This window comes from Lycorma delicatula, chromosome 3 (genome assembly GCF_047948215.1).
Source record: "Lycorma delicatula isolate Av1 chromosome 3, ASM4794821v1, whole genome shotgun sequence".
NCBI lineage: Eukaryota > Metazoa > Arthropoda > Insecta > Hemiptera > Fulgoridae > Lycorma > Lycorma delicatula.
In genome coordinates this window covers 92,594,455-92,652,132 of record NC_134457.1, presented here as the reverse complement: position 1 = coordinate 92,652,132, position 57,678 = coordinate 92,594,455, and the positions used below count along the sequence as shown (strand labels likewise).

Sequence of the window (57,678 nt, the reverse complement as noted above, 5' to 3'; positions counted from 1 at the left end):
ACCTAAATGATAGTAGTATGCAGTTATTAATTAAAACGCCAACCTACACGTATTAACTTCAGTGTTTTTTTAGAGCGTGGTTTCACTTTCATTCAATTTATTTTTTTTAGGGTGAAGTTTCATTTTCAGAGACATTCTTATTAAAGTGGAACCGTTGAATAGATTGCAAAGTATGCAATAAATCTCTTGCTTAACACTCAATCAGTGTAAATATTATTGTGAGTTTCATTTTTAGTTTACTACTTGGTTAGTACAAATCGATAAAACAACTGTTTAGTTTTATTTGATAAGATGGTGAATAATAAATTGAGATGTTGTTTTATTTCAAATTAAAATAAATGTGGGAAAATAATAAAAGTATTTTATTTTGACTGTTACTATTTAAAAGTAAAAAATATATGTGAAATCTACTTTGAAATTTTTAATATAATTACTCTGATAAAACTACGATATTCATTTGTAATTTTACGAAACTATTTTAATACCAAAATGTATTTTATATACTTCAGATAAACTTGTTTTTTGTTATTTATACAAATTTCAACAGCTTTTAATAGCTTTCTAAAGGCCCTGTTTTGTATATAAAACTCAATATTAGTATCTGTACGTAGACAAAAAAAAACAGCACAAACAAAAGCTGAACAGACAAAAAGAAAGCTAGAGAGGGAATTGTCTACAATTGTGTGCAAAATACAAGAGAATTATTACTTCTATTGGTATCACACTGACATTCAGACCACTTTCTTATATCGAGCAACTCTTGGCAATGTTAGGCATGTTGTAACATTTGATACAACATAGATTTAGCCTGGGAATAGATACATTACATTCCAAAATGAAATACAATACACTTAGAGTAGTCAAACATTACATATATATATATATATATATCTTCACTACCAACTTTTTACAGAAACTATTACGTCAAACAAATGTCACTCTTAAGATGTAATTAACAGTACTAAAAAATTACATCATACTTATAAAGAATGCTGCTTATATTAACAGTTATAAAAATTAATAATGATATATACAAAAACAATTTGTTCACACTATATATGAATTTTGAATATTAGAGAATGTGTTTTATTTGTTTTTTGTTAAATTTTGAAAAAAATGCATACGTATAAGTAAACTTATGAAATATCTACTCTATACGGTTCATCCATTAACATCGACTACAAGGAAAGAATTAATATTAAAACATTCTGGTGACAAAATTTTGTTTAACTTCATTAGACATCATACTACTTTAACCTTTGTTTATTAAAATTGCAGCCTTGAAATATAAACATAGTTATTTATAAAATAATAAAACAATCACGAAGAATTTATTTTTTTAAATAATAAAACATTTCCGTTAATTTATTTCTAAGACATTATTATACATCAGAGATGCAACCAATAATAAGAAACTGTGATTTCTTGAAACTATGTTTTTATTTAATTACTAAAATGTTTTAGTAGAATAAGTTAAATAAAAGAAGTAATACAAACAGTAGCTTTTATTTCAAATGATTACTCTTTAAGAATTATTTAAACTAAAAATTTGAGATCTCTAATTAAGTTTAGCTAGAAATAAGAAATTTTAATTATTACAAATAGATATTTTAACCTAAACTAACTTCTGGATTGTAACTGACAAAAAATGAAAAATACTTCATAAATTTTATCATTAAAGATAGCTTCACCTACTTGCCTTATAGGGTTCAGACCGTATCTGTTTTGGGTTGGACTTTTTCTATATGATCGCTAATTTTTTTTTTAATGTCCGGAATATCGTCAGAAATGATTATTTCGTTATGCGCTAATTGTAAAAGCTGTGCGAAAACTGTTATTAAATAAAATTTTAAAAAATCGCAAAAATATCCATTTTTCTCCTGTGTCCCTTGACAACTCAATAACTGTTCATTTTAGAGAAAAAAGTTTTGTTATTAAATTTTTCACACAATATGACCGGTTGAAAATCGAAAAATACGTTATTATTAATGAAAAAATAGCAATACAAAAAAAAAACCGATTTTTGGTGAATCTTTTCGAGTACTTATATTATATAGGACCTTCAGAAGGACTTTTTGATATGATAAAGCAACACGCCAAATTTCAACAATATCGGTCTGACAGTTTTTCACAATCATTTTGCAATCCAGATTTTTTTAAAAATGCGATTTTTCCAAGTTGTGTAGAGCCTGAAATAAAGTCTTGAAAATTCAGTAACGTATAAAGAAATACTCAAACTTTCAAATGCATATTGAAAAATTTAAATCTGTTGATTAGGAGAGCCTAGGGAATTCTTCAAACATACTTGCAATTGTAACAAAACAAAATTACTGGTTCTTTTTTTGTTTTTTTTTTTTTTTAATCGACTAGTAAACTAAAAGTTCAAATATCATACTGGCAAACGCGAATTATTGCTTAATATCGATCTATTAATTTATCGATAATAAATTTATTCCTAAAGTTGCACAATGGCGGTCAACTGTGATCGGCTATATCTCTGGAGATAATTAACGATCGAGATTTTGTTTTTTTTTTAAAAAGAAGCGTCTTTACCGAGTACTTTTAAGCTGTGTTGTTTAAAATTTATTTAGATAAAAATTCGTGAAGGTATTCAATTTGTTTAAAAACAAACAAATTTGATATTTTTGCATTTTTTTTTTTTTACATTTTGTTTAATAAAAATTTAAGTACACCTGTTCCAACTGGCGCATAACGAAATAATCATTTCTGTTGATATTCAGGAGGCATTAAAGCATAAATTAGCGATCGTATAGAAAAAGTTTAACCCAAAACAGATACCGCCTGGACTATTGAAGGTTTCTTGAATAAAATATAGCAATAAGCGTTCTTCTTTAGCTCCAGAATGTTGTTTTGTTGGTAATGACTCAGTAGTAAGCAGTATTTTTTGATGTTATGATATTACTTTTTTCCTGGTTGTTATAGTACATCAGGGGTGTTATTGCTATCTTTTAAAAAACTTGTGTTTTTGAATACATTGATGTTTGTTGGGAACCATTTTGCTGTATTTTTAATAAATGTTCACCAATTCATGACATTTGTTGTTTTAATTTGTATATAGCGGTATTGATGGTATTAATATTTTGATAAGACCTATGTAGGATTGGCAAGATAAAAACTAGCTAGCTATTTCCTGGTGGGGGTTAAAGTTGCATAAAAATTTTACTTGTATCAATTTTTTCATTAGCAGAAAGTAATACTATTAAAATATTGTTTAGCAGATATAATATTATTAAAGTTTAGCAGAAAAAATTAATGATTAAAATTAGATTAACTTTTTATTATCAACTTATAATTTGTTGGTATTTTTTTTTTCAAATTAGTTGCTGTTGTAGCAGCACAATTGTTTTCAAATTGCACGTACATGTGTAGCCAAATGGAAAAATTTCATTTAAATCATTGTGAATGTTTTTTTTTTTACTTTTATTATATTTTTTTGTGTCATTCAACAGCATGAATTTACTAGGTAGACTATTTAAAGATTTTCATTTACTAAAGAACTGCTTCTTCAGCCACTTTTTGTTATTTTATTTCTAGTTCTTCAAAGCTAATAGCTTTTAATACAATTGAGATCTGTTAGTTAAAATGAAAAAAGTTACTATTTTTTAAAGTTTTATCATCATCATAGGCGCAATTTTGAAACAAACTTCTTATATTTTTAGTGTATTTGAAGTTATGCCTCAGATGATGGTGGATTGTTCAAAACATGTTAAGGTCCATTACTAACAAATACTTCTAAATGTAAATGTAATTTAATTTCAAAAGTATGCTATTTTTTTTTTTATATTTCACTCTAGTTAATATAATAAATATAAATTGTAGGATCTTTATAGTGCGTTGTTTTATATCTTGCCAATCTATTTGAGTATTTATCAATGTAGCTGAAGTAGTTTATGAAAACAAGTGGTAGGTTTGGTTAGCAGGTTTCATCCTGAATTTTTGTAACTTACTAAAACCATCATGATTGTGTGAAACTTATTTTCACACTTTCATGAATCTAGTATTTTCATTTTATTGCATTTACATTTGTTAACATTATAAATTTATCTTTAGTCACTATTGATGTATTCATTTATTTGTAGAAATAACTAAATCTTTTATTAAGAGAAGTTATAGGAGTTTATAGAAGTTATAATATAATGTCTAGATATTAGAGATTTTTAGTTTTACAGTTTGTTTTTAGAATAAAACTTTCATCATCAGGTTGATAGAAGAAAGAGCAAGTTTGTCTCCCTATTATAAGATTTTCAATAAAACGCTATTACAATATCCTTGTTACAATGCATATTGTTGGATGTTATTTTTTTAACTCTATGCAACAAGAAGATTTCTGTTGACATAGGTGTGATATCCTAGCACCCTTTTTGCTTCCTTGTATGAAGTAAAGGAAGCATTGTGATTGCAAAAAATATAAGTTTTCAGATTTCAACGGAAATATCCATTTTGACCATCCCTGAATCCATTTTGACTAGTTTCGGCATGACATCTGTACGTATATGTATGTATGTATCTCACATAACTCAAAAACGATTAGCCATAGAATGTTGAAATTGTGGATTTAGGACTGTTGTAACATCTAGTTGTGCACCTCCCTTTTTGATTGCAATTGACTGAACCAAAAGTATCAAAAAAAGCCCAAATCCAAAGAAGTTGAATCCAAAGAAGTCGAGTTTGGACTTTTTCTTAACTGTAGTAATAAGCTCTCATTGAGAACTTTTCAATGATATATCATAAGTGGTAATTCCTTTAATTGGTTCCGGAATTATAGCCAAAGAAATTTTAATTAATGAAATATTTGGTTTAAGGGGAAGGCACATTGGTTTGAATCAGACTTCATCTCCTTTTTTAATTTATTTTTTTATAATTTAAATGTATTAATATATTAATCATTATTAACTTCTGATTGCAAAAAAATTGTTATGATAAATAATAATTCAAGAATAAAAATATAAAAAAAAAATATGAAAAAATATCAGAAGTTATTTATGAAATAAAATTGTATGTACTTATATATTTATACGACAGCAGGTTGGTGCCCAATAACAGTTACTGATTGTTGATTATGAATTTCTGCAGAGTGTGAAAAATGCCGTGCCTGATTGCGATTTGAACCCTGAACCTTTATTTGAAAAACAGAGATACTACCACTTTGGCAGTGGTGGTTATTAATTATTAAAAATAACAAGCATTCCCTGTCTGGTTTATTTACAAAATTAAGGAGTGAGGTGGTTTTTTTGTTGCCTTTTTTACTGTGTCAAATATACTTGGCATGCCAAGTCCTTTAAAACGACAGAATTTCAACCCTCAAGTGATAACTTCACTCTATTCACTTTAGGACTGGTTGTATAATTAACATCATTACTCAGAGAAAGCAAGTTCGGTTTTTATTTGTTGTACCTCAGGTGCTTTACATTTTTCATAATCTTAATAAAGACTGGGTTAGTTCGTATAAGGCAACAAATTAATGCACTACTTTCTGTTGTGAACCAGTGTTAGATACATATTGGTTTAAATTATTGAGGAGCTACTAATTAAGGTCTGAGATTAATTATGATTTTTTTACATTATTTTCTTGTAAAATTTAATAACTCTTTTCCAATTAGATAACCATTACAGTTATAATTTGGTGTATCTTTATTTTTTAATTCAGTTACATAGAGTAATTCTCAGCTCTATAGTGTGATGTAGCTTCATTTGCTCTGCCAAATAAAGCTAAAGAATCTGTTATGTCATATCCATTTCAAAAGTACAGCAATCCAAGGCTGTTGTATTATGAATATTTATGTAAATAAGTTCACTATTTACGCATAGAAAAAATCTTGAGTTGGTTACATTAATACAAGCTAACGTCTGTTATTGTTAAATAAAATTTAACGAGGATTTAATAACATTTTTATTTAATTTAAAGATAAACTTCATTTTAGATTAAATTTTACATGATTTTTTATTATCTTTTGATTTTGAAATCTTGGAGAATTTCCATTAATTTCTTTTTTCTACCCAGCATAAAAATTATTTTTCTTATTTATGAAGTAGTTTGTATACTCAGGGGCTGCTTTACTATTTATCACTTTATTTATCACACTAAAAACTTATTTTTTTTTTTGGAGTGTTTAGTCAGGTTACTGTTGTGATGCTATTTTCCATTCCTTTCTATTTTCGGATAATTCTTTAACTTCAGTATCCTAGATCCTCAGTTTCCTGCTTTATAATTATCAGCCTTTCCCTTCTTTTGCAGTTATTATCTTTTATTACCAAATTGATCAAATCTTGATATCTCTGTATTTAATCGATCGACCTAGTTTATTTATTTAGAAGACTACCTGAATTTTTTCCTGTTTATCTTAAAACCTTTTCATTCCGTACTTTAACCAAACTTGTTTTCAATAACCTCCTGTAACATCACATTTCAAAGGTCTCTTTTTTCCCATTTTATTCTTCCTTTCACTTTTGTTTCACCACTAGAAAGCACTGTACTCCAAGCAAAAGTTTTCTAAATATTTTTTTACAATGCGTAAATTATATTTTGATATTAGCACATATCTTTTCTGCGTATAAGCTTTCCTTGCTTTTGATTGCTGAATTACTTTCTGCAGTTGTAATAATTTTAATACCTAAATAACAAAATTAATCTCTGGTGTATTTTCTGCTCCTATTGTACCGTTTCATTCATTCTATCTATCACATTTCCTTACATTTGTTTTATTCTCAATTTCTTTCAGATGGAAGTTCTCTCCTAGTAATAAAGTCGTGAAATTAACTTATCTTTAGTTTCTGTATAAAGAACAATGTCATCAGCAAATTTCAATATCATTTTTTTTTAGGTAGTTACTAAAACCCTTTCAAATTTTGTATAAGTATTATATCAAATATAAGTACAAAATATAAGTTTATAATGTATATAAATACAAATACTAAGTATTTATGTACAAATTTAAAAATAAACAGCGACTGTCCCCTCTTTCTGGAGATTTAGGTTTTCTTCATTTTCTGCTCTTAGAAGTTTTATCTGATTCATAAATAAGTAACTGATAAACAACTAATTTATAAATAACTCATCTCACTCCTTATTTAAATGTAAATTCTCTTAAAAGTTGAAAAGTTTATCCTTTCTACATATCAAATAACTAATACATTAAGTAATAGCTTGAAGAATTTTTTTTTAATTGTAAATAATTATATTTTGGATTTCACTGTAATTTATAAAATATTGTTGTTTGAAAAGCACAGTAGTGTTGATACTAATAGACAAAGAATTTATAAATATTTGTTTTCATAAATAATGTATAAGTAGTTAATAATGGTATAATAATCGTGAACATATTTTTTGATATTAAGCATGCTAAGCAGGAAAATTGAAAGTTTTGAAGTATAATCTTGCCAAGTCTACATCTAAATTGTCGACACTACTTTAAGAATACTGATTTTATTTTGTTCGTTTTATTATTTTAACTGTTGGTTTTATTTATTTTTGTTCATATATTGTATGTTTTGAATACGCAATAGTATGATTGTGTGCTCTGTCTACTGATACAAATTACTTCTGACATGCAAACAATAAAGCATATGAACTGTGGAACAAGAATTATCTTATTACTTGCTATATACAAGTTGCTTCCGACAATGGGTAGCTGTTTTCAAGAACAGGCATCCCATACCAGTTATAATAAGGAAAACAGTAGAAAAGTGATATTTTGCTGCATTCTTTCTTATGAAAATATTTTATTACACTCAGCAAGTTAATCCTACCAAAATTCAATCAACTGTCTTCATAAAAATGATTACAGCCCATTGTTTTCCGTAGGAACTAGCTGCTTGATGTATAGTTACTGTACACTGACACAGTCATAAATGCTAGGACAGATAATGTAGAACAAAAAATTAATATAGGCTTCTGTTTTGAAGCAATTCATTGTTTTTTTTTTAATAGAAATAGAAGTTTGTAGCATCAAATTTATATATTTGTACTGATCCTAGTACAATGTATCCTGAGACGGCGTCTCAGAATTAGAAAAACTCTAAAGTTTGTCCGCGGGGTAGTGTTTTAGGACCGTTGCTCTGGGTCTCTGGATTGTTGAATTCGATTCTTTGAAGCGATTGAGGTTACCCAGTAGATGCCGACTCATCGCGTCTGCGGATAATGGGCTTCCCGGAATCCCGGTCAGGCACGGCATTTTCACCACGCTAAAAAATTACCATTTCATCTCATCTTCTGAAGAAATACCAAACGGTGGTCCCGGATGTAAAAAAAAGTCTGAAGGAATTTGGGACCTTTTCCAATCGAAAACACACAACACAGAAAACTAGGGAAAAATGGTGTCAAAACGTAACTCCGTGAATTTTGTCACAATGTTGTTTAAAAGTTTGGAGAATTATTTACAGTATGATTTAACGGGTAATAATGTAACCGAACTGCGGAGACATTGTCGTACGGTCTTACCACGCCATGTTTACAACAATAGTTCCATGTAATTCTGCAGTCGTGCAATGCTGTTTCAGCAGTCAGTGTTGTTATTGCTAAGCGTTTTAAGGATCGATGAGTTGAAGCCGTAGTTAAGACAATTTCACTCTAATCTTCGCAAACTATTGTTACAAAATTAGTATTTTTAATAAATATTTTATTTTTCCTTTTGTTATTGTGTTTTATTGCATACATCCCCCTCATGTACTACCCTTCCCCGTGAAAGAAGTTAAATTCAGAAAGCTGCCCACCTTCCGTTTTGAGTCGGATACGCCCCTGTGTTTGGGTAGGGATAGTTGAATGTTGTGTTGTGAAGAGTACGAAGATTCGATGGCGTAAAAGTTCAAATCGTCCACGGGCCAGTGCAAGATACTTCCGGATTCAGAAAAAATATTTATAAAAAAATTGTCCAGTGTAACTACATTACAACATATTAGAGTGCAGATACAAATTAAAATTGTGAGTCAAGGAGTAATGTAAGGAATTTAAATTAAGAAATAACAGTACGCAAAACATCTTTTGAGACAGGAAGGACTTTTTTAAAACGAACCTTTAGAGAATAGGATCTTTAGAAAAATCAGTAGCCAGTTGCACGTTATACATCTTCTATCAAAAATAGTAACGTTGTATGGGAGACGGGCGAAATATAATGTACTACCTATTTTAGTGCCCGTTGTATTTTTTTCGCCACGGGCTTTATTGCTAGTAGTAAAATATCTTGTGTGCTAACCGATTTAAAAATTTAAAGAAACTCATTTTAAAAAACGATTGAAAGACAAATTTAAAAAAATAAAATTGAACTTTCGTTGGAAACAGTCTTCAATTCAGAATCACCATTTTATCTAATTTCGGAGTAGATTTTAGCAAATGTACAAAATTAATGTAAGTAGAATTTTGAGTACTCTGAAGATTAGATACAATATTTTATATACTGCATACATGTAATTTTTTTTTATTCTATATTTCCGCGGGGAAGGAATTGGAGTTCCACAGTCAGTTCCCCTACCAAGTACCAAGGATTCCTTGACTCTTCAGGTACCGCGACATCCTTTGTATTACAAAGCTAGCAGAAAATCTGTATTGAAGATGAAGAGATCAAGGATAAGGGAAAGGGTGGACGGCAAGAAAATATGATTTTTCAATAAAGGTAGTGTAACATCTTACCCAGTGCCTAAGTATTACTTTGTTACTTTACAAGTCTTTCCCAATGCTTACAGCTTTGAAGCACGCATTGGCACCTAACAGTATTGATTCACATAATTGGCACCAGACAGCCACTCTCTCTGAAAATAATGATGCTAACTATATAGCCATTCCCTAAGATAAACAGAACGAGGATATCATTTGTTTATAGCTGAATATCAACTCCTTTTCAGTTGGCTTAACAAGTAAAATGTACAGTGGGGAATCATCCCTCTTTGTTAAATAATTTTAGTTATCATTTTTCCAAATTTTTCCCGCAGATTTTCTTACTAACGATCTCCGGGAAAGGACCTGTATCAGATTTACTAATTATATTTCTGTAGATTTATTGAAGCGGGCTAAACCGGAACATTAAGAATTAGTAAAAGATTATCCTACATCAGTTTTCTCTCTGTTTAAATAATCGTTCCACTTTCTTTATTTAAATATAATACGGGTTAATATGTCATCTGCAGTCGCTATATTTTTACTTACCTTGAACGCTGTTATTATATCAATTATTCTTTGCATATATTATTATTATTATAAGCAATAATAAATATATGTTGAATAAAATTTAAATCATGCGTAGAAAAACACACATACTTCACACGTAACAATGCTTCTGAATGCTTAATTTGCACAGATGTTCTCCATTACCTTGTTTCAGTTGTTCGACGTATGCAGACGTTTTACTTATACCGAGAGAAAACTTTATATCTACTGTTTACTAATATTAATTGGTTAAATTAGAGTTTCGTTCTAGATTATTCGTTATTTGAAACAGGGTATTTTGTAAGCGTTTTGATTGCCATTTTTTATGATTGGTTATTAATTTTAAAAAGATGAACGACTACTGTCGTAAGTATATTTATTGTATCAGGTTACGTTTACATTTTATTAAATTACATATTCGTGTCGACTTTTCTTCAAATATGTCTGAATAAGTAAATAACGCTCTATTAATTGTTTTTTTTTTCGTTCTAAATGTAATTCGTACTTAATATGTAATTCTTCAATTATTTATTCTTATTTTTGTACGATATATTTTGTCTTTGATTTTCTTAAATTATATTTGTTTTAATGTACTTGGGTTATGTTTATTATATATTTACATTCATTTATTTAATTTATTCAATGATACATTTTTCATCTCGGGTTTAAAAATTAATTGGCAGCTATTTTGTTTTTTTTTTTTTTTTTTTAATTTGCCACATGATCGAGTTACAGAAAAGCGACACGTCAGGAAAGGGAACGAGCCCTCGTAAATTTTTAAATTGTTTGTGTAAATTTTTTTAATTGTTCTTTTGAAACCTTAAAATTCCTTTTGAGCGACTAAATAACAGTTCATTCGAACAGCATAACGAAAAGTATTTTTTTTTTTTTATAACCTCCGGGACTACCGTTAGATATTGCTTCAGAGGATGAGATGAATGATAAGTAGCGGCGATGAAAAATGCTTTCAAACAACATGCTTTCAAATTACTGTTTTCTTAAAGAGGACTTTCGAAGCTAATTATGCAACTCCTTTTAAGTTATGTTATTAGTGGAATGCAGTTAATATCTTGTAGTAGAATTCCCATCTTTTTTAAGACGGATGCTATTAATATTTGAAAGCGTGTCGTTTATAAATTTTATGATTCTTAAGTCTAAATGTTTCGCTTAGAGAGTCAGATCTTTCATATTAAAAAATTTTCTATGAAAGTTATTCAAAATTTTGTGCGTAGAAAGTTATTTACTAAATCTAATTATGTCCTTTTTTCATTTCCTACTCCCCTGAGCCGGATATACAATCGAGTAAAGCTCAGCTCAGGAGAGTCTCCTTTAAATCAAATGAGTCCCCCCGCCTATCGGCAGAACGTCCAGCATGGCAGGTCGGCTCACCGGTTAGATCTTTAAGTCGCTTGCCTCAAATCCCCAGGGAGGGTTTGCCAGGCCCAACTATGTCATTCCTGGGACCCCCTCAGGGACCGGGACTCGGTCGGTTAATTGCCTGCTTCTTACCGTCAGAAGGGGGGAAACGGGCCCGACCACCGGGCCCGGGCACCACCCAGCAGCCGGGACTGAGTCTTTAATTTAACCCCAACCTGATCTCCCAAGGAGGCCCCAACCGTTCATCGGAACCAGCACATCTCGGCATGCTGGCCCTAGCGGTTTTGGATAGCCTACTCATCCCTACACTAACTAGAAACCCCCTTTTACCCTCTTCATCCTTTGCACACAACGTTGTTCTCACTAATTCGTCAACTCTTCTCCAACCATCTTTGGATATTACCATAATATATCCTATCAAGTCTTCTGCTTTCAGGTCAGTAATACCAGCGCGCCTGTGCAGTTCACCCTCGCTCTGAGCACTGAAATAGTGTGTGTTCTACCGTATCGCAAACACGCAATACATGCAAGCCGATGATTATCTCCAGCCAATCCTGTGCAAATAAACTTCAAAGTTCCCGTGGGCCGATCGTGTAAAAACCCAGCTCCCCATTACCTTTGCTATACCATGCGGTCAAATCGGGTACAAGCCGTCTGGTCCAAGCTGCCTTCTCACCCGTGCGCCATTGCTCTTGCCATATGCGCAGAGTCCTTGCCCTCAATTCAGACTTAGTGCCACTAGAATGCTTGCCAACTCGCTCTTGGACCAGAAGGTCGATGGGGGAACCCTCGTCAAAACGCATAATACCTCATAAGATGCGGTTCGGTAGGCCGCCACCACGCCTAGTAGGGATTTGCGGTGAACTCTGACCAGCCTCATCCGATTCCGCTGGATATTAATCGCTGCACCCCACACCGGTGCAGTAAACAAAATAACGGATAACACCGTCGTCATAATGACTCTGCGTTTGGAAGCCCTTGGAGCCACATGTGATGATATCAACCTGTTCAAGGTTGTTAGCGTCCTCTCAGCTCTACCACAGCATTCTATTATATGCTTACCAAATTTACATGACTGCTCTGTCGTGATACCAAGATACTTCACCTTGCTCTCCGCCCGAACATTATGATTCCTAATTGTCAGCACAATTGGATCCAGCCTTCTCCTCCCGGTTAGAATGATAAAATGACATTTCGCGGGTGAAAGCTCCAACCTGTGGTATTTTATCCGATCATCAACCAAGGTAAGTGCCAAGGTACTCTATCTTGAACCTCCTGCACTGTCTTCCGGCTGACCATCAGAACCAAGTCGTCCGCATAGTGATAACTTCTGAATGCGGTGGCAACCGGATCCTAAGAATATCATAAAAAACAATGTTCCATAAGGGGGGTCTCAATACAGACCCCTGTGGGACCCCCCAAAACATCTGAAAGCGAAGATCCCTTCCAACGTCTACGCCATCATCCGTCTATCTCTTAAGTTTGAACTAACCATCTTCAACAAATAAACGCCGATGCCCTTGTTAATTAATGCGGCCATAATAATGCTCCACGGCAACTACCCGAAAGCATTTTTTACATCGAGCAATATCAACATCGGTATACTCTGTGTCCAACCACTACGTGTTCAGCGCATGGGAAGAGCTGTTCAACCTCTCTCCTCGTCCGGTCCTCGTCAATCACTGGCAGGCGCCTACCAAAACTCTTCATGACGATTCGGTAGGCCCTACCCCAGGGATCATCTTCTAGGTCCTCCCACAATTCCCTCCATCTCATTTTCTTGAGTCGTTTAATCTTGTCCTTAATAATTATAAAAGTCACTTCCGCTTAGAGGTGGTGACAGCTCCTTGTTTGTTCGATATTTTGAAACATACTTCCTAAGTTTGTGCAGTTTTTTCAATCTTGAACGAACTAAATAGAAAAAAAATTACAATGGTCATTAGGGGTTAGACCTTCTATGGGGGATATATTTGAATTACTTAATTTTTATTCAGGTTAATGAAGAATATTTATTTTGTATTACTGTAGGTTCAGCGTCCAAACATGATGCGTGAAGTTTCAGAATTATATTACTAGTTTATTTGCTTCATTTATGTATTAAAGCAAAACTAACTCGATGGTATGATCAAACTAGAAAAAAAAAATCATTTGTATAATTAATATAGAATACTATGTATTCAAGTGTTGAGATAACCGCAACTAGTGTATGACAAAAGCTTGTGATTTCATTATTAGATAAGACATAAGGAAATAAGAAAAAATAAGCCGCTAATCAACGTTATATCTTTTCCGATAAATATTTGAAGCTTAAAAGATCATCCTAAAATAATTAAAAAGTCGTGTACTGTCTTATTTTATTTGTTAGTTGCTTTATCTTTCTATTTCCATCTCATTAATCAAATTTTTAACTTTTAATAAATTACTGAATAAAAATAAAGAAAAATACCCTTTTTAGTTTTTTTTAATTCATGCTTGTGTAAAACGCACAAAATATATTCTAAAAATTTGTCGTATCGTAAGTCATATCACCTTTTTCTATTTATTTCTATTTATCATTACGTTATCTCTGTCGGGCGTTTTTTATCCCTTTAGTTTTTTTGTTATCGTCTATAAAACTTTTTTTTTCTTTTCATTATATTGAGCTGAAAAAAATGTGTTCAGTATTTAAGAATTATGATCATTACGATTATTATAAAGCGGTGTTTGAAAAAATAGTTATATTTTTAAGTTACTGCTATTTTTTTTGCGCGGTTTCCTTAAATTTGACTAAGAAAAAATTGTTTAGATAGATAGTTAAGGAATAAAATAAGGCCACCTAAAATTTCTTTTACCGTTACTATGAGGCTTTAAACTTATCATAAAAGTTATAAAACATTAATTATATAGGTAAAATTTATATATGTTAGATTTTTTTCCAGCAAAAAATAATTTGTAAACTATTTTTAACGCATTGAAAATTTTAGCAGAATTTATTTTACATATTTCACTTAAAAATTACGTTATAATTTTGTCACATTTTACATATCAAATTACTCAGTACTATCTATCTTATCTGCGTGTATATTACATATGACGAAATTTTTTTTGAAATTCTTAAGATAAGAATGCCAGTAAAGGAATGTTTGAAACTATATACAAATTTACTCATTTATAAGATAGTATAAAATTAAGTTTTTTATATTCCTGGCTTGTAAATCAATTTCATGTTCTTATCTGCTCTTCATATCTTTTCTAAGATATTACTTTTGTTAACTTTCTCCGTTTTTGTAGAAATATAGCAACTCGGAATCGATGAGCGAAGCAAGTCTCACCACGATGACAATACACCGATCAATGATATCTTACTTTCTATCAGCAATCATATATTTATTCTTGAGAACGAAGAAGATAAGTAATCTACTGTTTTTATGTCCTAATTTTTAAAGCTGGAAATAACATTTTTATAATTAAATTCCTTCTCCATTCCCGTTCACACATTAATATTGAAAACTATTCAGAAAACTTGGTACGTTATTCATCCTTCCTTTATTTTAACATCTTTTTGGCAAAAAATTGCGTAAGGTGTGGAGTTTTTTTAAAACTAATCAGTGAAAGTAAAATCAATATCGTCTTTTACTAAGATTATTATTGGAGAATTGATTGAATAAATAAGGAAACATAAATCACTGGAAATGAACAAATATTTGCAAGAAAATATTTCTAGTTTTAAGGAATCGCTGCGTATCTGTATTCCTGATCGTGTTTCCGATGCCAAGTGTGCAAATTTAAAAAAAAAATCTCAGAGAGACTGGTAACTTCTTACGAATGTATCGCTGGGGTGCCCAGTGAAGGCCTCCGAATAGATTTTGTTACTTATGAAGAAATAAATATACCATCTAAACGATCGGTGGTTCTGATTTATTTCTTGATCTGCAGAAAAGGAGGAAAAATCGTTAGTAGTCAAAAAGAAATCTGCGTGTACACTTTTGTCCATGTAAGAAATTCGAGAATTACTTAACGAACTAAGAAAGCTAAGTTAAGTTGAAGAACTTAAGTTCTATCAGATTAAAATTTTTCTTGCGAATAATAAGCTGTATAAATACACTGATGGAAATGTTTACCGAGGCACTTACATCGGTGGGATCCTGTCTGAGGCCTAACTGATAACTGTGATGTGTTATCGGGTTTAGAGGGTCTAAAAGACGACCTCCGGTAAAGACCACCAGGGCTAGGAACGGATGGGGTGATGTAGCGACCGGGATCGTCAAAAGGCCGGGGTCAGGTTTGTGTGTGTGTGTGTGTGTGTGTGTGTGTGTGTGTGTGTGTGTGTGTGTGTGTGTGTGTGTGTGTGTGTGTGTGTGTTTGTACAGGTGTATTGGTTTTTTCGTCGTCTGAACTTGTTTCCTAACAATAAACAAGGGAAACCAGTTAGAGTTCGGTTAAAGGAAACCCTTTGAGTTATACAATTTTGTTACAAATCTTTGTAAAAAAATTGTTTATACCATATGTATTTCAATGTGTTCTTTTATTACGTTATTTTAGAAAAAAATCGCTTAATACAAAAGTAGCTTATTATTTAAAAAGCGAATATTATTTAAATTTATGTATATAAATTATAGCATATGTTAAAATATTGATGTTTTCCTCACGTAATCTCAATTCTTTGTTTATTATTTTGGTAGAAGTATGCTTAAAAATATTTTTCTTTTCGATTTCAGTTAAAAAACAAGCTTCATAAGTTCAGCTGTATAATTTTTTGCTCCTGTTTCTGTTCATCCGCCTACAACTATTGCAAATCTAGTGTTAACAAAGTATAATACTATGAAGTAGAACAACAAAATATGCGAAAAAATATTTTTAAACACAAATTTTTATATCTATGTTTTATAAAATATGATCTTATTAATTTAGTGTATACAGTGATAAGTGAGTGTATGTTAAATAATTACTATAAAATGAGTCCGTAAAATTATATTGGGATTTTAAATGGTGATGAGTTTCGGAAAAAAGCATTGTAGGGAGATGAATTGTACGTTAAATGAAAAAGAACACTTAAGTTTATGTGTGCGAAAGCTAGCTCATGCGCGTTGTGTTTCCAGTACACGAAAGCAGTACTTGCGCGTTAGTCATCTTGTTTGCGGTGCAAAGTAAGGTTCAATGTATATTTTGGATTCCTATGTTTCAGTAGTTACACATGTTAGGCGTGAATACCGTCATGTGTAGATTGAAGACCCTTCGCTTGAAAATAGCATTCGGAAATGGGACAAGCAACTCAAAGAGACGGACAGCCTACTGTAACAAACAGCAAACACGTCCAGGACGGCCATCAGTATCTGATGAAACGATTGAAGCAGTGCGAACAAGTTTCTTGCGTGGCCCGAAGAAATCCGTGCGGAAGTGTTCTAGACGATTGGGCATTCCTAAAATAACTTTTCGCAACGCGTTTAAAAAGTTTGTTACGTTTCACCGCGTACAAAATTCAGGTGTGGCAGCAACTTTATCCGTAGGACAAAATGAAGTGATTTGATTTTACTGTACGCATTCTGGATAGGTTAGAGCAGGATGATGATTTTTAAACCGGTTCATTTTCAGTGATGAAGCAACGTTTCATTTTTCTGGACGAGTAAGTCAGCATAATGTTCGTATACGGGTTACTGAACCTCCACATGCTCTTATCAAAAGTGAATGTGTGGTGCGCTATTGGACGAGACGCTGTTGAACTCTTCTTTTTTCTTCAAAACTAATAACGGGGAACATTTCCTTGGATATGTTGGGTTTGCAGCGCCCCAAATACCGGAGAATTTAATTTTGCAGTTAAAAGAAGTAACTACATAATCGTTTAGGAGTTTCTTAACGAAAGATTTCCTCAGCGATGGATCGGAAGGATGGATCGGTGGATCGCCTGGCTGCCACGGTCTCCAGACCTTACCCCCATGGATTTTTGTTTTTGGAGTTATGTAAAAACACAAGTGTATTCCGTTCAAGTTCGAAATCTGGACCGTTTAAAAAAAAGGATCACTGAAGTTCTTTCTTCTTTCACGCGGATGTTCTCTTCCATGTACGTTAAGAGTCTGAATATCGTCTTGACGTCTGCAAGGCAACTAGGGAAGACACATCGAAATTACTAAATATATAAGAAACGTGGAGTGTTTCTTTTTCATTGAACTTATAGTTCATCTCTGTACAACGCTTTGTTCCGAAGCTATAACCATTTAAAACCCCCCACTTTATTATTTTACGGACACACTTAAGATAAACTGAAAGTTAGTAATAAAAGCTTTTTCTTTCATTTCCTGTAATAGATTTTAATTACTTTCTGATGCGGGATGCTACCAAACAAATTACATTTTATGTTTTGAAGTCGATAGTAAGTGGTATTTATTGTTAATATATAATACAGTATCATTTTTATATACTATTAATTTATCTAATTGCAATGACCATCCGTTATTATCGAGCAGTCAAAACAAAATATGGATTGGGGACTGCTTACAGATAAGCCGTGACCTATTGGTACAACATTACCTTGAATGTGTGTTTATTTACTTGCAGTATAACCGGGCTGGTTGTTTAAAACTTAAGTCTTCATCCATGATCTCTTACCTTCCTACCCCTTCATTATAATAGTTTCCCATTCCTCTGTAGAATTCAGAACCCTACTCCCTCTTGTGAAGGGTTGTAATTTATGTATAGTTGCTTGTAGAGGATTGAAAAGCTTTAGAGTTAAATGGTTTTTTCCGTAAGCTAGATTTATTTACAGGCTAAAGTAAACCGTATTTTAACTTCATAACATGAGCGTTTGATAATTCTTTTGGTTTTGCTATCGTGATGATTTATTTCTACATTTAATTATTTAGTTTTGTATTCTAATTCTGGTTAGGAGGGGTTTTAATTTTATTGCTATTTTATACAAATTATGAAAATTAATAATTTGGTTGCAAATACTGTACGATTAATATTTATTGTGCTGCAGTTATAGTTCTTTTAGTCACGAACACATTTTTTTGTTATTATTAAAACCAGCATTATATCTGGTTTTTTGAACGAACTCAGATATTATTTTGTGCCTATTAGTTAGTTTTGTAACTCGCTTCTCTTAATAACTTTAAAAAAAATCGAGGGTGGTCTTATTTTAGTTTTCTAATTGCCTATGCAGTTTCATTTCTATTCAAATTTCCCTCAAAAAAAAATAACCTTTTTTACTACTTTTTAATTTAAGTCGAATACACGCTTGTGTGAACAACTTAAAAAAAAGTCACCCTAACTTTCTCATACTATAATTTTTTCTTTTTGTTTTCGTCAAATTTAGGCGTTTTCGATGCAGTAGTTTTTCGCTTACCGGCCATTTTTAAACATAAAAATGGTATGCTCGTATTAATAAGCTAACTAAGAAAAATGTGTTCGTGCAGTTATGGAAAATAACATTTTTACGATGGAAACGAACTGGTATTAAAAGAAAGAAGATAAGTGAAAACTTTAATCTTCTCTGGAGAAAAATAGTACTATTACAACCTGAAAAAGTACATGTCGTGAAAAGAAGTGTACTTTATTGTTAGACATGCCTTTTACGTAAAACTTAAATCTACTTAATTATCGTGTCTGAGAGTATGCGAGGAAATAAAAAGACTACAAAATAATGTAATCTTTGCATTAATGAAGATAACTATTAAATACCCGTTGTTTACTTATACTGTTAGCAGCGAATAGAATTTTGTTTAATCCGATAATTATTATTGCTATTTAAATTTACTAATGATTATAATTTCACCTCGGTTCAAAATTTAAAATAATATTCAATTTTTATTTTATTTTTTTAAAATAATCCAAAATTACTTGTCATCTTGTTATGGTATGGGATGAATTAAAATATTACTGGACAATGTCTAGTTGAACAAGTTAATTAAATTTCAAAGATATTAAAATTATAGCATATATTGGACTATAATAAATCCCCAGTAAAGCTCTGTCTGCAGCAATTGTGAACTATTGTACAAACAAAAACGTGGCGCCGGCTAGTAATTTTCATTAGAAAATAACTGTACATCATCTGAATGGACATCAACGATTTTATCGCACTTCATTTTCAAATATTAATTCATCCAGTGACGTAATGATTAAAAAAGCATTTTCTTCTACGCCCTGTTTATTAGAATCGGATTTTTATTATCAGATTTTTTTTTTTTTTAACAATTTGAGCAAGCACACTAAGAAATATAGTAATTAAGTAAATATTAAGCAATTAATTTGGGACTTTTTTACGAGGTCATGAAGGAAAGTTGGTTAAAAATTAGTCAAAAAGAGGAACGTGTCTTTTCCTTTCTCTTGAAGACAAATTTTAGTTGTGAAATGTAATTGCACTGGATAATAAAAAAAATAATAGTAACATAAGAGAATTCGATTTATTTCTTAAAGCATGAAGCGAATTTTTAAACTTTAAACTCATCGGCTTAAAAATATAATGCAATAATATAGTACTCTCATAAATATTACTGGTTACTAATCGTTTATTATTTCAATGTTTCATTTGTGTGAAGTATTGAAAGTAGGTCTTGAATTCCAAGTTCATGTTCAATTTTGTTCGGCAAGACACGTTTTAGGAGAATGTAAACATATTGTGAAGGTTGTATTATGTGACACCCTGTTTTATTGTCTGTGATTATGAAAAGTAATGTTGGGAGTGTAAAGATATTTGGTTGACATTTAAAGGAGTGTAGAAAATACAACTGGTTATTTAATCTTTTGTTCTGCTATATAATAGGAAGAAAGAGTCATCCTTATATATTTTTCGTAATATTGTTGCAATAAATTTTCTTTCCTCTGTTTGTAACCCCGTTAATACTCTAGTTCTTATATAAATACAAAGCTACTTTGGATGTGATTTATATATGGATTGATGGCCGTTTATTTACATATGCTACTGGCAGGTGTAGTTCGATGTCAAAAAATGTTTGATTAATCCCAGAAAAGGCTGATAAATGAGCGTTCAAGTAGTAAATTAAAAAAAAAAAATGTAATAGCAGTGGAGTAGCGAACAAAATAATCCGAACGAAGGGAATTTTTGTTCTGTTGTAGGGAATTTTCATTCTGTGACAGACTGCTTGTTGTTTGGTGTTTCAGGTTATGTTGTTAGTTTATATACAAACAGAAGTGATCTTTGTGCTTGTTGGGTAAAATTAAAAAAAAATAAAATTACACACAGCTCGTATTTGCCAAAAGAAATTGGATTTAATTAGAAAAACAACAAATAAACTGCATATAGGCTAATAGTATGAAAATCTACAATTTAACAAAGCCTGAAAACAAAAGAACATAAAACACCTTTTGTTACACTCATATACTTAAAAAATTAAATGAAATTACGAAATAAACTTAAATTAATTCTATACAGAATTTAAACAAGGAATATCAACTGAATCAACATATCAATTATAATATTAAAAGACAAATACATAAATATACATTTTTCAAATAATTATTTTAAAAATCTTTTGTATTGAGTAAGAGTCTAAAAACAGTTTAAAGAACTAAATACATTATTATTCAAACTACAAGAAGGAATACAAAAGCAATAAAATATTACTAGAACAAATCACAAAATTAATTAAAAGGAAGTCCAAAATCATAACTTCACTTCAGAAGTTATTTTCTTTAGGTTAATTTAGGAAAAGTAATATGAATCCAGTTCATCAATAAATAAGAATTAATATCTGCGATTAACAAATTACATTAAGTTAAATGAAAGAGTTAATTGCAATATAAAGAAATTGTAATAAGTAATCATATAAATAGAGTTTATTTAGTAAGTGAGTTTTCTTGAAAATATTTGAGTTTCTTAGCCATTCTTAAGTTAATGACATTGTTTTTCTAATTTGTAAATATAATATAATACTTGATTGAGCAAAACAATATTTAACATTGATTAAAATTATTAACAACAGCAATGATCTAACACATTAGAATCATGTAAAATAAAAGATAAATAAACTGTCTTATTAAAATTGTTATTTTCCAAATGAAATCAGAAGGTTGTGCAGTTAGTAGAGTCAGTGAAGTACAATAGAAAACAATCTTGGAAGTTACTAAAATGTATATGAAATATTATCAACCAACACATGTTCATTAATGTCTGTGTCATACATAATTTTATAATTCTGAAGTAGTATTTAAATTACAAATCGATTTGATAATAACAATAGTTGGCATTGATAGCACATAGAATATGTTACACATGAAAAATAATAACATAACCTTTATCTAAGCCACCTTGCGTGACTAAACTTGAATGAAGAAAAGGTTGTATAAGTCAAGCTTGGATTTAAATTCATAATGTACAATTAACTGAGTGTTTCACTAATTTTACTGATGACATAACTGCTTAATATAGTAAATAATGAATAATTTGAACTTGCCTTAATCACACATAAATATTGGTAAAAAATGATCTCGTGAAATTGAAGTACACATAAATACATACAGTTTATCCTTGGCGTAGTCTACAATGGCGAATCAAAAAATACAGAGGTAAAAACTTTGTTTAGAAGTTGAATAATACGGAGCGTCTCAGATATGTAGCAACGGGTTTGGAGAGATTCTGCATCGATAAAATTGGCTGGTTTGTAGTAACTGAACCACTTTCAACAGAGACGTAATCTACTGAATTTGAAAATTAACTTAGCAAAGAAACGAGGCAAAACGAAACATAGAAATCTGTCAAATTCACAAAACACTGACGAGTAGAGCAAAAGAATATGACGACTGAGAATTACCACAACGTTTATGAAGGCACGAAGACGACGAGAGTATTAACACATTAAACGAGAGAGAGAGAGAGAGAGAGAGAGAGAGAATCGAAGGCTGGTGGTCCCCGGGCCGGAGGACCAGCTTGTGCATCCGCACATCAAGAAAATCTGAACTGGTATGAACAAAACGTGGCGTGGTGAGAAGTACGGGAAGCGAACTAGGCAAAGGACAGGAGAGAGTGTGTGTAAAAGACGAGATGTGTGCATGTATTATTATGGGAACGATAGAAACACGTGTGGGAAAGAAACAACAATAAATAATGAGTGATATGAATACATTGACACTAAAGATGACAGAACAGTCAGTCTGGCCGGCGCCAGGAGTCAAACGAACACAATAAACCAAAACAAGCTATTCAAATAGATACGCATATGACAAGCCCATACGAAAGAGAGCAATAAATCTACCAAGCATGTAACAACTACAAGACCCAACCCTAACTTTGAATTCATTGGAATAAACGCAACTTTACGCAATGGCGTAAACATTGCTTTTGTAATTCATTGTCAATTAGTTTTTTGTGAGCTTATGAGTTTCTGTTATAAGTTTGTTATTCGTTTCTAGTTAATACAATGAATATAACCCCACGAAAGCGGTCAAAAATTGTTGCTCTCTCCCAACACACACAAATGACTCAAAGACAGATTGCCAGTGAGTGTAGTGTGGGGTTAGGCACTGTAAATGAAATTGTGAAAAGGTTTAGCGAAACAGGTTTCGTCTCTTCAAAGAGAAAAGGAAATGTGGAGGGAAAAAGAAAACCACGCCTACACAGGATCGATTACTAATAAAAAAAAGCAAAATTAATCCACAATTGTCAGCTATTGACTTTAATAGGGACTTGAGAGCCAGTGGGACTAATGTTTCTGATATGACAGTTCGTAGATTGTTGGGAGTGGAAAGGATTGCTCGGAAACCTAAAAAGATGCAATTACTGACACAGGTTATGGAGCCAAAAAGACCTCAATGGACAAAGGAACATAAAGAATGGACTGTTGAGATGTGGAAAAAAGTTATTTTTTCAGACGAGATTCATTTCTTTGTCCAAGGAGAGTAGCCTACATTCATAAGTCAGCAGATGAGAAGCCTACTACGCCTGCACACCTGCAGCAAGCTTCCAAACGCCCAGCCAAAAAGATGTTTTGGGGATGTTTTACACGTGAAGGACCAGGAGCACTTATGCATGAGGATGAGATGATGAAATCTGACAATACTTTAACATATGCCAAAAAAAAGTAGTCCCACTTATGCAGAAGATCCCAGAACTCATTTTCCAACAGGACCTTGCACAATGTCATACGTCAAAGAAAGCAAAAGAGTTCTTCAAAAACCAAAAAATTCGAGTGCTCTCATGGCCAGGGAACTCCTCCCACCTAAATCCTATTGGAAATTTATGGGCCATGCTAAAAGAAGACTTTGGAAATGAATTTTAGCACAAAAACTGACCTTATGAGTTCAGTGATACAGGTTTGGTTTCGAGATGAAGAAATCAAAAATCATTGTTCTGCCTTAGTGGAATTAATACCAAAGAGGACTAATGAGATAATAAAAAATAAAGGAGGACACATAAACGATTAAATTTGAATAAGTTTGACTATTAAACATTTTTATTTTAAAAATAAAATTTTCTGTTAAAAATACAGATTAATTTGATCGCCATTGTAGATACTGAAGCGTATTGAAGACGTTTGACTGACAAAATATTTCTTCGTTTAATATGCAGTAATTCTGTGTTGTGTAAACAGTTTTCGCGAAGGTTGGCAGAAGTATTTTAGATGTGGAAACTACTACGCCATAGTAAGTCGAAACACACACACGTGCTCGCGGTGTGTGCGTGTGTATGTCTCTCTTCTGGCAACAAAAGTGATTGAAGTCTGAATATTGTCGTATAACGTATTAAGGTTACGGTTCCATTGCAAGTGGACAGACCAGACTATTGCAGACGTAATACTAAAAAATGGCTATCCGACGATCTGACAGAGTGGAATATACATTCGGTCGCCTTAAAGCATAAGACCGAATGTCTGTGCCACAAACGGCTACCCAGCATCGAAACAGTTTAGCGACCAGTGTCCTAAATAGCTCCTAAAGCTTACCTAACAGCGTGAGCGGACTAAGTGCGGTGTCATATACCACCGGCTTACGTGCCCCAACTGCTCACTTGTCATATATTTACTAAAATGGGTAGGCGCACCCCGTCGACTACTAAAAATATATATGACATCCATAAATTAAAATTTACTTCGTCTAGACAGCAATTCCTTGCCACGCCGAGGTCACTGAATGTCAGCAAGTACCTGTCCAGCGCTTGGAGCCTTAATTGGCTGGTAGTCAGCCATATATATCTCTAGGTTAGCTTCACACAGCTGTGCGGTAGGAGTCTTTTCTCTGAGGTCAACTACTGATGCCGGTTGAATATATCTATGTTCTTCCGATGAGTGGAATGATTACCTCATGGAAAGTATTAATGTCAAAAGAAAGCAATTTTGGATTTATGATCTATGGCAGCACCGACGCAATGGTAAATACAACAAATTGCAATTACAATTAACAGAATAAATATCCTGCAAAATTTAGAGTATTAGAGATTTGCTATACAAATATTTGGACATATTCCATGCGGCTATTGAAATTATTTAAGACTTCAGAAAATCATCGAACTTCAGGAAATGCATTGATCTTGCAGAAAAACTTAGTCGCTTAGAGGTAACTTAAAAATAAATTCAGCACTGATTTGGCCTCAAAATGAAGACTTAAAACAGAACTAGGAAAGCTGAAAGAAATGTTAAGTGCATAACGTTACTTCACAATAATTATCGACTTATTAGGTTCAAATAATAGAGCGCAAGAACTCGAACACCATCTACGATACCAGAGTAAACGGCCAAATGGGGACATATCTACAGGATAGAATCAAAAAGTAGTAGGACTGAATTAATTTAAATTTCTTTATTGAACTAATCGGTACAAATCCTTAGTAGTCCTGGAAATAGCACCCTTGTGCTTTGACACAACGCGTATAACGCGATTCCCACTGTGCGTACGCCTTCTGGAACTCGCTTTCCGGAATCCCCTTCAGAGATGTCACGGCCCCTTGGACGTCTTCTACGGAGCTATATCGGTTTCCCTTGAGATCTCACTTGAGCCGAGGAAAGAGGAAAAAGTCCGGCGGTGGCAGATCTTGACTAGGGTGGGGGGGAGGCAACGTGGGAAAACTACTAACGTGTTGTTAATCTTTCTTTCTTTTTCCTGTTTAGCCTCCGGTAACTACCGTTTAGATAATTCTTCAGAGGATGAATGAGGATGATATGTATGAGTGTAAATGAAGTGTAGTCTTGTACATTCTCAGTTCGACCATTCCTGAGATGTGTGGTTAATTGAAACCCAACCACCAAAGAACACCGGTATCCACGATCTAGTATTCAAATCAGTGTAAAAATAACTGGCTTTACTAGGACTTGAACGCTGTAACTCTCGACTTCCAAATCAGCTGATTTGGGAAGACGCGTTAACCACTAGACCAACCCGGTGGGTTAACGTGTTGTTAATCTACTTATTTTTTAATTAACTTATGGCTTACAAAATAAAGAGCCTCATTAAAGATTGTTGAAGTTAAATAACATAAATAAATGCTCAAGAAATGTTTATAAAAAATGGGAATCTGTATTAGATGAAGATTTCGATTTTTAAACAGTCATCAAAGTAAATACAATAAATTTAGTCAATCAAACAAATATATAAGTAAGTAAAATTAGAAAAAAATAATAAACAATAAAAACCTATACTTCTGAAACACCCACTGGGTTGGTCTAATGGTGAACACCTTCGTAAATCAGCTGATTTCGAATTCGAGAGTTCCAGGTTAAAGTCCTAGTAAAGGCAGTTACTTTTATACGGATTTGAATACTAGATCGTGGATACCGGTGTTTTTTGGTGGTTAGGTTTCAATTAACCACACACCTCATATGGTCGACCTGAGACTGTACAAGACTTCACTTACATTCATACATATCCTAATTCATCCTCTGAAGTAATACCTGACGGTGATTCCCGGAGGCTAAATAGGAAAAAAAATACTTTTGAAACACTAAATTCAGCTTCGATAAAATGAGACAGAATTTAACTTTTTGTTGTGCTTCGTATTTTTGTACCTTAATTTAACCTTTTAGTTTTTATTTCCTGATTACTACAGCTTAACATTTGAAGCCGCATCCGGATCGATACAATCTGCATCTACTAATAGATTCTCATTTTAGAAAAGTTGTTAAGTTTTTTTTTAGAAGTATGACGTGTTGACAATAAAATATGTATGTATTGTAATAATATCAGCAATAATAATAATAATAATAATGATAGTACATTATTTAGCATTATTAACATTTTGATCCTTTGCCTTTGAATTAGCGTTCTTTGTTACTTTTATTTTTGTTTATTTTGCACATTTTTTGTAAATTTTACGTGATTTTATTACAGTCGTCATAACAAAGTTAATTTTTTATGCTATAGTTTTCATTTCTTTTTAAGTAATCTTATTATTTGTTTATTTTAATTTTGTAATAAAATAAGTGTGATTTTTATTTTAGCCAACGAGAAATTTTTATTTTGTTAAATTATAGTGTTGAAGTATTTATTTCCGTTTAAAAGTTGCGTTGTTCTTCGATTAAATATATATTTTTACAGTTGAAATTCGAAGTATGTAGAAACCAAACCAAATGATATAGCATCTGAGCGGCTCGATGTACTTCAGTTGAACATTTATATAAACTTTCTCTCTCATTCACTTTCTCTCTCACTCTCTGTGTTGTGTGTGTGCGCGCGCGCTTACTTCATCCTTATGACTTCAATTTTTCCGTGAACGATTCCATTACGTCGTATGTTGTTTTAAAATGTAAATACTTTTATTATTTATAATCTCCCGAGAGACGCATAAATAAATTAAATTTTAGCGTTAGTAGTTTTATTTGTTTATTGTTTTCTTTTATTGATACAGGTGAAAATTGATTCCTAAATTCACATTTTTAAAACATTTCTTTTACTTTTCCTTTAAACTTTCCTCTTTAAATATTTATTAATTTTTACTCTGATAACGAATTTTTTTTCTAACAGCTCTTAATTATTAATAAATTATTTTTAATTGACTATTTCGTCCACTAAATCTGAACAACCCTTAATCAAACAGTGCTGTTGTTATTAATGATCGAAGTTGGAGTATATTTAGAATTTAAATTCATCGACACACGATTACAAAACTGCTTGCTTTTTCAGCTTTTACTGAGGGTAAGTAATCTAACGAAAAATGTTTCCTCCTCGACTTTTTAAGTCCAAAAATACTAAAATTATTGACTTCGGAAATCCAAAAATGTTGATAATTTTTATTATTAAATTCTGTACGTGTTCGTAGTATACCTGTGTATAGCGTTTGTTTGGCTTTACATCTCAGGAATTGCTTATATTGTATGTATAAAATTTTGGTACGGTAGTTTGTTGTTGCAGGATTGGTCTTAATAATTTAAAAAAGGATTGGAATTTTGTTTAGGTTATGAAAACTAATTTAATTTAATATGATAGAAAAATTGTGGAAAAAGTTTCATTATCACCCACCGCTAAAAAACATTTTCCTAGTTTTTTGACAATTTCAACTGGTCAGTTTGAATTTTTATTTTTTTTAATCATCTTTCTTTAAATTTAGTATTAACATAGCGGGAAAATTTTCTACGGTTATTGAAAGATTAAAAAGGTTATGATACTAAATATATTTTCAAGTTTTTCTTTGTAACAAAATGGCGAGTTTCGTTATACCTTGTCCAAGCCGAATTGGCACAGATGTGAACAGCTTAGCTGTATATGTTGCTGCCTAACCAGCACGGGTTTATAAAATACTATTCGATTAAAGATAATATGTATACGGTACGACTATTGTTTATTCCAATCGATAAACAAATTCACGTCTTATATTTATTAGTTACTTATTTAATCCTCGAGTATATATATTATTTAATTAATAATTTATTTCTTTATTAGATACTGAAATAGATATGTTATAAAATATTAAGCAGACTAATCGGCTGTTGCTGATTAGTGTTTAGGCCAAAATATATTTATTTATAGTATTATATCGCATATAATATCCAAGCCAAACAAGCACAAGTTGATGTCTGCTGTTTATGCTACGCTCTTGTTGCCCTTTGTTCTGGAAGTGGCGAACTACCGTACGCTAGCCTATGCAATGAGTCATACGTAAGAAAAATTTCATTATTCAGGTTTGTGTAAATAATAACCGAATGATGTATCAATGTATCATTCTAAACATTCATTAAACATTAAATTCTAAACATTAATTAAATATTCATTTTTTATATTATAAATTAAATTATTACAAACAATGACATGAATCATATGATTTTTGGCGGGCAGTTATGTTAAGTCTCAGGTTTCTCTTTAAAGTTTAAATCTCTAAATAAATTCTTACTTTTTTTGTTACTCTTATTTAATGAATCTTTCTAATATGGTTGATCAGTCTAGTACCATTTATCAGACACTCAACAAAAATTATAACTTGTCCAGTTAATTGTGTGTCCGAAGATTAAGGTTATTTTCCGATTGCAGCGTTCTTTGAGTTTCAAATCTTCAAAGTAGTTGAATTCCTAAGTTAAGTTTTAAAAGTATTTAGCGTTAAGTTAGTAAATTTTTGTCGGCTCTATTCTTATGGTAGTGAATTAATTTTATTATTTTGCATATTATCTCTAATTTACGGGGAAAAGAGATTCACCGCCAATGGAAATAAATTATACACAACGTTTTTAATTAGATAACAGGAGAAGCTGCAGTTGGAATGTTTGTTAGTGACCCCAGAAAAGTTGTAGATCGTGTTGCGGGTGCCACAGGAATCTCACAAAGAACAGTTCGTCGAATTACTGGTGAAAGAGCTTCGAAAAAAAATTCAATTCACGCAAAAAGGAAGTGACAAACTCGGACAGTTTTTATCGGACAGTTTTATTATTTTGTCTGCTGTTAACCTTACGTTGAACTTAATTCAACTGATTTTCAAAAAATTTTCTCATGCACAACCCAGCATACACTATACACTATTACAGCATATCTAAATTTCAGTGAAATTGATTAGTAGTTTTAGAGATTTTCGAGCCAAAAAATTTTCAAAATCTTTGTACCAATGAGCGTAACTCAAGAACGACAACTAATTTTACACATGGATCTATGTGTGTGTATATATAAAAAAGACGAATTTTTTGAAGTAATTTAATTTTATTTAAAATTGTATATGCCTACAAAATTGCCCGTTGAGTTGAAACAGAATATGTAACAGAAGGAATACATTTATTTGTTTTACAGTATATTCCAGTTTTAGCAAGTTCCAGCAAGTACTTGCTATATGGTTACTTGCGTTTCTCCTCGCGGTTAGGTGATGTTTAGCCGGACAGGTGGCTCTGCCCGCTGGACTCTCCTTTTTCTTTTTCCTGTTTAGCCTCCGGTAACTACCGTTTCGGTAATACTTCAGAGGATGAATGAGGATGATATGTATGAGTGTGAATGAAGTGTAGTCCTGTACATTCTCAGTTCGACCATACCTGAGATGTGTGGTTAATTGAAACCCAACCACCAAAGAACACCGGTATCCACGACCTAGTATTCAAGTCCGTGTAAAAATAGCCGGCTTTACTAGGACTTGAACGCTGGAACTCTGGACTTCCAAATCAGCTGATTTGGGAAGACGCTGGACTCTCCTATTTACATCAAACTCATGCTTGTAAAAAAAATAAATTTTAAAGACCGTTCAATTTATTAAATCTATCAGTGCATCGTAATTTCTTCAGAGCAACAGTTTAATTATACAGAACCAACAATTGGTTTCTACATTACCCGACGCAGCTTTGCTCGCGAAACGCAAACATAATTACTATCATAGTGTACCAAATCTCATAAAGATTGATTCAACAGCTGTAGCGTAAAACGGCAATTAAAAGAAAATTATGTTGTTGTTTTTTACCCCTTGAAGTACCAAAATTCAAAAAACCCGAAAATGGTTTTAGATATTTATCTGAAGAATATTTGCAAACTCAAATCGAGTGAATATCTCGTTTGGTATAGTCGGAAATGGGGAAAATTTGTAATCGTTGTTCGAAATTTTTACTTTTATTTTCCCCTTTTAAGGTCCAATTTCTACAAAAATCTAGAAATTGGTTTTTATATATTTACATGAAGTTTATACACACCAGTAATCAAGTTGATATCTTCATTTGTTGCAGAAAGATTAAAAATAGGAAAATGTAATATTATCCCATTTTAGCCCTATAAATTTGGAATTTGAAAAAATCTAGAAATGGGTTTTTATACATTCACATGAAAATTACACACACCAAAAGTCAAGTTGATATCTTCATTTGTTACCGAGAAATTCAATGAATGGTAAATTTCATTGTTACTCCATTTTAACCCTTTAATCTCGGAATTTCAAAAAATCTAGTTATTGGTTTTTATACAGAGTAATTCAAAATTTCATGGTAACCTCTCGGGAGATGATTCTGTAGCCAAAAATAAGAAACAAAATTCATATAAACATAGATCAGAAAACGGTTAGTTTGCGAGTTTCAGCTCGTGAAACATGTAGCCCTGCTTTCTGTTCCTTCTGTGAAATTAAACCGTACTAAAATTCTTGCGGTACAAATCTGAGGGGTAAACTTGGTATTTCCTTATGGGTTTTGATCTAAAAAATTGAATAAAAGTGGTCCCAGAGCTCTGTCTCACTTAAGGTTTAAGAAAAACGGCGTAAAAAAAGGTTTTGTCGGAAAAACACTTCTGTAGGTTTGGAGTAAAATAACTTTATTAATTTACCGATAAACAAATAAAAATCTCTAGTTAACGTTGTAGAGAATTTAATTCTGATATAATTGATGTAAATGTAACATCTATTGAAATTAAACACAGATTTGAGTTCAGATTTAATTAGAAACAAAACATACAAACTGGATCGGAAAAGTGATACGATGTTAAACAGAACAATTTTCATCAGTGTTCGAGCAAAATAATGTCGATGACTACAAATAGAAAAGTTATCAGTAACAGAAAGACGTGAATAAAAAATAGATGTAAAAAATTAAAATCACATGCATTTTGGTTTTTCTAAAAATTATTAAAAATCAAAACGGTTACTTGATAAAGCTGTAAACATTTCTTCAAAGTAGTTACTCAATGTGGCCGCCATTCTGTTCGATGAATAGTTCAGCTCGGCGAATCCATGCTACCCAGGCTCGTCTAATAGCATCATTATTATTCCTAACGGTAGTTCCAGCTTCTGTTATACGTTGTCTCAATTCTTTTTGTGTGCCAATACGAGCCGAATAGACTAACAACTTTATCCAACCCCAAAGGAAAACGTCCGCTGGCGTGATTAGAAAATCGAGGTTGCCATTTCACTGGTCTATTTTGACTAGTTCATTGCTTACTAAATTATTATTTAAATGATTCATAAGATCACGACGGTGGTGAGCAGGTGCGCCATCATTGAGAACCACATCTGCACTCTTATCTGCAAGTAAAAATATCTTCCAAGAGTTCCATCAGATTTTTTTGCAAAAAATGAGCAAGTATCGCCCTCTATTGAACCTTGGCGGTAAGAATAAACGGGCCTATGAGATTATCACCAAGAAGACGACACCACACATTTAATGAAAAAGGGCATTGGAAATGACTTGTAGAATTTGTTTGCAGAAATGTGAATGTTTCCGTAATTTACAATGCCATTTCTTGTAAAAAAAGGATTCATCATTAATTAGAATATTACTGAGGAAATTAGGATGATGTTCACAGTTTCTAATTAACCAACGACAGAATTTCATCCATTTATCAAAATCAGGTGATATTAACTCTTATACACTTGTATGGATTTGGTATAATTGTTGTTTCCATTCGCCACACACTTGATTACGAAATATGAAAGCGGTGTGATAACTTTCTGATGCTTGAGGTGGGAGATAATTGTACCACATTCAATATTGCTTCTTCATCCTTGGCATTTCTCACAAATCGTTGACGATCAGCATCGAATCGTTACGGTTTAAGCATACCTGTTTCTCGAACTCGTCTCTCCAAAGCCTATAATGTTTTACGATCCGGTACTTTTGATTTGGATAATTTTCCTGGTTTTCACGCGCAGCAGCTTATCCATTTTTGTTTACTTTATCGTAAATTAACAACATATCCGTCAACTCTCTAAATGAAAACAAATTTGTGGTATCGCCCATATTGAAGGACTGACCGAACAATAACAAATCAAACACCATTTAAATGAATATTCAAATGAGAGACACTAAACATAATTGTTTATCATTTTTAATATGTTTTAGAAGCATATTTTCAAATTTACTTTTATAGTCTTTTAGCATTTTTATGTAAATAGTTCTGTTTAAAATCGTTTCACTTTTCAGAACCAGTTTGTGCGTTTTGTTTCTAATTAAGTTGAACTTCTTAAATGTGTTTAATTTAATCGATGTTATATACTTAATTTTCTCAGAATTAAATTCTCTACTAAGATAACTGCAAATTAACGAAGATTATTTCATTCCAAACCTAAAAAAGTGTATTTTCCGGCAAACCCCTTTCGTGTTTTACCCCGTTCTTTTCTTAAAGCCTAAGTGAAATAGAGGTCTGGGACCGCTTTTACTCAATTTCTTAGATCAAAACCCATTAGGAAGCACCAAATTTACCCCTCGATTTGTACCCCAAGAATTGTAGTAGGTTTAATTTCACAGAGAGAGCAGAAAGCAGGACTAAATGTTTGACGAGCCGAAACTCGCAACGAACATTTCAGTGACATTGTTTATATGAACTTTCTTATTTTTGGCTATAGAATCGTCTCCGGAGAGACTGACGTGCACTTTGGAGTAAGCCTGTTATATTCATTTGAAAATTACACACTTCAAAAATCACTTTTTATGTCTTCATTTGTTGCCGAGAAATTAAAATAGTGTTTATTGTTACTCTAATTTAACCCTTTAAACTCGGAATTTCAAAAAATCCCTTTTTTGGTGTGCACTTACACCGTAAGAAGAACGTGTACACAAATTTTCATCGATTTATCTTAAGTAGTTTTTTCTGGACTTTGATTATGAATCACTCGCGATATATAAATCCAAGTTTAAGTGAATGGCATTTTCGTACTCCTCATACCTCAAGACGTAAAGAAAATTCAGTTTTACCCTCCAGCCCATCATGCGACCTAAAGTATACCGTACTTTCCCTCAAAAAGTCGTAAAGAATCGGAAACTAGTAAAGATCATCATAATGAAGAGGTCATCATGATTAGGTCTACATTGAGAGTAATTTTTGTATTGTTAACCTGTTCGTTTTAATTGCAGGAAATTGTAGGTTTTATTAAAATATTTACATCAGATTAGCCGTTTTAAATGTCATTTTTTATTACCGCTTTAAAGTAATTTATTAACTTTTTGCCCTGGTTGTACTCTTTAACGTTTTTATTTAACTAAATATTTTTATCGTAGTTTTTCTTCGTATAGTAAAAGATTTATATTTAAGTAATAGTTTACTTACGATTACGGATGATTTATACGTAATAAAGCTGTTATCGGTTACAAATAGGTTATAGTAAGTGAAGCAAGCAGTTAAATCGTGTCTGATCAATTTTAAATGTGTTAACTTAATAATATTTATAAGATTTATTGATTCGGATCAAAGATTAATAGATCTTTAATAAATTTAACTGTAAAGTGTTGATGACATCGTGTGAACTCTCAAAATAATTTTTTTTTACTTCCTTGTACTAAGTAAAGGAACTAAAAAAAAAAGCGCGAAAAATATCGGTTTTCAGATTTCAACGGAAATATCCATTTTGATCATCCCTGAATCCATTTTGACTAGTTGAAATTTTGGATTTAGGACTGTTATAATATCTAGTTGTACACCTCTCCTTTTGATTGCAATCAACTGGACCAAAAGCGTCCAAAAAGCCCAAAAGATTTGGATTTTGGACTTTTTCTTAACTGCAGTAATAAGCTCTCATTGAGAGCTTTTCAACAATATATCATAAGTGGTACTTATTTTCATTGGTTCCAGAGTTATATCCAAATAAAATTTTAATTAATGAAATATTTGGATCTTACAAGGGGAAGGAACATCGGTTCGAATCAGACTTCATCTCTTTTTTTTTTAATTTAAATATACTGATTTATAAATACTTATTAACCTGTGATTGTAAAACAATTTTTTCGTTAAATAATAATTCAATAACAATAAAAAAAAATGTCAGAAGTTATTAATGAAATAAAATTTTATGTACATTTCATTTTAATTGAACAATTTTTACAGAGGTTAATAATTATTAATAAATCAATATATTTAAATTTAAAAAAAAAATAAAAATAATATATGTATATGAAGTCGGATTCGCACCGATGTGTGCATGGTTATGGATCCGACACGTTCTCACTTATACACCACAGAACTACTTGAGCGACGTGAAACAAAATTAATATATAAACTAATATAAAGTGCTGATATGGACACCACAAAAAAAGTGATAACAATTTGGTGTCCACCACAATGCGATTGTGTAACTGTCCGCTTTTTTAAAGAATTACAGGTTCGTATCCTACTTTCAAATGAAATAAGTTTAAATGAAGTGCAGCAAAAAATGTCTATATGTAATTTAATTGGCTTGCAAGGAATTCATGCGGTACCCACATCAGATTTTTTCTTTTAATAAAGTGTAGCTTGTTACTCATATGTTGGAATTAACCTTTTAGAAACGGAAATAAAAAATATTTCATTATACTTTTATTTTGTCAGGAGAGTTAGCAGTGCTAGTTCAACGATATCCGTGCGAACAGTAATCAAGTAATATCGATCGTAATAAATGATTAGATTGGTATCCGTTCATTTTCATCATTTGTTGTGTAGCATTCTCAAGTAACACTGCGGTAAAAAAAGTCTCCGCCCTTTAAAAAACATATTTTCAGATCCCTGTCGCTAAAACAAGAAAACTTGTAAAAGTGGTAAAAAGAAAACGAAAGACTATTTGTGATATTCGTATTTAATAAGTAAGCTCATATTTCTGATAATAATTTTATTTTTCAGTACGAAACTTTTATTGTCATCTCATGCTTACACAAATTACTTAATAAGAGTAATTAGTAGAAGAGTTGAAGATCATTTTGGGTTTTGGAGGAATAATTTTTAGTCTGTACATTAATTTTAGAAAGCTGATTAAAGAAGAACAAAGCTTATATGGAATTTCTTGATATTAAGAAAAATTTGACAGCAATATGAAATGAAATATTTTATGAGAATTAGATTTGTAAAACAGAGAAAAGGAAGTTATTGTATATTTTGTATAAGAATCGGGTAGCTATAATAAATAGGAGTAAAAAAGTTAAGAAAGATAAGCTACAGTACAGAAAGGAGTGAGACAGTACTATATTGTATTGAGCCAGTTCCTTTATCTTGCACGTGGAAGAATCAGTAAAGAAACTGGATGAAAATTTTCACTATTTGAGATATGGCAGTAGAGGAGAAAGTTAAAAATAGAGTATGAACTGAAGATGTTGTTTAAGACGGATTGGAAAAGACAAAATTTGTAGAAAAAATGTGATAAAAAGGATAAGGTCAATAAATATCACACTAAGTCATCCAGGGTTAGTAAATTTAGTTCAAGAAGGAAATGTGAGAAGGGGTTAGGAATGGAAGAGAAATGTTAAAATGTATAAAATAAATAATTGAGATTCCAATATTTAAGTTGAGGCTGAGACAGCCATAACAGAAAGGAATGAAATCTATCTAACCAGTCAAATGAATAATACAAAAAGTAATTTATTTAGATTGACTGTGCCAATGCAATGAATGGAAGTTAATTATTATGTATATATAATTATTTGAATATTCTGATACTGATACTTCTGCTAGCTAAGACTAGCCGAATAAAGTATGAAAATTCACGTCCGGTTTTGTGAATAGAAAATATTGAGTTGGTTTGTATTTCTCTGCTTAAATATTTTTGATTATTAAGTATTCGGTAAATTCGATTTAAAGGTTTCTGGTATGTTATTTAATAACTTTAATTTTTGTCATGAATTCTATTTTCCGAGTAGTGGCTCGCAGGCGAGTGTACGTGTATTTTTATGTAACTTGGCAGTTGCACATATACGGCTTCAGTGAAAGAAGAGCAGTTTCTCTTATAAAATATGTTTTAAAAAATTTGCTTTTTTTATTATTATTAGTGGTCATTTTCTACAAAATTTTTTGAATCTTTTTACTAATTTTTTGTGCATGAAAAAATCTTAATAGATCTATGCATGTATTTCATACGATCATTACTATTCAAGTGGAAAAATATTTTGGATGATATAAATAAAACATTCAGTGCTGTACTTCTGCCTATGTCGGTTTTCTCGATGTTTTCATTTAAAGGGAAAATACGTTAGATTTTCGTGATTTTATTTTACTATTAACTTTTACAAAGGCTTCAGAATATAAATAAAATCTAATTGCTGAAATCGACGTGGATAGGTAGACTGAATTGATTTGGTTGGCTAAGATATTAGAAAGAACATTTGACGATAATGTGCCATAGTTTTTCATTTCAATGTGGAAAAGACGTCTAAAATATCAGGGAAAACTTTTTTTTTTATAATACTAATAATACTGTTTGGCAAAATTAAATTAATCTTTTGTGAAAAACCGATGTGATTAATTTTTACAGTTTTCTAACGGTCTAAATGAAATATGTAGTTCTCAATTCGACTAATATATATAGCAATTCTACTTGTATTTTTTTTTTTTTTAATGAAAAGTAAACTTATCTGTAAAGACGATTGAAGATATTTTTCATGCTTATGTCGTCATTTTTTGTTAGTATAAGCATGTCGTGTTGTGATGTGATGATATGTGTCATTATAAATAAATTTTTTCATATGAAAATATAAGGAAATGCAACAGGAAAACTTAGTTGAATTATTATATAACACACACTCCCGCATTCCAGAGAGTTCTATTCATATTTAGTTCTACTTAAATTTAATTTTTTGAAACTGACCCCAAATTGAGTAAGTAGTTAAACACAAATTTGGTGTTGACTTCCAAAATTCGAAATTTAAATCAAAATTTAAACGATATTTTTTTGTTTTTTAGCGCGGTTTTCTAATGTCGCTAATCTCTTGTGATTTACTTTCTTTTAACTTTCAATTGAGTGGCGCATTCAAGGTTTACAGGTCTGCTGCAGATTTTTTTTTCATAGTCTAAGAACAGTATGTATGAGTGATGGATTAGTTGATACTCCGATTGATTGGGAAAATTGATTGGTTAGTTCATCTGGCATTAAATGTTAAACAAGTTATTCAGAATACAAAGGTACACATAGCAGTGTACACATTACGGTGATCGTAAACCTACCGGGTTGATGTAGTGGTGAACGTGTCTTCCCAAATCAGCTGATTTGGAAGCCGAGAGTTCCAGTGTTCAAGTCCTACGGATTTGAATACTAGATCGTGGATACCGGTGTTCTTTGGTGGTTGGGTTTCAATTAACCACACATCGCAGGAATGGTCGAACTGAGACTGTACATGACTACACTTCATTTACACTCATACATATCATCCTCATTCATCTTATTCTTAAATATTATCTGAACGGTAATTACCGGAGGCTAAACAGGAAAAATAAAGAAGTACGGTGATCGTAAAGCCCAATAATCCGTGTTCCCTAAATGATACACCGGGCATCTTGACATTATGATAGACTTGATAAAGTTGAGAACAGGAATCTCAGAAAAACGACATTTAGTAACTACTATCTAGTGTGAAATGCACTGTGGAAAGCAAACATTTTCGTGTATAATTTTTTTTAACGTCTTAGTTACTTCTGACTACATATTCTTCTCTCATTTCTTCTTTATTTCATATTCTTCTATTCTGACTACATTCTTCTTCTACATATTCTACATATTCTAAACAACGCTGAGTAATTATGATGAAAACAAAAATCGTATTCAGATTGTCTGCCTTTTAACTCTTTTGTTTAAAGAGAAACAGGAATATTATACCTAGGTGGAAGGAATCTTTTCTTCTTCTTCTACGTAGTTATTTGGATCTGCGACAGTATAAAAGGAAATAAGAATTACAAGGATATGAAATCGTTATTTTTGTGAGTAGGAAACGTCCCTCTCATCAGATAACAACTGGGTATCTATAAAAATAACGATTTTATATCGTACTTCAGTCTGTAACTCCGGTCCTTTTTATCCCACACAACTCCGTATGGTAGCAATTCTTTCGTCTTACAGTTTAATATAAAATGCTTTTCGTATTTTTCTTATACTGATGTGTAGGAGAATCGACTAGGTAAAATGTACAAATGATTCTTTTGTTATTTTTTAAATTCAGACAAAGAATAGCTATTCTTTGTAACTGTTGTGGAGAGTTGTAATTATTTTTATTTCAATTTTTTTCCTATAAATCTGGTTTAAAAGATATGGAATATTTTTTGAAATTTTAGTGAAACAGCCCGAATATTGAAAAAAATACGCTAATTTCAACTTTTATGATTATTTCCCTTCTAAATTTTTTTACATCTGAATTATCAAGTAATATGCGTACGCGAACAATATTAAATTTTGGAGTTGACTAATGTTCCTGTGCGCAACCAAAATTCTCTGAAATCTTCCGGTTTATATATTAAAATATTCTGTGTAAAATAAATATAGTTAAATGCACATTTCAGATGTCAAACTGTCATCAGTAATTATAAGAAAATTAATAAACAACCATAAATACAAAACAAACTTTTGAATAATGAATAATTTAAGTTAAGATTCAATAAGTAAGTCTTTCTTAATTTATAAATTATAAAATAAAAACACTAGGAAAAATTAAATATAAACTTGCTAATTGCCGTACAACAGCAACTAAAAGGTATCTTTCAGGTCTTTCAAGCTACACATATTCCTCCTAATTTTTCGCATGTCAAGCTAATCTATATTAGTGGAGTGGAACTGAATATTTCTGATACCCATATTATACGATAAGCTGATTTTGCAGAAACTACCGAAATCCATCTTCAAAGTTATTCGTAGCAGTTAACGGTACTTGTTAGAAATTGTCGATCTTCGATTGAAATTATTGTACATTTTCAACTGTTAAACTATAATTTTATTATAGTTAATAAATCGGTAGAAAACTAATAATCTTAAAAAATAAAAACAGCTCGCAAGGGCATCGCCAAACTTTCTCGACTAAACGGGTTTAAATTATAACTATGTGTACAAAGTCTGAACGAACAGCATATCTATAGAAAATTGACCGTAACCCGTTATTTTTCAATTTGGGAATAATGTGGAGAAATATTTATTAAAAGTAAGTCTATTAAAAGTACAAAGGGCAAAGTGCCTTTTGTATAGAAATCCGTATGCTAATTAAAACCTTTTGGTCGAACCAATCCCAAGTAATTGACCCATGTAGATACCAACACACACTTACAAAAAATCAAGATTTAGCACTACTTTTTCTTTTCTCAAAATGTGGGGAAAGACAAAAAAGTCATTTTTTTTTTTTTTTTTTTTTTTTTAGAAATGCCAGGGGTCATGACCATTTCATGATCGTTGACATTTCAAAAAAAAAAAAAGTGGAAAGATGATTTGGCACGATTGCCTTACATTACATTTTCCTTGTATATAATATACTAAACTACCACGATAGTAAAAATTAATATTATAGAATATTTCATATGTAAATCAGGAGCAGGTATTTTTTTTTAACATTATGGACAAAAATAAGTTGAAGTGGGTAACTTATCTGATTGTTTACTAAATCATTTTTTCTTTTTTTTTGGGGATGAACACATATTTTGGAAAGGTTAGATATTTTCATTTGACGATTTTAAACATATCGTCTCTCTCTACATCAGTGATCACTTCATGAATAAAAAGATTGCCAAATTTTGTGTTAATCGGTTACGTATTAGCTAAAAAAAAACTTTTTTTTAAATAGGCTTTTTTTATTTTTTCTGTTAGTTAATATTCATTTAGGCTAGCTCTTAAATAAAACTGTTGATAAATTGTTGTTAAATAATAAATTAATTATTGCAAAGTATATTGCATTTACAGACCTGTTCACAAAATTATTTATAAGTCTAATTTATTGATCAGAACAGATTATGCTGGGTCATGTTCTGTTATAAAAGAGCTAGTTAGTTGTTGCTTGCTTCGCTCCACAACACAGCACGTATAAAGTTACATTTCGTTTGGGGAATTAAATCAGGTAATCTTCTGTTAGTCCTATTCCGACCCTCTTCTTCAACCGTTCGTATGTAATCCACGACAACCCGTCTAGTCATTGTTAAGGATTATTATCGCACAGTTCGTGTTGTATTGAATTAATGAAGTCGGCTTTTTTTGCGATTATCGCTTTTAATGCTACGAAATTTTTTTTTCGTGTGATTGTTTTTTATTAAAGAGTTGAAGGTTGCACGTATAGATCGATTCACTCTATTTTCAACAATTATATTCTTTTATAGTGACATTTAAGATTTTTTTTTTTAAATCAAGGAAATAATCACTCGAAGGTGTAACTGGTTTGTACATATTTAAAATTTCGAACACGTTTTATGATTCTTTACCGGTTGTAGAAGATCTATGATGACATTCTATCTGGAAATATGTTCATGATTGTATCTTGGAAATTATTTTACTAATATTAATAATATAAGGGACAAACTATTCAAATTATGAATATTTTCGGACTACGAGGCTCGGCTGATAAATTTTGCACACTAGCGTACTACACAGAGACAAAAGTTACTATCGAGTTGGGAGTGGCAGCGCATGATAGCTAAAATTTTTCTCTACAAACCTGCGATAATGCGTTGAAATCCGTTTATCGGTTTGTTTTCTGTAGCAATTAAAATAGAGTCGAGTACGTCCAATATGTACTGCGCGTCTTTAAAACAGCGCGCAATGATCGAATTTTTAACAGGAGAAAATGTGAATCATACGAATATTTTTCATCATTTAATAACGATTTACGGTAGTGAAACTGTTAACAGGAGTACTGTGAGTAGGTGGGCATTGAAATTTCGCGAATGTGAATCTAGTAAAGCGACAATTGGAGACGCATCTCGCAGCGGACGATCAGCTTCTGTGACTGATGAGAAACACCGAAAAGAGGGGACGATTTGCTTCAAAGAGACCGGCGAATCACCCAGCAACGCATCGCTATTCAGTTAAGCGTATCTAAAGAACGAGTAGGTCATATTGTCGAGCAATTGGGTTACCATAAAATCTGTGAATTATAGGTATCACGCAAACTCTCTCATGGCTCTCTGCAAGCTGAAGTTTGAGCGTATTCTGCATCCGTTGTACTCGCCGGATTTGGCTCCGTGCGACTTCCACCTCTTCCCTCATCTCAAGAGGGATCTCAAACATAGTCATTACACCGCCGACTATGAGTTGAAGGAAGCTGTGGCCACTGGATCCGAGAAAGACCGCCAGAATTTTTCAATGACGGAATGCAAAAATTTGTCACAGGTACGTTGTAAGTGGGGTTTATATTGAAAAATAAGTACTGCATCTTGCAGCTAAGGTATTGTACTTTTATTAATTTTTTATTTCATTCCAATATCTCTTTTTATTGCCATGCTACGCATATACGGGCAAAATTCATCAGTCCGAGCCTCGTACTTTAGTATTTCTGTAAATTAAAATATGAGGGGTGGCTGAAATGTAATGCACAGTCCCTCATCAACTCGCAAATATTCAATTGAAACAAGTACGGCATAAAAGTAAACATTATTTGCTACTTAAACTTATATTTTAATTTTCCACGTATTCATCATTTTCAGTTGTACATTTCCCCCAGTTTACAACTACTTTTCTTTTTCTGTCGATGAAGAATACTTTCCGTCAAATTAAGTGTTTCCATGACCACACTACTTACTTCAGTATCTGTGGTGAAATGAATATCCTTCTTAAATTGCGGAAAGAAATGTAAATCACAGGGCGCTAAATCTGGCAAGTATGGAATCTGTGGATGGACTCCGATTTCAACTTCAGAAGACCCTTACCGGTTGTAAGCGATGTATGTGGCCAAGAATTATCGTGTTACAGAATTATCGACTCCGTAGATCGGCGAACTCGTCTCCTAAGGTGTTTTAACTTTTCTTATTATCGCACAGAATTTACAGTCGACTCAGCTTCCAGGTAGTCATGTACATGTATCTAAAATCCCAGAAGACTGAAGAGAATTCTTTTTTAAAGAATTTTGTTTTCAATTTCTTTTTTTTATTGTGACTGACCTGAGTACATATATAATGCTCTGCCGGGTTTTTCCGGGTTATAATAATGCCCCAAGTTTTGTCTACCATCGTAATATTGAAAAGTCATCTCCCTCGTCACGATAACGTTTCTAATGCTGTTCTCAACATTCTTTTCGTTGTTGGTCGCGTTTTTTTTTTCTCTGAGTTTGCGTGATATTTAACGCGAACACATTTTACGACAGTCCAGTTGTGCATTGTATTCTACTCGTTCTTTTGATATGCCTATCTGGGTGGCGATGCGTTGTTTGATGAGACGGTCATTTTGAATCAATTCATCAACCTTCATTTGATCCATCAGTCCAGAAACTATTCGACCGATGCGACATTCATCCTCAGTATTTATTCTTCCAGATTCTGATGCACGAAATTTTATTGTCTACCTACTCGCATTGCTTCATCGCCATAAACAGCTTTTAGATCATTAATGTCATTTTCACTTGCACGCTGATAAGAAGTTTTTCACTGTACATTGTTTCAAACGCGTAGAGAGACCAAGCGTACTCGATTCCATAACAATGGTAACTGACAGAAAATAAGAGAACGTGGGTCAACGAATTTTGTTATAATAGTACTAGAGGAATGAAATTTAAGATGGCAGCACCTGTCGCCATGTACGACATTTTGTTTTCCCTTTATCTTCCAGTGTGCATTACATTTAATCCGCCCCTCATACATACTGGAGTTTTCTCGTTTTGCACCCGTTATGAAATCTTCTGATAAGCATGTCTCGCTATTTCATAGGAAATTGAGCCCATCACCTCTTAATCTGGAAGGTAACACTTCCCATTATATTACTCGAACAGTCAAACTCTTGTCCCGTATCTGTAACTAAATTACAGTCAATTCTTGTTGTTATTTATCTTTGCTTTTAAAATAGTTTTCAGTGATACATGTGTGTGTGACGTTACAGAGTATGAATGTCTGACTGCCTCCGCGGTATTATTACAGTTATAGTTTTAAATATTAATTATATATTTTGTAATATTTTAGAAAAACAATTTTAAGTGTCATGGTGATCGATGTTTGTAGTTCAGTTTGATACTTTCACATTCCATACAACATTAGTAATGAAAATAGAGAATGTATGGGTTTTTCCTTAAAGCAGTCTTAAGTCTGTTCTGGTGGCTTCTTAGTACCTGGAGGAAAAAAAATATTTGCTGTTTATATTTGAGTTATTTAATTCAAAAATATTTATCTGAATTTTGTTGCTTCCATTTTCGATCAGATATTCCGATTCCCGAAAGATTTATGAGTTAAATGGTTGATTAATTCGTTTAGGGAATCTAAAATACTTCTTTGTGTGAAGTTGTTAGTCTCCTTTTGCGATTCCTTTGTGATTTGATCGTCCCTTTCTCAATATACACTTTTTCTTAGTTTTGATACTTTTCTTCCTAGTAATTTTTTATGGATTTTTGGTAACGCTCACTAAATTCGTACTAATGTCGAGCTTTAGAAGTATTGCTTCTTTCGTATTTCTGTAGTTAATGGGCGGCTTTGTACAGGGACCTTATCGGGGACATTTTTTGTTATCCGGTGGCTGGAAAGCGTGCTGCGACCGGGGTACGAATTGATTGAACCTTACGTCTACCTTGCAAACGTTTCTTATGCGCACGGGTCATAATACGGTAATACTTCTTAAATTACCTACAGTAGATCGATTTAAAGGGATCATATTTTTTGTTTTGTTTGTTCTTTACGTAGTATAATTATCACTTATTATAATATCAGTGATAGTCGATGGTGTAGGATCATTATAATTTTTAATACTGTATACTCATGGTATCAAAATTATTCAAATTCTTAAATATGTTTGTTAGAATAATTTTATTTATCAGTTAGCCGACCACCGTACCGTGGTTGTAGCCTGTCGGGTTTTCATTCGGAATGAAGGTCTGTGTTTCAAATCCGTGCCAAACTTGACATTTTTCATTACTCTACAAAACTTTCATTCCATATTCCCACACAAACTTTTAAAACTTGTTTGGTGGAATAAATTAATTTTCTAAAAAAATTATGTATACTTTTATATTTTCTTCTAATTAAGAAATGATGATAAAAGTAAAAATTTTAATACAAATTTTTTCTAGTTATCGACACAATAAGTGGATAATGTACTGTATGTTAGATGTAAAGATATTGTAATATGTTTGGTTGTATGATTTTGTGTAGAATCTGTGGAGTGTTTTTTTTCTTAAGGTTTATTTTTTAATTTTGTTCTGGATTGAGGGTTAGAGCTTTCGGTTTAAATCTTAATTTTTTTGTTAAAATATATTGTAATATAAATGTTTCGTATTATTAACTTACCGTTATACCTAAATTATGGTATAATCTGTTACATCATTTGTACGTTAAGAATTACGAAATAATAAGTTTTTAATCAATTTTTTTTTCATATTTATCACACTTTAAAAACGTCAAATTAATGCTCATACTAAAATTTTGTTATTACTAGCTTATAATTTATATAATAATTTTTAAAATATCCTTTAAATAATAGTTTTAATTTCCACAGAAGATTAGAAGATTACGTATTTATTTATCTACTAGTTACTTATAATTTAAGATAAACTAATTGCCAGTTCTGATATAATTATTTAAAAAATGTAATTAAAATAGTTCATATAAAAAAAAGTAGTTTACTTGTTCCCTCCAATTTAAATAAATGCTGATAATTATAAAAGTTTTTAAATTATTTGTCTTGTAACTTAAATTTTAATTTATTTTACTACCTTAAAATTAAGTAATAAGAAAATAACAGTTTATTGTTATTTTAAATTTATTGTATCTATTTCTTAAAAATATTTTGAGAGAAACCTTAAAGGGATTATCGCTGACTCTGTACAAAGCTTTTTGGATCTTAGGTCCAGTTAATTTATATATATGACATTGGTACTAGCCTGCAGTTTTTACTTTTATGGTAGTAATGGTTAAAAAATAAATTACAGTTAAAAGATGTTTCGTTTATGGCTTGGAATTCGAAACGTTCACAACTTGATATGTACTTCATAACATGCCTTGTATATTCTTTTTCTTGTACGCGCGGCTGTACACGTACTGGTTGCAAAGCTAGATAGTAAAATGGCGGTTTGATGACCTAAACTTGTTTATATGAATCTGATATGATATTAGTGTAATGTCTTATTGTAATATTTGACCATTGTAACATATTTGAAAGTAATGTATTTCAGTTATATTAGTTTTTTCCGTATTTAATTAGTTTTATGTAATAGTTATTGTTATTTTTTAAAAGATTTCAAATTATTTGTATTACTTATAATTTGATGTAATGTTTTTTTTTTTTTTTTTTTTTTTTTTTTTTTTTTTATAAAATAGACACTTTGTTAGTGTATAGTTTTAAAACGTTGTATAACATGTATTTTCCAAATTACAATTTATTGATTTTCAGTCAAATAAAAAGTAACATTTTTATTTTATTATAGCAATAATTTTGGAAGTCTCGTGAATAATAATGCTGAAGATTTATTCTATTCGTGAAGTAAAAGTAACTACCATTTTTATATTACTACGAAGTATTTATTGCAATGTGGATTGTATAAACGTTGATTTTTCTTAAAAAATAATGTCTTCTTTTCCTTTTTTTATTCTTATGAAAAATTAATTTAAAATCTATTATGACCGAAAATAATATATTTAAAAAAATCATTCTTTAATATTTGATTTTAAAAAGATTAAGTGAAATTTCATTTTGGATGTATTTTCATAAAATTACGTTTATCCATTTTATATAAAAAAAAGTGTATGAAGACAGGGCTATTTTCATTTGTCTTATTGATGGAAGTTATTTTTTTTTCTCTAATTAAAAGGCCGCAGTATTTTATAAAGGGCACGTGTCTGGATTATTCCCAATTCTTTGCTAAGTTGACATTTCAACGTTGTAAATTGCTTTTTGCCGCGATATTTTAGTTATACGCATCGCATATATATATAAAGCCTCAAAAGGGTTGATAAAGTAGGCTTGCTCGCTTCACGTTCTACAATAATCTGGGGCAGAACTGACATAAAGTGCGTTGTTATTGTCTATCCACGTGACTCGTATATGTATGTTAAATTTATTGTATAATGCATATGATAATTATGCTCTCATTTGACCCAATTAATTATTCCATGTTTTACAGTATTATATAATTAAGTGTGCAAATGTTATAGCGGTTGACATTAATAATATACGTAATGTTCCGTATTTTTGTCTCGTACTCCAAATTTATTTATCAAACGTATGTATCGTTAAAAATATTATTTAAAACTTTTTTGAACGACAAATCGAATCGTTTTTATTAAATGAAGAGTTTTTAACATTTACGTAATAATATTTTCAGTCTTTCTTGCAGCCATTTTTTAAGTAGTTTTTATCGTCGACCATCACGTTGAAATCGGTAAAAATAAAATAAATGTATCGATCTTTAAGGTCGTAATTACATTTTGCAGTAATGAAAATGAATTCGGATTTCCATGAGAATCTTTTTTTCTTTTTACGTCCATGTGTGAAATAAATACTAATGCGATTCGGTATTTCAACGGCTTCTCTTATAGAATAGAGAAGTATTATACATATATATTCTGTATAAAATCTTTCATAACTATTATGGAGTATACACGTACTTGATTTAAATTATTGATCCAATTTTTTTTTTGTAATACGTAAAATATCACTGATATTTTATGTCTTAAGAATAAGTTATATTAATATTTTTTTAAATTATTTACTTGGTAAATACAGTCCAGTGGGTGCACCTTTCTCTGATAATTCAAGAAGTTCATTAGAACTTCACCGGTAAGAATCCGCAGAACTGGACGGCACAGCAAAGTCAACGAACTATGTTTACGGTCCTAAACATGACCTAACCTAACAGTGAAATGAAAATGGGGGAAAAATTAAAAAATAAGCATGAAAACATTATATTTTAGTTCACTTAGATTTGTAATAAAGATTGCTATAAAAAATATTCCTAGAATTTTGTTAGACGTTTTTTTCTTCCATTTGATGAACCGCGGGACTGGAATTTATAACTTTTTCTGTAAAAGGTGGATTTACGAATCGCAACGCTAGGTAGGTATATTTTTGAATATGAAATATTATATAATTATTATATAATATATAATTTTTGGATTTCATCGTACCACCGCGAGAAATAGCTGCGTCGATTGCAACACGATTTATTTCAAGCTGATTTATAGGAAACAAGTTATGCGTGAACAAACATTAAAAAATTACCTTTCGGCACGCCGGAAGGTGAAGGTAGATTTCACCGGTGCTAAGTAGAGAAAAAAAAAATATCCACCTTAAAGTTAAGAAAAACTTCAAATTTACTCAATACGACAATGGTTGCATATGAAAAAACTTTCACATGTTTAGCATACGACATCTTTCTTTTCGGGAATTATCTTCAGGTATTACTTGAGAGGATGATATGTATGAGTGTAAATGAAGTATAGTCTTGTACAGTTTCACTTCGACTGTTCCTGAAATGTGTGGTTATTTGAAACCCAACCACTAAAGAACACCGATGTTCACGATCCTTAAAATTCAAATCGAAAGAAATTCAAATCCGTATAAAAGTAACCGTTTATTATGACTACAAACCCCATCTTAAAATTCCAGCAAAATTTTGGTCAACCCTTGCCATAAGGATTGGTCATATCAAAAATTGTTTCAAACAAAAGTTTTAGGTAATGTTTAGAGGACTAACGACCACCTTAAACCGATTAGATATTTTGCCTATTAAGGGAGGTAAGTTTTTTTTCTCTTCGAAACTCCATTTTTTCCATCCCGTGAGCTAATGGTTGGTGATATTAAAATACTTTACGTAGATACGTTTTAGGCCCTTATCCAAAGAATAGTAGGAATTTTAAACGATTTCGATATTTTACTTAATAAGAAAGTTATAGCGATATTTGTTTTTCGAAAAAGCCCCCCATGATCCGATTTTGCCCATTAACGAACTCGACCGAGATTTTGGGTCGTTATATTTTATATATCAATTTGAAAATGATTGGCGCAAAATTACGGCAGTCATCGTGTAAACAAGAAAATCAAATAAATCAATATATATATATATATATATATATATATATAGATATATATTTTCGAACTGACGGTGGTTTTGGGGTCTGAGGGATGTGAAACGCGAATATATGTCAAAATTTTCCGGAAATCGAATCATGGTACCATTACAATAGGTAGCTTCTTATGAAATCTACCTAAAAATATACGGGTCGAATATATGATCTTATTTTTTTAAACTTGGTTAAAAATCTTTTTTTGAAAGATTTCGGCGATTTTTTTATTTTTATTTAAGAATGATCTTGTTAAAAAATGTAGAACTGAAAGTATTAGAATAAACTTAAAAAATCGCTAAATTTGTTGTATGATGTAGAAAAAAATTATACCTAGTGTGGTCAATTCGATCCCACATGAAAGTTATCCCGACACACATTTATGAGCGCTTACTATAACAATGTCAAATTGGGTTGTAGTTGATATTGTTGAGATATGAAATAAACTTTCTGTTTACTTATAACTGTATCATATTATATCCGGTATTAATAAAATTGATATGAGACTTTTTACAATTTTTTATCTCTTTTTCTTTTAGTTGTTTGATTATTAGATAATTTGTGATCTAGATATGATTATATTTAATTGTTTGTGTTATCAATGTGTTATCAAATTAATTGTAGTAAAAGAGAATTATTTTATTACAGCTTAATCGTGCGGTAATGAAAGTTAATTATTTACATTAAATTGTTATGCGATTGATAATGGAGGAAAAGTTGCGAAGACCTTTATTTCTTTGTGTAGAAGAGGTATTTCAGGGCGTTATGGAATGTGTTGATGGTATTTTTATTTTATTTATTTATTTATTTAATGTTTTGTAATTGCTGAAATTATACTACATTTGGATTATACAAGGAGTCCCATAAGTTCAATATGTTTTAGAATGTATAAAAATAAATAATAATAATAAAAATGATCTTCATTCAAAAAAAAGTTTTTTTTCTATGTATGGAAACTTATGGGACACGTTGTATTATTATGAAGTTGGTCATTAAATTAGAATAAGTATTTTACTCCTGTTTTTAAATTACCGGTGTTTAATATATAAGTGTGTCTGTGTGCGTGTGCAGTTTACGTGAACGGTGTTTGTTTTATCTTTCATTGTATTGTTTTTATATTTTAATATACTATACTACTGTATAGTTATGTAAATAATTATATTTATTTTGCATATTAATTATAGTTTTTGAAGTAAATAAATTTACCGTATTAATGTTTAATTAGTTATTTAAGCGTCTGAATTTTAATTAAGTGCAAGATTATAAATGCTGATTATAGTTCTTCGAATATATTAACAATTGGTGTTGAGTGTTGTTATTATAAATTTAAATTTATTAAATAAGAATTTTTACTTACCGGTTTGTAAATTCTTTTTTTCCTACAAACTATTTAGAATTTAAATAACAGAATTGGCGATAAAATTACTTTAATTGGACTGTTACACCTACGTCTACATTTCATATGGGAGAGAATTCGTCTTCTTGGAATGGAATGCTGCTTTATCATGTAAAAACATCGTTAACTAGTTTCTAAATTAATGGTGTAAGGATGATTTTATTATCGCTTAGCTTCGGATAGTCTTTTGAATTTTCCTTTTGATTTTTATTATTTGTTTTAATAAATATTTATTTATCTTCATTTAAATTTCTTTTGGGTTTTTTCATATAAATTGTCTGTAATTAATATTTCACTATTTTCTACTTTTATTCGTTGTTTGTTTTATTTAATTATTTGAAAATACGGTTTAAAGAATAATAAGGTAGACGGTTATCCTTTTTGTAAACAAGTTTGCTAGTTAGACGGTTGCTGCAGTCGACGCGGTAATGAAGATTATGGATGCAGCAGCGGCGGGCATTTAGACACGCAGGATTCCGATGGTGGTATTCCTCGACGTCCGCAATGCCTTTAACTCCCTCAGCTGGGACTCCGTCTTCCGGGCGCTGAGGGGTTAGAGTGTGAGCGGCTACCTTAGGAGGATGTTGGAAGACTATCTTAATGGTAGGAAACTGGTATACAAGTTTGGTGACGCTGATCTCTGGTTCCGATCCACGTGTGGGGTGCCCCAGTTCTCCGTTTTGAGTCCCCATCTATGGAATATCGTGTACGATGGGGTCCTCCGGTTGCGATACCCGTGGGGTGTCACCCCTGTCGCCTACGCTGATGATTTAGCCCTGGTGGTGGTGGCAAAGACCGAAGAGGAGGTGACGCGTGCCGCGAATGCCGCTATCGCGATAATTGGTGAGTGGATTACCGGGGTGGGGCTCCATCTGTCCTGTGACTGGTTCTGTCATCTGCGGCTGGTTCCCTTCCCGATTATGATCGAGCGGTGGTCCAATTACGAGAGGCTGTGTGTATCTTGGGGTGTGATTGCACCATAGGCGGTCATTCAGTCGTCATGATCAGGAGTGAGTGAAAATTCTGGGCAGCTGTCAAGAACTTGGTTAACTTGCTAACGAACATCGGAGGGCCCCGTGTGTCGAAAAGAAGACTGTACGCACATGTGGCGACCTCGGTTCCCCTCCATAGTGTCCCAGTGTGGAAGAGAGCCATGGGGGTAACATTATACTCTTAGAGGGAGAGTACTGCGCCGTTTGACTCTTAAGGTGTCGTCGGCTACGCCTCGGTCTCGACTGAGGCGGTGCTGGTATGTTATTCTCTCTCAGGGCTGAATTGAGATGAGACGGTGTTGGTGGGACTGGAGTGCCGCTACTTCAACAGTTGGTGGCGGCTCGTGCGCAAGTTTATCAGGGTGTGTCTAAGGAAGATGCCAACGCAACTGTCTACAGGGATTGGCAAGCTAGGTGGGATGCGTCCACGAAAGGGAGGTGGACGCATCGTTTGATCACGCACATTGAGCTTTGGGCCGGGAGGGAGTTTGGCGAACTGGGATTCTGGTTGATACAATTCCTGACCGGCCATGTAGTCTTTCGTTCATCATACCTGTGTGGACGAAGAAGAGCCACACAGGCTTCTGTGTGGGCTTCTGCCCCTACTGTCGAGGCATAGACACGCCGGAGCACGTGTTATTCCAGTGTCCGCGATGGGACGGGGAACGCGCCGTGACTGTACTCCCGTAACTGGACATCTCGAGGTGGGACCATCGTTGGAACGGTGTTACGCAGTCCAGTGGATTTCCACACTGTGGCGGATTTTGTGTCGGGAATACTTCAAATGAAAGGTCGAGAAGCGAGGGGGTGAGAGACAGCTCCGTACGGAGCTGTCGTTCGCCCGTACTTGCACGGGTGATCGGTAGTGACGAAGTGCGGGTACTCTCGAGCCCCTGCGCTAAAAGGCCGAGTCCCGGGGACACCCCTTCGAGGGTGCCCCGATTAGAGGCACCCTCGATCATCCAACACAAAGGACCGGCTCCCGGTTGCTGGATGATGGTGTCCGGGAGGCCCGGCTATGAGGCGAAGGCCCTCCCGGAACCGTGTTAATGCTTAATTGTGGGTCTGGTTCCGGGAGGCAGGGTTAAAATAAAAAAAATAATATAAAAGTTGCTAATTATCTATATGTTAAGGCAGATTATTTCTAAGTATTCATGAATTACAGCCTAGTTGAATAACTTGAAAATTTCTTTTTTTGACATTAATAAGATTTAACTTCATAAGCTTTTTTATATTCTTATTTCTCTCGTTTATTCTTCTCGTTAATTTCGTTAACGTAAGCAGTATATAATTGCTTCAGTCCCAGTGGACTGAGAAGTGATTCTTCTTTGAAGCAGTTTGCAAACTATACGTTAAAAAGCACAGCTAGTAAAGAACTTTTGAAAGTATTTTCATTCACCTTAAATCTTTCACGGTTAATGAAATTGAAAGTTATATCTGCCTATACACCTTAATTATTTTTTATGTTATTAAATAGTAAAGTTATTGAATAATTTCTTAATGTAATAGGAAGTTATGCAAATTCTCATCATTCAGATATTTGCTAAAGTATTATAAAATGCTGCTTTAAATACATACATTTAAAACATTATTTTCTGAAAATTATCAAAAGTATCTCTTAAAATTTAATTTACCCCCTGAACATGGGATAAAGGTTTTAAATTATTTCCACGTTCGTGACTTCTATTTAGGGGTAAAAAAATGTTCCACGGTTTAAAAAGTTAGATAAATTTATACACCACCTTTTAAAATTAAGCGCTTTACTTCATTGCCATTGTGTTATCATTTAACAAATTTTATTAAATCGTCTCATTTAGAGAAACGTAACATTTTTAATTTTATAGGTTGAATATAAATTATCCGTACCCATTTGTTATAATGATTGATATAATTTTCCATCCGGTTGTGTTACCAACTAGAAAAAAAATCTGTTTAATAATGTCGAGTTAATAGGTTCAAAATTATTATTTTTTTTTAATAAAACTTTTTTATAAAAAGGTAGATCCATTAAGGGCATCAACGGGATTTATAATTAATTATACCTGCAAAAACCAGCAGTGAATCCATTATATTCCGAGAAATATCCTGACCAAATAATTATAGTTAGAAAGGGGCGTTGTTAGTTCAGCGCCCCTTTCAGAGGTGTTATATAATTCAAAGTTTTATGGTATTTTTGTTGGTAGTAACCCAGTTACTACCAAATGTATGTTTCAATTTTTATGAAATTTTGTTTTCTTGTTATTTATTATTCAGTACATCGTACGCGTATGTATAGTTTTCATAAAAGCTTTTGTTTGAAAATTATGTTTATTAGGAAAATCGTCGACTGTATGTCCTCTATTAATCGAGTCCCAGCATGGCTGAATGTTCTTTACATATATTATCTTTAATTAAGTTTGTTTAATGTATATACTGTAGTTTTAAAGAATTAAAATATATATATAATCGGTTTATGGGAAAGTACTGTCTGGATAATCATTATTCAGTGATGTCCTTTGTTCCTGCTGTAATAAGATAATTTTTGCATTGGCTAAACCTTCCCCATAATTAGTTTTGGATCAAAAATTCTGTTCTTTGCTTTATTTTTATTTTTCATTTCAATTCGTTGTAGAGTTTAGTTTGTAAAATTCAATCAAAAAATTGTAGGTGAAACGATTCCTGAAATGTATATTCAAATAAGTGCCCGACATAGAGCCATACTCACAGAATTTTGTAACTTTTTTTGTATTTTTGGAATAAGTAGATGTCAAAAAGTGTCTAATACTTTTAAGTTTTTTATTACTGATGTCAATACCGTATGTTACTTACAAACTTTAGTTTTAAGTGTTTTCTTTTTAATTAATTTGTAATTCTTTAAAATATTAAAAATGATTGTCTATTATTGAATTCTGTGTATAAATCTTCTACATAACCAATATACGAGAATTATATAATTTGTACAATAACGTACAGATACACTAAAATATTTTTCATTTGTTTAAGCGACTTAGTACTGTTAAGAAAATACGTTAATTTTGAGTTAGTGCGTAAAGTTTCCTGTATATCGGTAAATCATCTATCCTTCAATTTTGTAATTAATTGGTGGTCATCGGATTCGTTAGAATTGTTATATCATTGTCATGAATAACATAACTATTCCATTTTCGTGAGTGATTTGCGTATCAGGTCGCTTACATCCATTCAGTAATGGGGTATCTGCCTGCCTCCGTGGCGCGAGTGGTAGCGTCTGGGCCCTTCATCAGGAGGTTCCGGATTCAAATCCTGGTCAAGCGTGGCATTTTCACACGCTTCAAATCATTCATCTCATCCTCTGAAGTAATACCTAACGGTGGTCCCGGAGGTTAAACACAGAAAATAACGTTACGGGGTATCTGACAGACAGACAAATGATATTTTAACTTTGTTTGGTTAATAACGAAGCTTTCGAGTTACATTCTCCATTATTAAAGTTTCTCTTAAATTGTTTTTTCTGATTTGATTTTTGAAAGTAAAAGTATTATATCTTAAGCAAAATATACTTTCATTGAATACTGGAAATATATTGATTATGCCAATTAATTCATCGATCATAATTCAGCTATGTATTCTTATATGGAAATAAACCAGCTGTCTACCCTAAAACGTTTCGTTTATTATTATTATTTACTGTTGTTGGCTAGGCTTTATGCGGTAGCTTTGTTGAGTTCAAGAAAACATTCGTTTCGGTAAATATAAAAAGAGCAGTAAGCATTATTTGAGGCAATAGGCTTTTAGCACAAAGTTTCCACCAGTTTCCTTAATTATCGATTTGTATTAGTAAGAACTTACTTTTTTGGAGGGGTTTATTTTGATCTCCATTGTATTTTGATTTATTCATTAATAGAAGTGAGATTAGAGAATAGATTATTATTAGTAATAAACAACTATTAGATATTGTCTTTATAAATACTACGGGTAGTCTAAAATCATTATGTGGAGTACCAGGTCTACAGCTATTCTCGGAGTGGTAGTGATGATTAAAAGAAAGTAGTCACTGAAGTGTAAGGGTATTTACCTAATATCATTTATAGCTCTTATGAAAAACATGACGTCACGGATTTCTTGGAGAGTTCTTGAGCTTTTTCATTGGTTGTAGTATCTTGGGGTTTTTTTTATTCCAGTTATTTTTTAAATGTAGTAGGTATGAGTGAATTCAAATTATTTTTACTAATATTTTTTTAGGATAATTTCATTTTTATTATCTATATTAGCCAATTGTATTTATTTAATCAAATCAAAGATATTTCATTTCAATTTATTTTTTTGCCATCATGGAATAATTATAGTTTTTACATTTAATAATAACAATTTTCAAATGATAGTTAAATTTAAAAAATCCTTTCCTAAGATAATTAGGCGTTACTAGCAAAACGGAAGTTTGAGCATATTAACAAGTAACGCTTACGAAAATAGAAACAAATTATATGTGGTGATTGATTAACTTTTCAATGCTTAATGATTTGGGATGACATTGTCAACTCATCATTAAACTAAAAAAAGATATTTGAGAAAATACATTCCATTAATGGATGAAAGAAAAAATATTTTCTACGTAATTCATTTATTTGCGCAATCGTTGATTTAGTGATTTTATTAGCGGTAAAACGATCTGAAACAAAATTTATTAATTTTTAACGAGTGGATACTGTCAAATTTGTACGAGAAACAGCATAACTGTAAAATAGACGTAAATGTGAGAGAATAAAGATGGTTTTATTTTTTTTGTTTATATATTTTATTAAATATTTTTACTTATAATTGCCTAACAGTCAAAACTGATTCATCAAAAGGTTTATTACTTGGGTAACGTCTTGGCTTACCGAGTGGTTCTTGATTTATAACTTCTGGATTATATTTATTTTGTTGAAGTGGGTGTCTATTGCTCTTCCTCGTGCATTTTTATCTTTATCATTTCAAAGATTTAATTTTCTTGCAGAATAATCAAATTTAATTATGTGATTTAAAAAGTTATATTATTTCCCCTTGTGTATTATGTGGTTATTATTTTATTGATTTTTTTATTATTATTATTATTATTATATCGCGAAGTAGGCTATTTATAGATGGAATTTTAGTTATGAAGTAATTTACTTTGTGTTGTTCGTATATATTTGAAAGTTAGAAAGCGAATTAATTCGGATTCGTACACGTGAATGATATCTACTGTTTATTATTATTTCCATTGTTTATTGCAAAGAAAATATGAAATGCTTATTATTTTTAAAAAAATATCCATTTATAGTTAATTATTAATATAATTTTGGTTTTCAGTAAATTTAATTGTAATGATATTCTTTGTTTTTCTTAATTTTGATTATATAATGGATATGAAAATTAGAGGCAATCGAAATCATTCGTAAACTTGAATTAGACGGCAGGTAATTTTTTTGCTAATTTTTGATAAAATCTGTTATTTTATGAAATTAGTTTTAATTAGGAACTGTTTTGGTTTCTTATCTGATATTTTAATGGTTGTTATTACGGTGATTTATATGAGATTTAAACACTTGAAAGTTGCTCTGAGGGAAAAAGATGCCATCGGGGGTGGACTGGAGGGGGTAAACAGGAGCGGTTGTTCTCTATATCGATCAGCGTAGCGGGGTAGCGGCGCACCTTCGGCGGGCATATAGCCATGAGTGCCGGTGCCGCTTCTATCTGCTGTTTTTGTAAGTTACTTTTATAATATTTTTACTATTATATTGTAATTATTGTCAGGTTTACTTAACTAATATTCTGCTCTGTTCCTTTCTTTTTCCGGTGCTGTTCGTACGTGATGACACGCTCTTTACCATCAGCTGTGAGTATCTTCTTTATCTATTTCTTTACACTTGACCTTAGTTATACGATCAGTGCAGTGATACCAACGTAACGAATGCTCCTTCCTCGCTTTTTGTATTGTGTGTTACTTGTGCGGAATAAGATTCTCCAAGATGGTTTCCGCATGCGCAGTTTTACTAATGCTCCTTTCGTATGAATGGGATGTTCTAAATTCGCGCGTTGGTTTCAAATTATATTGTTAAACATACTACAGTTGTATTTTTTATGTAAAAAAAAATTAAATGAAAATAGTTGTTTATTATTTGTTTTTAAATAACAAAGCCGACTAATTAATTGTAATAAAAAAACTGAAATTTATTGGAAATGCTTTCATTTTAATTTGATATATATATTTTTTTAATCATAATTAATTGATGTTATTTAGGTTTGTAATAATTAGTTTTACGGGTGTGGAATCGTATGCTGTTCAATTAATCTAACGTAAATTGTACTATGTACATTGTTCAAAGATTTAAGTAAATCTGTCTTGAATATTTTTATTTAGTCTTTTAAGGTACATTTTATTTGTAGTGCCTCATAACGTAAAATTCTAATCTCGTTTTCCGTTTGACTGTTGATCTTGTCAACATTATACGCTGATCTTTCCCGAAACAGTTCCGTTAATTGAACCTGAACAATCAAAGCGTAGGTAATTCTTGAACTTTCGTAAATGACACGGAAGTTAGCATCCATTTAAACGCTTTAAACATTTAATATATATTTTTAATCAATTTATATTG

General features: G+C 31.8%; 1 long non-coding RNA gene across 1 annotated transcript; it reads left to right on the top strand.

The window, feature by feature from the left end:
- The first annotated feature begins 10,339 nt into the window (after positions 1–10,339).
- LOC142320931 (uncharacterized) lies at positions 10,340–57,217 on the top strand. The gene is made up of 3 exons (XR_012755511.1): positions 10,340–10,522; positions 49,364–49,496; positions 56,917–57,217. It is a non-coding gene; the product is annotated as an uncharacterized LOC142320931 (long non-coding RNA).
- Positions 57,218–57,678: the final 461 nt, after the last annotated feature.